General features: G+C 38.0%; 2 protein-coding genes across 5 annotated transcripts in view; both read right to left on the bottom strand.

Moving 5' to 3' along the window:
- mfap3l.L (microfibril associated protein 3 like L homeolog) overlaps nucleotides 1-3,620 on the bottom strand; it is a 26,158-nt gene extending 22,538 nt beyond the window's left edge. The window contains exon 1 of one of the 2 annotated variants that reach the window (XM_041589184.1): nucleotides 3,567-3,620. The gene's annotated coding sequence lies outside the window, so the exon portion shown is untranslated. Of the gene's footprint in view, nucleotides 144-3,566 lie in introns of those variants that run through there. The other variant, XM_018230816.2, reaches the window with a different exon arrangement.
- Nucleotides 3,621-14,706: 11,086 nt separating this feature from the next.
- aadat.L (aminoadipate aminotransferase L homeolog) lies at nucleotides 14,707-54,252 on the bottom strand. 3 transcript variants are annotated; one of them, XM_041574179.1, is made up of 15 exons: nucleotides 54,211-54,252; nucleotides 47,214-47,272; nucleotides 39,631-39,699; nucleotides 31,467-31,635; nucleotides 30,343-30,475; nucleotides 28,532-28,606; nucleotides 26,530-26,739; nucleotides 23,891-23,956; nucleotides 23,053-23,135; nucleotides 22,311-22,407; nucleotides 21,362-21,423; nucleotides 19,676-19,740; nucleotides 17,366-17,472; nucleotides 16,603-16,704; nucleotides 14,707-15,169 (listed from the first exon to the last, which is right to left on the bottom strand). In XM_041574179.1, the coding sequence occupies exons 2-15, from the start codon at nucleotides 47,248-47,250 to the stop codon at nucleotides 15,116-15,118; spliced, it is 1,329 nt and encodes a 442-aa protein (XP_041430113.1). In that variant the 5' UTR covers nucleotides 47,251-47,272; nucleotides 54,211-54,252; the 3' UTR covers nucleotides 14,707-15,115.
- Nucleotides 54,253-72,089: the final 17,837 nt, after the last annotated feature.

The raw sequence follows: 72,089 nt of genomic DNA, 5'->3' as shown, positions 1-72,089 counted from the left end.
AGTCCTCAGCTCGGCTGCCTCGCAAATGCAGACGCCTCCACAAGCTCACTCTAAAATCCACGCCTACTCTGTACAGAGCACCGCCCACAACTCGGCTAGACCCCACCCCACTGGCCCGTCGGGTAACGCCCCCCTGGGAACACCTCCCCATGTCTTTAATTGAATCTTTCCTTCACTGCACCATGAGCTACAAAAAAGTGTTTCTGCGGTTTCTTCGCGCCTAATTGCTCTCCATGTTTAGACGCAAACTCCCGCTCTATGCTTTCTGAAGTAATGCCACCCTTCAGGAAGAAGCTGCCCACCCACACTGACGTAACAAGCATCATGAAGAGACATAGGCTGGGCGTATTGAGCCTCCGGTCATCACTCATAATCTCCTCCTTTCTTTTTTCATAAACCACGCCCCCTTCATGAGTCTGCAGTGAGAGCATTTCGACGCAGGCGCTTGGAACTGACGAGTTGTGTAACTGGCTGGGTGCCAGGGCTGTGGGCTCAATCAATTCTCATGTCACGTGGGACCACAAATTACACTTCCTTTTAGTTGGTCTCCTGATATTTAAAGGGAACCTATACGTGTTGATTGTTCGCCTTTAGGTTAGATTGTAAGCTCTTTTGAGCAGGACGGTGATTTCATTCTGTAATACATTTATTTTTATCTGTAATAGGTATTAAAGCAGGTCTTGCCCACAGGGATGGAGCTGGTTCCTGAGGGCAGAGGGATAGGAAGAAATAACCAGACCTTTCTCCAGTGACGTTTTAAAACTAAAGTAAAGGGAACATTTCAAAATGCCCCCTGCAATACACAGATGTCTATAGGATATACAGGAGGACCAGGGCTGGACTGGGATTCAAACTAGGCCCTGACGTTCCTTGTACACAGAGCATACCTCCCAACTGTCCTGTGTTTAGACGGACAGTCCCTCTTTTGACAGCTCAACCCGCAGTCCCTCATTTGTACTGGAAAGTTACGTTTTCTCTGCACTGAACTGGCAGAAAAAGAAACAAACGTTTCTAACTTAATTGGCTTTTGGCGGAGAGCCCGGAACAGCCACAGCAGGAGATAAGATACTTTTGTAACAATTTCGAGATCAGGAAATAAGTAATTGTAACAATATAAGATAACAGGTCCTTTGGGAGAAATTAGACTCACAGCTTAAAGCACAATTTATCTTGATTAGCAAAACTGTAATAACTGAAAAAAAATAGAAATATGTTTAAACTTTCATATCCTGCCAAATTTTGTAAATTGAACATGGTAATTATGGAGTGTGGCCACAAAAATGGGCGGGCCAAATGTACGCGAGAGACTTTCCAGAAATTCCAGACAGAGCCACTCCTGTCTTGGGAGTAAGGATAGGCCCTGGCATTCCAAATACAGACAGGCCCAAATAGCCCCCACCAGCTCACTAAATAGTGACTGTCTATGGTATTTTACAGCAGCCCCTCTGGCATTTGCTAGAGCCCACAAATTGCCAGTCTGGGCCTGGCTCCTGCCATGAGACAAGGTGAGTATCTTGCCTCAGGCTGCAGCAAGAGTCCTCATCTTATTTTTTTGTGAAAAGATGGATTCTGGGATCAACACCATCCCATAGGCTCCTGCAACCTGAGGCCCTCCCCCATTCCACGCTTACAACACAGAAATTCTGAAGCTTTTGATGCATACACTAATTCTGCCCAGAATTAGGGACTAAGTATACAGAGTTAGAGATGTAGAGATTCCCCTAGGGTCCACTTAGGGAAAAGGCTGAAAGCTGGTTGTACCTCCATTTGCTGCTGTGTGTGTTCCCTTGCCTGCATGGACTATGCTGATCCTTAGTGCTTGTGAGTATACGCTATCTCTGTTGCTCTATGTACCTGCTATGAACTTCAAAGTGGATCAATCTGTTGAATAAACTATGTTCTCTGGTTAAGCATAAAGAACCTCTGGCATAGCACCTTATTACAGTTGCATTACACCCTGCCTCCACACCGTTGCGAGGGCTTAAACGCTGAGAGAAGGATCTCATCCAGAGCACAAATATATATGGGTAAACTCATAGTAGAGATGGTGCCTCTCCATTAACTATAGCGCTACATATGCATACTGCAGGGTATTGATGATGTGAAGACATCCTTTCAGTGCTTACGATGGCTTTAGATTCTCTTTACAGTTCATCAATTACCTACAAAAGTGTGTTTTTACATATCTTTTTGGAAAGTACGCATTCTAACAAATACAAAATTGCTTTCTACTTCAAATAATCAAACTGCAAAGGTTTGCTAAAAAAGTAACAACAGCCATGTAAGCATAAAAGCATAAGCATAAAAAAAGTTTAAACCTATTATTCGCTACAAAGATAAATTTAAATAATATGTGAATAAAGTACCCCCTCTTGTGAAATATAAGGATATTATAAGTTACCGAGGAGTTTCATGATCATATAAATACACGTGGCTGCAGGTCATGCAACTCCAAGGTAACTTCTGATATTTTCATATTTTGCAACTGGGTGTAGTTTATTTATTATAATACACAAATTTCAGTGAGTCATGTGACAGAAATGACATCAGAACTCACCGTTTATAACTGATGACATCAGAACTCACCGTTTATAAGGATATAATTTACAAGCTATTCATAGCTTTTGTGTATTAAAATTATATAAAAGACAGGAATCTTCGGAGTAAATTGATACCACATGTTCATGCTTCAAGAGACAACAAAATGTAGGTTCAAGACACCCCAAAATGCAAACAGTGCATTTTTATTTTCATGATTGATACTTCAGCTCCTGCAAACAAGCTTACTTAGACATACATACAAAGCTACATATGTTTTGAAAGTACAGATTTTAAAGATTTTAAAAAGGGGAAAAATGTATCATCCTTCTCGAAATTACCAACCACAAATCTTTGCTTAAAGGGGTTGTTCAACTTCAAACAACTAGTTGTTATCAGATAGATCACCAGATATAACGACTTTTTCCAATGACTTTCTATTTTCTATGTGTGACGGTTTTTCTAATATTGAAGTGTAAATTGTCATTTCTCTCCTTCTGAAGCAGCTCTGGGAGGGGGGGTTGCCGATCCTGTAAACTGTTCTAAATGGATACATTTAATTGATACCTTTCTTATCTTTGTCCCTGTTGAGCAGAATCTCTGGGTTTCATTACAGGCAGCTGTTAGACTTGATACAATTGTTGCTAATACTCCAGAGATGCTGCTGAGAAATGGATCAACTCAATGTTGCAAAATTGTAACAGTTCAGAGTCTGCACCTGAATTACTGAGCTGCCAGACTCAAAATTGGGGGGTTGTGGAAGCACTCCTAAGGCTAAATCAAAGTATATTTAAGTATAATGGAAGTGCTACTTACAATGCACTTCCCTGGGCCCCTGTCTCATAAGTAATTCAATATAAATGCAAGTGCATGTGTTTACAAAAACAGGGGTTTTTTAGTTACAAAGTTATGATCATAAAGTTGAAAAGCCACCATACCACGTCAAGGTAAACCCCATATGGCGGTCCCTAACTTGTTTATTCTCAGGTCATAATATAAAAAGACAATTCTCTGCATAATAGCATTACCTGTATTCAGTGTTTGTGGAACATTGGTTTCACTCTGGAGCCTAGATCCTCCCCCGCCAGTTAAGGCTTTTAAGAGAGAGAGATTGCCCAAACCAACGCCCATATTTAAAAGCATAGGACCACCATTAGTATATAGGGGTGGGAATTACTTAGACAGGGGCCCAGGGAATGTGCACTGACCCATTTGGATATGCCAGTAGCACTTCCCTTATACTTATATATATTTTTACTTAGCAATGCGGGTGCTCCCACAACCCCCCTTGTGTATTTGCTTTTACAGCCTGTAGCTTTGGCTAAGCTTCTTGTGGCTTGTAGCACCCCCCATACCCACCCCTATTAATTAATAGTGGCCCTATGCTTTTAACTGCACCATATTTATAGATTTTTGTCAAAAATGGGCGTTGGTTTGGGCAATCACTCTCTCTTAAAAGCTGCAATTCAGCAGCGGGGGAGGTTTTAGCCCTCCAGAAACCAAGGTTCAGCAGACTTTTACTTTTTACTTTACTATTGCTATTATGCAGAGAGACACAGGATCCTCAATACTATGACTGGTAGGTAAACAAGTTAGGGACCGCCATATGGGGTTTACCTTGACGTGGTATGGTGGCTTTTCAACTTTATGATCATAACTTTGCAACTAAAAACCCCTGTCTTTGTTAACACATGCATTTGCATATCTACTGAATTACTTAGACAGGGGCCCAGGGAATGTGCACTGACCCATTTGGATATGCCAGTAGCACTTCCCTTATACTTATATATATTTTTACTTAGCAATGCGGGTGCTCCCACAACCCCCCTTGTGTATTTGCCAGACTCAAAAACCACAGACACAAACATTCAACTTTACACTTAGATTTTGGAAAAAACGTAAAAAATAAATAATGGAAAGTATTTAAAAAAAGTCTTTATTTATGGGGAACAATCTAAAAACAACTGAATTGAAAAAACTGTTTGGAAGGTGAACAACCCCTTTAATTTAGCTTAGCTAAAAAAATGCAAATACTTACTTAAAATTCACATTTTACATCTTGGAGCTGATTTGGAACATTTTATATCTAAAACCCCCTAACAGTAACCCCAGACCAGTGGAAGAATTTGTGTTTTTGCTCCAAAACACAGAGTTATAAACTATCATTACTAAATTTTGTGGCACTGCTAGCCCGAATAACAAAGTACACACACACAAATGTTACCTTGCTCCACCAATCCCAGTGTATCATTGTATTCTATGATTTGCCTTTTTCCCTCTTCTTGAGTACAATGCTATACTAAATTTCCAATAAAATGTTCATCCCATTCACCCTTGTACCCATTCTCCTCTTCTCAGTATACATCTTCCCCATTCTCTGCTTCTTTGGCCTAATTCTCCTATTGTAATTTCTGGTATCCCAAAACTCCAAGGTCCTGGTCTCGTCTCACTCTTCTGCCTTTAGCATCCACCTTTGGCTTTGGGAGGAGCCCTCCGCTACTCAGATGCTGCAAGCACTTAACATGAGAGGACAAAGGGGTAAACTCTGGGCAGGCAAGGGAACGTAACATATATCAATAGGATCGAGAACAAGAGTGTGGTAAATATTCAAAGTTCAGGCAGACAAATCAGGAACAGGGACAGGCAAGATCAAACATGGTTTAACAACAGCAATTCGCACCCAGTAACTAGCAAAGTAGACCTATACTGGGCAATGAGTCAGAGCAGGGTAGGGGTTTTTATATCCAGTCAAATGGCTTACACAAATCACCTGTGGCCAAATTGGCATCAGGTGAAACAAGCCATTCTTCCTAGCAATAGTACAAGAGAACAAGAAGCGTAGTCGAGGTCACAGTCCAGATCAAACCAAACAGGAAAGCCAGTACAGATTCAGCAAGTATGAGAATAGTCGTGGTCACAGGCTGGGTCAGAACACATCAATATCGCAAGTACTAGGCAGAGTTCAAGAGAGTAGTCAAAATGGGCAATGTTCAGGACAGGCAGCAAACTAGACGAAAAACCAGGAACAGGCAGAGTCAGAAAAAAGTCAAAACACAGTAGAAATCACCCAGGAACTTTAGAAAAGACCTTTACATTGGGCAATGGGAATTTGTCCATGGCAATTTTAAATATTTAAACTTTGAGCCAAAACGTGATGACGTAATAACGCGCAGCGCCTAAACCCGTAAGTGGGCCAGCACGCGCTCCATAAAGAAGATTCGCATTGAGTGCAGAAGATTAGGGCTGCGGGTGTTCCCGCCCCTGGACCCACTAGACCACCAGGTAACCTCACATTTCCAGAGCCCCAAGACCTTCCAATGCTCACTTAAAACTACCTCTTATCCAAGGTTACAATCCAAGCCCTCAACAACATGTCCACTTCTCACTCTTCACCCACAAGCATACCCACAGTGATATACTGATTTTCATTCTACACTGCTAATATTTAGACTGCAGGACCTTTACCACTGCATAGGTCACCCACACATTTTTCTCAGACTCCCCTTCCCTTTTAGACTGTAAGCTATTTTGAGCAAGACCTTCCCCCATATGCATATCCAATATTCAGTTAAGTGCTGCTCCAGCAGACTTCTGCACTGTAATCTGTTTTTCAAAAGAGCAAACATAGGCATGCCTATGATTAAGTACCAGAGGGTATGAAACGCGTAAGGATGAATACTATGGGGTCGGTATATCTTTTTAACATGATTTTTTGATAAAAAACGCTCTTTCTACGTTTGCCGATGTGATTTAAGTGCGTTCACCCCAGTTTCATTGATTGATCACTTGAAACTGACAGAATTTAAAAACACCACTTCATGTTTATTGTAATACTTTTTTTTATCAAACTTTCCTTGAAACCGAAGCTGTTTGTTGCATTAATTCTCCTGTTTGTTGAAGCCTATTGCTTTTTTGTATTGCCGTTTGCTGTTTGTACAAGATTAATGTTTGTTAGGTCATACCTATAGTGCTGTTTAATTCCATTTGCTGTAACAAATCAGGTTGGCGATTGAAGCTTTTCATAGAGTTACTGTAAAGCAAGTGCATGGTATTTTTTCTGTGCAGTGACCTTGGATATACAAGGACTATGCAGTAACAGACAAACACCTCTATGTGTCCTAACAAATAGGAAATCCTGCTCCAAAGGGACCAGTACAAACCACTACATCATTGAAGGTGTCTCAGTACAATGCATCTGCTTTCCTGTCTGAGTTGACAATGAGCACATTAACCTTAGCTCTGGGGAGGGTGAGCTTGTATTTGTCTCCTTGCAAACAAAAGATGTAACAAAAGCTACAGCACAATCTATGAATAAAATACCAGCCAGGTGGCAAGAAGGCAGTCACCTTGAAAAAAAGAAATGCTGACAAAAGTACACATTAAAAAATGATGCAATAAAAGACCCACCTGTTCAACTTATTGAAATTTATTAATAAAATTGAATTTTCTCAGCTCGGACTCAAATTTGTTCAAACTCGATGTCAGGAAGGCTGCAAACATCACCAAATTGATCCCTGGACCTCTCCCATTGACTTATGAAGCAATTCGGCAGGTGTAAGGTGGCGAATAGTCGAATTTGAGTTCTTAAAGGGCCAGAGTATGATATGTTTCGAAATCGAATTCCAATTAAAACTCAAATCGAGTTTGGCTAATTCACAATTAGAATTTGAGAGTTTTGACCAAAAAAAAAAATTCGAAAATTCTAATTTTCACTTTGACCCTTAATAAATCTGCCTCCTAATGTCTCAATTGTACCCTAACCTTTAATTATAAACTCTCGCGAGTAGGGCCCTCTAATTCTATTGTAATCTGTTAACCCTTGTTTGTTATTCACCATTTGTTCCCTGTTTGTTATCAACTGAGGCAAAGCACTGCCTAACCTGTTGGCGCTATATAAATAAATGATGATGATGATTATGTTAACTACCATTTCAAGGAGTATCATTCCCAGTATAGGTTTTCTTAGGCTTGCATTTTGCAACACCTGCAGGGCCAAAGGTTACATATCCATAATTTACATTGTTTGTGCCTTAGTATTACCTGGGCCCCTTCTTTTGCAAGCAAGGTACATATTTTCAGGATGTCCCTGTTGAAGCCTGTTTTGCTATAGTTGGGTAATCCTGGAACATCCAACTGGTGTGCTCTCATATCCTGCATATGAACTTTGCTGAAACCTGAAGACCAGAACACTGGATTCATGAAACATGACCCTACGCCTTGTACCAGCGGCAGCCTACTGAGCAGCACTTTCCCCTCTGCACTTTATGTACTAACTCACAATGCAGACATTTATATGATTCAGTCTGTCCAACCAAATTTAGACTAAAGAACAGAAAACATCTGCTTTGAAGGTAAACAAGTAAACTTAATACTAATTAGGGATGCACCAAATGCAGTATTGTTTCGGGATTCGGCCAGGATTCTGACCTTTTTCAGCAGGATTCGGATTTGACCGAATTCTAATTCGGTTAGGAGGGAAATTGCGTGACTTTTTGTCACAAAACAAGGAAGTAAAAAATGTTTTCCCCTTCACACCCCTAATTTGTATATGCAAATTAGGGTTCAGATTCGGTTCGGTATTTGACCGAATATTTCACAAAAGATTCGGGGGTTCAGCCGAATCAAAAATAATGGATTCGGTCTATCCCTAATACTAATAAGGTATAATAAACTGATATGTTAGCCATTTAATAAATACAACATCATATGTGTATGTGTATGTGTGAAACACAGACTTTGGGGGTTACTATATATGCGAGCTCTTTAAAACTTCAAATGAACTCACAAACCGAATGGTTTCTTATTTAAGAAAAGACTTAAATGGAAAAAACTTGAATCAGAGTTCGTGGAAACTCGAATGAATTGATGTATCCATGGGGAAAAAACACAAATCGCTCAAATTATTCGTGTTTTCAAGGGAAACTCTCCAAAAAAAACCTTGAACATCCTGAAGGCTTCAAACATCTTCAAATGGTTCAAGGGACCTCTGCCATTGACTTCTACTTGACCTCGACAGGTTTTAGATGGTGTCTTTTCGGATTTAAACTATTTTCACGGTCGGGGTATAATAAATCTTGAAAAATTAGTTTTTTTACAAAAAACATTTTTTTTTAACTCAGAAAAAAAAAGATTTTTAAATGAAAAATCACTTTGAAAACTTGAAGTTTTCATGGAAAACACAACCCAAGCCTTAATAAATCTGCCCCAAGTGTTGAATCTTCACAATAAAACTACAAAATGTGGTCCAATTTGTTAAACACAATGTATACACAATTACAGTACAAACCTACCTATAATAAAGCTTGTAATTGTCTTATCTCCACAGCAGGTTGCTGTTTATATTAAAAGATGACTTTGAAACAGGAATTACTGCCAAATTTGTCATATCTAATTTTAGAGCCAAATAAACAGGGGTCACTGGAATCCACCTTGTCTTCTTGTGGGGATGATCATGCCCCTGCAACCTGTGTCTTTATTATAGTAAATGTTCCTTCACTTGTGCCTCACTGCAGGAATGATGAAGTCCTTTCCCCTCTGTTGGATTGTTTACATTTTATTGTGTAATTGGCAGGGGTTTAAGGCTCCTTGTTTTATTTACTGGCATGAAATGAAGATTGAGGGCTTTGCCTGACTGTGCTGATGGTTGCCAGAAGTGATTACAATAAGGAGGAATGGGGACATGTTTCTGTTTTACATATTAGCCAAGGGATAAAAATAAATGAATTGACCCATACACTCTTCTGGATGAAAACTGACAGACCACCCGTCTGTCAGTTTTCATCCACTCAGGTGGCATGGGCAGTGTTAAGTGCTTCTCTGGCAGCAGTTATACATATATTTATATAAAAAAATACCAGCCTTCCTATGTCTCTTATTTTTCTCCCCTATTCATATATAAATAATTATGTACAGTATGTACAGTATTTCCAACTTGAGTGGCAAACTTTTCCGTGATGGAAAATGAGCATTTAAGGTATAAATATAGAACCTCTAATAAATGACCCAATAAAATGTTAATAGATAAACGGAGCCATGATGCAAACTCACAGACTGATCACCATTAACAGGAAAAGTAACTCTCCCTCTACAATTGATGGGAGTCTGAAAGTAGTTACAACATAAAGAATTTCCACTGAATAGCTCTTTCAATAGAAGAAGATTGTGCCCCTTTACACAAATTACATTATATTACAAAATATTTACATAATACATTTACATTTTAAAATTATTTCAAATAAATTTAAATTGTAAAATTATTACATAATATTTACATAATAAATTTACATTATATTACATAATGCTTTCAGGCATACTCACTTTTTATTGGAACCCTTTACAACACAACCTATTGTACCTTTAGCAAAGTAATTGTTCTGTGGAGCCCTCTAGTGTTCAAACAGTGTAGACATATTAACGTTTTATGTGTCTGACGATATACAGGTATTGGATCTGTTATCTGGAAACCCGTTGTCCAGAAAGCTCTGAATTACGGAAAGGATGTCTCTCATAGACTCCGTTTTATCCAAATAATCCAAAACAATTTTTTCTCTGTAATAATAAAACAGTCGCTTGTATTTGATCCAAAATAAAATATAAAAATTCTTATTGGAGGCAAAACCAGCCTATTGGGTTTATTTAATGTTTACATGATTTTCTAGTAGACCAAAGTAATGAAGATCCAAATTACGGAGAGATCCATTATCTGGAAACTCCCAGGTCCTGAGCATTCTGGATAATAGGTTTTATACCTGTACTTTACTGGCCCTCCTGGCACTAGGATACATCCTGGTGGGCCCCCCAGTGGCCCTCTTTTACTGGATTTATCCACAGAAATCAGAATGGGGGTGTTTGTCAGGAAGGTTTATGTATGGGGGGGCACAGTGGTCAGTGGTAGCGTGGGCCCTTGAGCACAGATCCAAGGGTCCCCAGCTCGATTTTATTAAGCTTTAGAGCCAATATCACTTTCTTTGTCTATAAAATTTTTAATAAAAATCAAAAATACTAATTTTACAACTTACTACCAAGCAACTAGGTTTTATCAAAGGTCTAAGGTTAGAATTTTTTTTTTTACCTCGAATGAACTCGAATGACCTTGAAAATCGAATTGTATCTTATTTAAAGTGGTGGCTCGCCATAAAGTTAAATTTTAATATAGAATGGCTAATTCTTCATTATTTATTTTTTACAGTTTTTGCCTTCTTCTTCTGACTATTTCCAGCATTCAAATGGGGGTCACTGACCCCATCTAAAAACAAATGCACTGTAAGGCAACAAGTTTATTGTTATTGCTACTTTTTATTACTCATCTTTCTATTGAGGCCCTTTCCTATTCATCTTCCAGTCTCTTATTCAAATCAGTGTATGTTGCTAGGGTAATTTGGACCCTAGCAACCAGATTGCTGAAACTGTAAACAACTCTAAACCCACAAATAACAAAAATAAAAACCAATTGCAAATTGTCTCAGAATATCACTCTCTACATTATAATAAAAGGTAACTCAAAGGTGAACAATCCCTTTAAGAAAAAACTTGAACATCTAAAAGCCAATCGAATATTTCCGACCCAAAACTCTTATCGAATTTAAATCTCTTGAATGTCAGGAAGGCTATTAACATCTTCAAATGGGTCACTGGATCTCTGCCATTGACTTCTACATGAACTCGGCAGGTTTTAGCTGTCAAATAGTCGAATTCGAGTTCGAGTTTGAATTATTCTCAACTCAAATTTGTGAGTGTTGACCAAAAAATTTGAATTCAAATTTACAATTTGAACCTTAATAAATCTGCCCACTTAGTGACACTGTAAGCAGTTATATTTCATATTTTGTTGTTTTATTTAAGACAAGATTTGTAAAGTCTACAACAAACAGACAATCTACCATCTATGCAGACTTGAGCAGTCATGAGCAGCATGAAGATATACAGTTTTTGCCTTACCATTTAGATGAGGACTAAAAAAACAATCTACGATTTCATATTTGCTTTGTGTTAATGATAAATACTAGAAGCAGTGCAAGCAAGGCACATTCTAATGTAAGCCTGCCATCTGCTGGATAATGTTACACTTAGCCTAAATGAATCATTTATAGCTGACAAAACAACTTGTTATTTTGTACTTTGGCGAAGTTACAAGATGAGTAAAAGACTGGTAACACCACAATTATTGGTTAATTAATGATGTGAATTAATAAATGTTTATTGCAATCCTGCACATGTACAGTTGTTTGATTGGGTGGAGGAGTTCTCTGTTTAACTGCAATGTGTATGAGAACAAAATTTATCCGCTGTCTAAGCAAAATGTGCAGAATTTTGGATAAACATAGACTGCAAGTCCTGTGAAACGGTGAAATGTGACTCTTAACATATTTTGTTGCCTGATGGTCCCAGCAAATTGCTTGTCTTTACTGACAATGTGAAGCATTATTCCCAGGATATACCTAATGCCAGGAACTACCACGGATATAGGATCTATTATCTGGAAACCTGTTATCCAGAAAGCCCTGAATTGTGGGAAGGCTATCCCCCTTAGACACCATTTTAACCACATGATTCAAAATTTTAAAAATGATTTCCTTTCTCTCTGTAATAATAAAACAGTACCTTGTACTTGATCCAAACTACGATATAATGAATCCTTATTGAAGCCTTTTTTAACGTTTAAATGATTTTTTTTAAGCAGACTTTAGTTATGGAGATCCAAATTTTGAAATGATCCCTCATCTGGAAAACCCCATGTCCTGAGAATTCTGTATAACAGATCCCAATACAGACAATGGTGATCAAAATGCCTTTAATCCAAATATATGTTTTCATCGAGCTCTTCAAATGTGTAGACAGAGTGAATATTTTCATTTTCTGGTGTTGAGGAGGTAATTGGAATATGCACAATAATACACAATACGTCGTGATAATGACAGGTATTTCATATGCTGGACCAGAGGATACAATAAAATACAGAGAAGCCCCACAAGCATTTTTATTGTTTTCTAAGGGGCAAAATTTTTGACTTCACCACTATTCCTTGTAAATATTTTCAAAATAAAGGCATTGACCTTATGCCTCTTTGTATAATAAAAGAAGCCAGAGCAGCATTGTTTTTTGAAGGTTTGCCTGCTTTCAAATAAATATGTCACAAATTGAGAGTAAAAACTGCATGTATTGCACAGCAGAGATTATTACTACATACCCGAGCCATAATTCTTCTTGCATCTGTACCTCAAATATACGGTAACCTATATCCTTATAGATGGTGCTTGGTGCAGCTTGTGTCCCACAATCCATTAAAATAATGGACCCCTTACTTTAGACTTTCATGACCTATATAAAAGCATCTGGCTGTGTGCCTTTATAGGCACCTTTATATGTGGAACTCTGATCACTTCTAATATCCTTTTACAGTAAATGGGGTACATGTTTCCTTGACATTAATGAAAGGGAATGACAAATGTCATTTGATTCTTCTTTCCCTCCTCACAAACATCTCTGCTGCTGAGAACAACTATGATTTAATGACAGTTTAATGGATGGAGCAGACACACAATAGAAAATGAGATGTGTGTGCATAGGGATATCACAAACAATGCTGCTGACTGGCTACATACAGAAAGGCAGGACAACTGGCCTACAAAAGAATAAAAGCAATGGACCTAAACATTGTCTTTTGTTTATATAAAGGATAATACTACCCCTGCATCAAAATATAAATATAAATAAATGAATGATTGCACTGGTGTTTTGTGTTTGAAGGTCAAGGAACATCCCAGTTCTGATTACTGATAACTGTTGTGGAGAATATGTATTAATCAGATCTATATGTATTATATTACACTGTATCTGTACTAATATGTATTAATCACATCTGTTTGTGTGTGTGTGTGGCTATTTTCCCCAGTCAGTAGCACTTCTATTATATTTTTCTCATGCATGCACTTACAGCCGCCTCATATTTTAGCACAGATATGCTGCAGTAAGGCAGGACAAATTCTTTATAGTTTAGCACCCCGCTTCAGTGTTAAAATGAAAACATATAGAAAATAGAAAGGCTGTGCAAAATAAAAAATGTTTCTAATATAGATAGCCAAAAATGTAATGTATAAAGGCTGGAGTGATTGGATGTCTAATATAACAGAACCCAACTTCCTGCTTTTCAGCTCTCTAACTTAAGGTGGCCATACACGGGGTGATAAAAGCTACCGACAGACCGAGTCGGCAGCTTATTGGCCCGTGTATATGGGGGCCCCGACGGATCAGCCCGATATTGCCCACCTTGAGGTGGGCATATCGGAGAGAGATCCGCCAAACGAGCGGATCTCTCCGTGTATGGCCACCTTTAGTCAGCGACTTGAAGGGGGGCCACATAGGAAATAACTGTTCAGTGAGTTTGCAATTGATCCTCAGCATTCAGCTCAGATTCAAAAGCAACAGTTATGTCCCCCCTCAAGTCACTGATTGGTTATTGACAGGTAACCAATCAGAGAGCTACAAAGCAGGAAGTAGTGCTCTGGCTATTATGTTATACATTTGCTCACTCCAACCTTCATACATTACTTTTTGGCTTACTGCTGTAACTATATTGAAAACATGTTTTATTTTGCATAGATATTTATTTACCCAGTTTTTATTTTTACACAATTGCTTTAAAAATATCTGGTAATATGGGAGAAAGCTACAAGCCATTATTAAGGAGACAATCTTCCTTAAAGAATGCAACAGGACACTTGTTCTTATTGTTTACTCTGACAAAATAAATCACTTGTAATACAGGGTAGGTGCATTGATCAATCCCTCTTTGTAAATGAACATATGCTTATAACAAATGTGACAGGCCTTTGAAAAGTGCTGATAACTAAATATATACACATTTATGGCCTAGCTGCCAAACACAGTATTCTTCATTAGTGAATGGATTCTTTTAACTGCACTCTAAACTGGCCTGACAGCTCTCAACATGCTTTCTTGTTTTCTTTCCAATAGTGCCTTAAATAGGAATGAAAGCAAAGCAAGTACCAGTAACATTTGCATATATGAGTCAGTTCTTTTTATGACATGGCCAGCAGCCCTGTTCCAAGTTCAGAAAAATACTGTAAATTTAGTTCCACCAATCCCACTCTTCTCTTCATAATGAATATATGTATCAAGTTTCACTAGCAAATAAAAATCACAAATCTGTTTAACAATTTGTTTTTTATATTTATTATTATGAGCACATGTTTCAGCTGTATCACTTAAATATTAGTCCTAAACGTTACAGATAAAAAGGGGTTGTCTGTCACAAGTTTATTTAAAAGAATTAAAAATTCCTAGAGCTTATTCAATAAGGTTTTTAAGTGATGCATCCAGCAACTCCACTTGGTGACTTTGTAGATCTCCCAATATTGTAGTACACTGCAATGAGGTTTATTTATTGTACATTCTATTAACTTATACTGATACTGATATTATATAATAACAGACTTATTTTTTTTTAAAGTGAAGTAAAAAATGTTTTCCCCAAGATAGATTTTGTTTAGGAAGAACAAACATTTTGTAGTGTGACAACAATATCCCTCTACGACTTGACTGCGTCCTGATTGCAGATTTAGCCTCTTGCGTTTCTTTCTTCAATAATGATGGATGCCAATCTCTTCAAACCCTGAAACAGAAAATCACAAAGTCAGCAATTTAAAATTTAACAGAAATCAATCTGTTTAACAATATTTTTGTATTGTTGCTTTAAAGGGGACCTGTCACCCTATGAAATAATTCCAAATTATTTTTTATCATGTTAGTTGAGCAAAATGAAACTTACTTACACTACATTTATTATTTAAATGTTGTTTCCTTCATTCTTGCAATTACACAATCACAGTACACAGGCTGGAGACATTTTGTGCTTTTTATTTTTAAGACAAGTTGTGTATCACCCCAAAATCTTGTGTATGCGCCCGAATGTGTATGTGTATGTGCCCATACACATTGCATTGCCGTACACAATTATAGAGTGTGAGGAGGGAGGGGGAATGTGGGGAGAGCAGTGACATCTATAAAGTGCTGAATAGAAAGTCAAAGTAATTGACTGCCCCACCTCTATGCCTCAGGCATAAAGGTGGGGCAGGTAATATTTGATTGACAGCTCAGTTATTTAAATGCCTTTATAACAGGTATGCATGCTTTAATGAAAAAAACAATTTGGGTTCCATGCTTAATTATACAGCTTTTTATGTGCAGGTGACAGGTCCCCTTTAAAAGCGGGCTGTATAAATAAGAACTTTTAACCTACATGACAATTTCAAAAGTATTTTGCGTGGCAAACATTAACAAGATCATTTCTGCTTACTGGGTAAAAACTAACCAGACTTGGTGTGAATCTGATTAATAAAACTATAATTTGAACATGAATGCCTGTTCAGTGACTAAGCTTTTGGCATCCCCCAGTGATATTAACTTTCCTTCTTTTACTGCCGTCTGACCAAACTCCATTTTTCAGACATTAACTTCTGTTAAGATCACAGGTAAATTCTGCCTTCTGATGACTCTTCCATGTAGATAATGTTTGTACCAGCAATTTTGCACAGAAAACCTGTGCCCCACTACTCCTATGTCAGCTGAATCTTTGAGGTTTCTTTGCAGTGATATAGAGATTTTGCTTTGTATACGTGACCAGTTAATCAGAGATTTCAGATCTTGTCTTGACTTCAACAGTTCCTCTTTAAGTTCCCTTTCCTAGTGACCTTTATTACAGTGGAAATTACTGGAAGCCTTCAGATATGTCAGCCTCCCCCTGCTTTGATAGCTAAAATGCAACACCCTGGGAGAATGCAAGCATAACAAACCTGCCCCTTAGGTTGTTTCCTAGAGAAATTGTGTTCTTTATATAAGAAGGGCAATTTATAGTTAAAGCAGCATAGCAGAAACACAAATGCAGACAGAAAACATGTCATTTGATCCAGGTACCAAAACTTGACCATGACTGTATTTGTTCATGTATAAGAAGTATGTGTCACATTGTTAGCTCTGCTAAAATCAAGTAAATGATATTATTTGGCAGCACCTAGGCATATATTAATATCAATTTTCTTTCCTTACTTCATCCATCTGCTCCGGAGAGGACAGCGAGAAAGAGGCTCTCACATACGAACTTGAAACTGCGCTGTCTAAATTAAATGCTGATCCAGGAACCAGAAGAATCTGCAAGTATGAATCACACTTAGTCAATGAAACAGATTTTTACTCATGAAATCGATTTGTGTTTATGCCAGCTGTGGGCACTGTATCAAGCAAGCCTGTACCTAGAACCCTAAAAAAAACATTAAGACAGTAAAAAATGAAATAGAGCAGTGGAGTACCACCCATGACTTAGTAGGGCACTGCACTGTTAAACATAGTTCACTGAATCTATGCTGTGATAACTGTGCTAGAGTGTTTCAGTGCTCCTATTTGTTTTACCAAGCATATAAGTATAGTAATAAGAAACAGCATAAGCATACAGCAATATCAAAAAAGCAGGAATCTGGTTTTATTCTGACTGACTTGTCTATTTATGCAGATCTATTGCTTTCTCAAGTTTTCAGGAATTGACAAAAACTCTATGTAGCCAATAGTAATGGGCGAATTACTCCCGAAACGAATTGCCGGCAAAAATTCCGACTCCAGCGACAATTCAACGCGCATTAAAGTTAATGGACGTGTTTAATTGTCGCCGGCATCGGAATTGTCACCAGCGTCACTGCTGACACCTGCAAATTGATGCTGGCGGAAATTCGTCGCGAATTCGCGCTTGTCAAATAAATTCGTCCACCACTAGTAGCCAAATAATTAACAGAAATGAAACAAGTTTCCATCACCTTACCTCTTTACTAACTGCTTTCTGCATGATCATTTTATAAGTATCTGCCACATCTTTGATCTTAATCCACAAGAACATGCCTGCTGAAGGGCTGTGCCATTCTGCTAACCCTGTTAGATAAAAATGAATACATATTTCTGAGGAAATGCTATATAATAAACATATTAAAAAAATATTCCTAGGCAGCTCTAACATTGTAACAGGAAAAATGTCCTAGCCAATATTCATGGCAGAATACCTGTGAATGAACATTACTATCAACCTTTCCATAAGGTCATAGAAGAAAAACAATGTCTTAAAGAAATTGCTCAGTATAAAAATAAAAACTGGGTAAAAAGATAGATAAAAAATGTTTTCAATATAGTTAGTTAGGAGGTTAGTAAGAAGTGACTGGATGTCTAACATAACAGAACACTACTTCCTGCTTTGCAGCTCTCTTGGTTTCCACTGATTGGTTACCAGGCAGTAACCAGTCAGTGACTTGAGGGGGTACATGGGCCATAACTGTTGCTTTTGAATCTGAGCTGAATGCTGAGGATCAATTAAAAACTGAACAGTTATGTCCCATGTGGCCCCCCTTCAAGTCACTGACTAACTAGAGTTAGAGAGCTGAAAAGGCAGAAAGTAGTGTTCTGGCTATTATGTTAAACACCCTGTCACTCCGGCCTTGATACATTATATTTTATATAATATATATTATATTCTAATTATAGATTAGAAACATTTTTTTTATTTTGCACAGCCTACCTATTTACCCAATTTTTTTTTTTTTACACTGAACTGTTCCTTTGATGTCTCCATGACAATGGCAATTGGAACAGTCATTTAGAACATTATAATAAACATATTAAAGAAGTGGTTCAACTTTTCAACTGCCCTTCATTTTTTCTTTTCATAGTTTTTGAATTATTTGGCTTCTTCTTCTGACTCTTTCCAGCTTCCAAAAGTGGGTCACTGACCCCATCTAAAAAACAAAGCCCTGTAAGGCTTTTATAACTTGTTTTTCTATTCAGACCCTCTCCTATTCCTATTCCGGTCTCTTATTGAAATGAATGCATGGTTGCTAAAGTAATTTGGACCATATCAACCAGGCTGCTGAAATTTCAAACTGGAGATCTGCTAAATAAAGAAAAAAACGCAAATAGTAAAAAAAGAAAAACGATTGCATATTTTGTCAGAATATCATTCTCTAAATCATACTAAACAACCACTTTGAATGAAAAAGTGAATAAAAACAATATTAACTGAGTCACCAATTAATGCTGGGAGTCACTGGACCATTTAATGCTGAGAGTCACAGTGGCATTTAATGCTAAGAGGCCCTGCCCATGTTCTGTTCTGCTCACACACCAGTACAGGTTTTGCAGGCCCATGAGTATTACTCTGAGGTTTTTCTGCTGGTACAACAGCGTTTGGATGTACAAAAATATGGATTCTGTTGTGCTGTTTATACACTAAGACTAGCTGTTTTTTGGGCCGTTGGTACACTAATATGGGTTCTGTGTTTGCTCTGGTGCACTATTATAGGCTTTCCTGGTGCTGCTGACAGATGGGACATGAGGAATTCCAGACAAATGTACTAGAGCAGGGATCCCCAACCTTTTGAACCCGTGAGCAACATTCATAAGTAAAAGGTGGTGGGGAGCAACATTAGCATGAAAAATGTTCTTGGGATGCCAAATAAGTGCTGTGATTGGCCATTTAGTAGCCACTATGTGGATTATCAACCTACTTTGTTTGAAAGTGCATCTGGTTTTTATACAACCAAAGCTTGCCTCCAAGGCTGGAATTCAAAAATAAACATCTGCTTTGAGGCAATTGGGAGCAACATCCAAGGGGTTGGAGAGCAACATGTTGCTCACGAGCTACTGGTTGGGGACCACTGTACTAGAGTACTAAGGGGCACAAAATAACACTCCTTAGTGCTCATTTAAAGTGTCTGGGGCATTGCTCCACTCTGCATATCTGCACCAGATTTTTAAAGTGCAAAATGTTGGCAAACACAAGGCAGCCCTGAAAGGTGTCCCAGATAGAAACTAAAGCCGAGAAGAAACTAAAGCCTAACTAAAGAAGTAGCTAGAAATATTGTACATTATGTTTTGATCTTCTGTACCAGCCCAAGGCAACCACAGCCCTTTAGCAGTGAAGATCTGTGTCTCCAAATATGCTCCAGTAGCTCCCCATCGTCTTTTCTGCTGATTCATGTGTTTGTGTTATTAATGCAGTTGCTATGTAAGACACTTGTCGAAATGATTAAACTTAAATGCAATTGGCGGGCACAAATGCCCCTAACGACCCCCTCAGTAAACTAACCTGTTAACCATTTATCTGCAGAAGCAAGCATTGCATCACGTTGAGTCCTATAGAACTTTATTACGCTGAAAACAACATAAAATATTATAAGCAGACAAGATAAATCACTGTGCATTTCCATATGATATCTGTAATTAAGGATGCATCACAAATAACTACTTTTCCACTCAGCATTACTATAATGCATATACTACAGGAAATTAGAAATGACTATATATAACTCCTAGGGAGTTATTTATCAAAGGTTAAATGAGTTTTTTATACCTCAAATGAACCCGAATGAACTCACAACTCTAATGTTTTCTTATAACTCGAATAGAAAAAATGCGCTTCTGCAAGTCTGAGTTGTGAAACCCGAATTAATCGAGTTTTCTGCAGGAAAGAACTCAAATTGTTCGAATTATTTTAGTTTTAGACCAAAACCCTCTGAAAAACCCTCTCAAACATCATGTCTGCTATAAACATCTTCAAATGATTCAAGGGACCTCTGCCATTGACTCTTTTCAAGCTATTTCCAGGGTTAGGGTATAATAAATCTCATATGTGAGGTTTTTTTTTAACCTGAAAAGGCTAGTTTTGATTAAAAAAAAACAACTAGAATTTTCGTGGAAAACACAACTCGAACCTTAGTAATAACCCCCTTAAAGTACAGTTATCTTTAACAGGTCACATAATTGTACAAACAAACATATTTTTTTTACTGGAGAACAAGCTATATAATATGGTTTATAGGTAAAGAAGCAGCTTTGTGTACTTTACAAAATATAAGGAAGAAATAACAATCAATCAGGGCAGGATTTACATAGCGGACGCCCCTAGGCCCGCTGCCATTTGTCGCCCCTGTCCCCTCCCCTTTATTCGTGCAAATTTTCATGGAGATTGTATCTCCTGTGCATCCCCAGTGTTTTTCAACCAATGTGGGTGTGGTTGGGCAGCATGCCGCCCCCCTAAAATCCTGCCGCCCTAGGCCCGGGCCTAGGTGGCCTTCCCACAAATCCGGGCCTGCAATCAATAAGTACACCTAAAAAACAACTGAATGGTCAGAGGGCCTGTCCTGATTCTAAAAATAATTTGGGGAGAGACTGTTACAGAAAGAATTCCATTAGTGCCACAGCAAAATAAGAAGACAGAATTTTCGTGATAGAACCAAATAAATGATTTGGGATAAGAATGTTACAGAGTGTAATGATACACGCTGGGGTCTATTTATCATGCCGTGTACAAAGTGGAGTAAAACATTATCGGTGATGTTGCTCAGAGCAACCAATCAGCAATCAGTTAGCAACAGTTATAAAACCAAAGCAAAGATCTGATTGGATGCTATGAGCAACACCACCAGTCATGTCCTCTTTTTACACAGCATGATAAATAGACCCTGTTGTGTATCCTCTGTGTTTTTACCTTTGTGACTAAAGTGGAAAAATTGTAGCATAAGACTGCAGGCAATCCCTGTAGATCCCTTTTCATTATATGCAACAGGAAGTAAGAAGCACAAGGGAGCTATCACTGTGTTTTCTAGTGATATATCACTTGTGTATTTTATATATGTATGTGTATTATAATTATTCCCAGACTAGCAAAAAAAAAAACTATAAGCTGAGCATGAATAATTCACAAAATGTAACTTTTTGCCATGGGCACATAAATAATAATAAAAAAACTATATATATATATATATGGCCTTACCCTTCAATGTGCTCCATGAAGCCTTCTACTCCCCATTTATTAAGCAACTCTAATATCAAAATCTGAAAAAAAGATTTGCATTAAATATATATTGTCTGTTTATTTAGAAAATTAGTTGCCTTTCAAAAATCAAAACTCCAGCCAGCCATTCAGTTTGAAAAAAGGAGAAAAGGCACAGGTTACATAGTAGATGACAGAAAAGTTCCCCTTGTATTCCACAGGGCTTATCTGTTATCTGCTATGTAGACTTGAGCCTTTTCTCGATTTCAGCTTTCATTTTGTGGTGTTTCTGTTCCTTTAATCCATTATATAAATAAGGAGACTTCATACATTATACTATATATATATATATATATATATATATATATATATATATATATATATATATATAGTCAAACACAAGAGTCCTCTGCACTCAACCCATTATCAATATATTAAAGACAGCGACTTTAATATATTGATAATGGGTTGAGTGCAGAGGACTCTTGTGTTTGACTATATGTATTTTGTGGTCACAGCCTCATTGCACCCCCGCCTAATGTTTTTAAAAAATAGTGGTGAGCACAACTTTCCCTTGTGTGTTATATATATATATATATATATATATATATATATATATATATATATATATATATATATATATATATATATATACTCTATAAGCAACCCCCTTTATTGTGAATGGAGACAGTCTCTGTAATTGGACATTATGAATACATACCTATATTATGACTGCCATAAAATACAGTTGTGGAAAAACAATATAGTGTTACATTTTTATGATATTTGTATAATATTTATTTAGCTTTTCTTCCACTTTGGATTTAAAAACCAATTCAATTATAAAAAAAGGTGAAGGTTTCAGCTTGTGTCCCTTCCAGAGCTCATATATTGTAGATGAGATACTGCAATCAAACAAGTCTGCTGATTTTAATACTGTATATATTACCTGAGAGAAAGTGCTGGTGTGCAACGTTGAGGCTTGCATGTGCACAAATATTCTATCAATAAGTGGTTTTGGACCTGATAAATAGCCAATCCTTAGTCTAGGGAAATGGAAACAAGAATAACAGAGGACAGTGATAATATGTAAAGTTTATGAATTCACATCCTAACCTCAAAATCCAATCCTACGTCAAAGAGGATATTCTAACCATTAAATACATAATGTTTTTCCTCTTTAGTATCTTGACTTTGTCTACATAAGTGAAAAAAGTGAGATGTTTTACAACCATTGCCATATGGAATGTAGTCCAAACATACTGTAAATGAGCTCATTTTATATAAGACACAACCTTGTATTGTTGTCTGGTATGCAATCTCATACACTGGGGATGATTTATTAAAATGTGCAATAAGTGCTCACCACAAAAAAATTCACTCACTTTTTATTCATTCCTATGGGAATAGAGCTGTATTAATCAATTGGTGAACTCTAGCATTTACCCATTGATAAACATGATTCTAATAATCCCATAGGAATGAATAGAACGTGAGTATATATTTGTGTGGCGCTCACATCTTTATAAATCCTCCCCTAAATTTCAACACATCCGACTAATATCTATCACTTTATTTATAGGGATAACATGATTAGGATTTTCCCAGCTAACCCAGTACAGCAAGGATGCTCCTTCTCATTATAGGCAAGGGAAGAACACTTCACAAGAATGACATAATGATCATTTTACCCAGAAGACAGGGTTTTTGACATGGAGTCAGCTCTGATAACCCGACCATCAATATCCATTGAAAGGAAAGAAGGAGCCCGATCCTAAGGAGACAATCAAGCCATTAATATATGCATGCAAACATATTATAATCATTGCATAACATTGTTAATATTTAGGTTTAATTCATCAAGCGAAGATGACACAAAACTAGCTTTATCAGTCATGCAACATGTTCTGGGTTTTGAAATGTGGTGTACCTGTCTGCATGGATGATTTATACTTGTTACAACAGGGTTAGTGGAATGTGGAGAAGAGTGATTTACAGGTGCTTTCATAGGAGTAGCTGGGAACAACGACTTTGATATAGGTATGGGACCTGTTATCCAGAATGCTTTTTCTGGATAACAGATCTTTCTGTAATTACAATCTTCATACTGTGTCTACATAATAGTCTACTAAAATGTAGTCTATGGGAAATGGCCTTTCTGTCACTTGGAGCTCTCTGGATAACGCATACCATACCGGTATGCTGGGACCTGGTGTTTTCTGTATAAGGGATCCTTCTGTAATTTGGATCACCAGACCGTATGTCTGCTAAAAATCATTTTAACATTACATAAAACCAAAAAAAATTAAATCATCTGCTACTAATATGGATGAATGTAGCTTAGTAATCATAAAGTTCAAGGTACTGTTTTATTATTATTACAGAGAAAAAAATGAAAACATTTTTTTTTGCTTAAAATGGAGTCTATGGGAGACGGTCTTCCTGTAATTTGGGTCTTTCTAGATAATGGGTTTCCCATATCTGTATGTAACCTGCATGTTACAATATCTCATAGACAAACTTGTTCACCTTGTTAAACTGAAGAAAGTAATATGGATCATCCTCAATAATAATTAGATCATATTCCTGGGCGAGCTGGAAAAAACAATATAAAAACAGTAAATTGATAACAAGATCCTAACACTACAAAAAAACTGGGTAACATGTGGAGCTGTATAACCTTGTTTAGACATGCACACATCAGAAATAATTGAGTACATGTCATTTACTGTATAGTAGTGTAAGGGGCAGAACAAGAACAAAGCTTGCATATTGTTTGCAAGTGGATCCCCCAACCCTTTTTATCTTATTGTCCTTAGAATGTGGCCTTCTACTGTAAGAACCTTTCTTATGAAAACTACTGGAAAATCATAATTATAAATATATGTATAATTATGATTTTCCAGTAGTTTTCATAACAAATATAAATATATCCTTTAAAGGGTTGTTCACCTTTGAGTTCACTTTTAGTATCATATATAGAGAGTGATATTTGCAATTGGTTTTCTTTTTTTTAATTATTTTTTGAGTTATTTTGCTTTTTCTTTGGCAGCTCTCCAGTTTGCAATTTCAGCAATCTGGTTGCTAGATTTAAAATTACTCTAGCAACTATGCACTGATTTGAATAAGAGAATTGAATATGAACAGAAAGATGAGTAATAAAAATTAGCAAAAATAAATTTGTAGCCTTACACAGCTTTTGTTTTTAGAGGGCGTCAGTGACCCCCATTTGAAAGCTGAAAAGAGTGGGAAGATGAAGGCAAATATAAACTATAAAAAATTAAAACCAATTGAAAACTTTCTTAGCATTGGCCATTCTATAACATACAAATCATTAACGTGAAGGTGAACCACCCATTTTAAGGGGTGGTTCACCTTCCGAACACTTTTTCAGTTCAGGTGTTTTCAGATTGTTCACCAGAAATAATTTTTTTTCAATTGCTTTCCATGTTTTACCGTTTTTTCCAAAATGCAAGTTTAAAGTTTAAGGTTCCTGTCTTTGGGCTTTCAGTCTGGCATCCGAGTGATCCAGGTGCAGATTCTGAACTGTTACAATTTTGCACCATTTTATTGATACATTTCTCAACAGCATCTCTGGAGTATTAGCAACTATTGTATCAAGTCTAACAGCTGCCTTTTAATGAAATTTAGAGAGTCTGCTCAGCAGGGACAAAGATAAGAAATTTATCAAATAAATGTATCAATTTAGAACAGTTACAAAATCGACAGAGGGGGCCAGATCTGATTTAGAAAGGCAATAGAAGTTAAAAAAAATGACACTTTACACTTCAATATTAGAAAAACAGTCACACATAGAAAATAGGAAGTAATTGGAAAAAGTCTTTATTTCTGGTGAACTTTCTGAAACCAACTTAACTGAAAAAAGTGTTGGAAGGTGAACTAACCCTTTAATCACTTGATGTGTAGCCTACATATCCTGTTGCCTGTTGACTAGGGATGTCGCGGACTGTTCGGCGGCGAACTTGTTCGCGCGAACATCGGCTGTTCGCGTCCGCCACAAGTTCGCGAACGTCGCGCGACGTTCGCGTCAAAATCGTTCGACAATTCGACCATTCGATCGCTAAAATCGAACGATTTTCGTTCGATTCGAACGAAAATCGTTTGATCGAACGATTAAAATCCTTCGATCGTTCGAATCGAACGATTTTCGGATGTTCGAAGTTCGCGAACTGTTCACATTTTTTGCCGGTGTTCGCGAACGGCGTTCGCGAACACATTATCGGCGGTTCGCTACATCCCTACTGTTGACCGGAGGGAGAAAGGAGCTGTCAGTACCAAAAAACAGCACTTCCTCACTAATCTGGCCAAAATGTAATAGCTTTTGCAAAAACCAAAAGGATTGTGAACTGTATTTGTTGATGTGCAAAGTCCTGCAATGCGACAGGCAAAAACCACCTGGAGAGAACCCTGGTGTTGTGTGGTGTGTGTTTATAGAAACCAGAAATAAAGCCCCGCAAAGAATTTCTATGCTTAAAGGGATACTGTCATGGAAAATTTTTTTTTTTTCCAAAATGAATCAGTTAATAGCGCTGCTCCAGCAGAATTCTGCACTGAAATCCATTTCTCAAAACAGCAAACAGATTTTTTTATATTCAATTTTGAAATCTGACATGGGACTAGACATTTTGTCAATTTCCCAGCTGTCCCTGGTCATGAGACTTGTGCCTGCACTTTAGGAGAGAAATGCTTTCTGGCAGGCTGCTGTTTTTCCTTCTCAATGTAACTGAATGTGTCTCAGTGGGACATGGGTTTTTACTATTGAGTGTTGTTCTTAGATCTACCAGGCAGCTGTTATCTTGTGTTAGGTAGCTGCTATCTGGTTACCTTCCCATTGTTCTTTTGTTTGGCTACTGGGGGGGAAAAGGAGGGGAGTGATATCACTCCAACTTGCAGTACAGTAGTAAAGAGTGATTGAAGTTTATCAGAGCACAAGTCACATGACTTGGTGCAGCTGGGAAATTGACAATATGTCTAGCCCCATGTCAGATTTCAAAATTGAATGTAAAAAAATCTGTTTGCTCTTTTGAGAAATGGATTTCAGTGCATAATTCTGCTGGAGCAGCACTATTAACTGATTCATTTTGAAAAAAATGTTTTTTCCCATGACAGTATCCCTTTAAATTTCACGAACATCTTGGCAGAAATACCTGGTAAATTTCAATTTTACGTTCAGTGGTCAGTGTGGCTCCTGTTGGGTTACAACCATTTGGAATTGTGTATAGGAACTTGGGATTCTTCTTGTCTGGTGTGGCTGCATCTTCCGGCCTCCATTTTGAAAGAATATCTTTAAGCGCTTGAGGTATCATGCCATGTTTGTCAGTCGGAACACCAATGAGGTTGCAGCCCAATGGTTTAAGCTATGAAAAATAACATACTATCGTTTATTAAAAATGTTATATTACATAAAATCATTACATGTGCACGTCATCTCTTACAACATACTGCGGTATCAGTTTGCATGGTGCAACCATATTTTATTTTTGTATGATTTTTACTAGTACAAGTTTGTTGTACTTTCATTTTGTCTGGACTATAAATCTATTGTCAATCGTGTCCATTACTTTGTATGTAAAGCTACAGCAAACAACTTGTACACACATACAAAGCACTACCAGACTACTATGGAAACAGTTTCAGGGGTGTATGAGGGGCTGCAAACATAATTCTTACTATGTACACTGTGACAAAGAGAAGAAAAAACACTGGGAGCACTCACACACATGTTAAATCATTCTCCTGCTGTGCTGTCACATGCAGAAATGCTCCCGATATACGTTCAGCCTCCAAGTACAATTATTTGAACACGGAGCACCAGCAGACTTTAAAATCCTTAATTTATTAGGTCTTCATATAAAAATTAGAGCAGGACATACATTCCTGGACACGCTTGACACGTTTCATGGGCTAAGCCACTTTCTCAAAAGCAAATTCCGTAGAGGTTGTGGACAAAACAGGCTCAAAAACCGCAGATACTTTCCTGCAAGGTTTATTCAATACAACATGTTTCGAGCATTGTGGCACTTTATCAAGTGTTCGACAATGCTCGTTTTGTCCACAACCTCTACGGAATTTGCATTTGCATCAGCTTCTAAGTGGGACAGAAGCAGTGGCACAGGCAAGATATTGTGTAATTGGGACCAACTCTTATTATTTCTACTTTCTCAAAAGCTGTGCTGAAACTAACCATGTGAACATTTAAAAGATGTCTGTTGTGAGAATATGTTGAATTTATTGATCAATATTATGTTAATGAATATTACAATTTTTTTTCCCTCCCCCTTTCTGTTTTTCCCCGTTATGAATTGTGTTTATTTAATATTTATTAATTATTATATATAGGATATCTTATTGATATGACACCCTACCTTCTTACAGTATGTAAGTTACGATGATGTTAATGAACATAAAATGATATGAGAATTATGTTTAATATGAATAAGTCCATTTTTCATACAAGCCCCCATTTGTTGCATGGGCTAGTAATGCAGGGGTTAATGTATGTACACTGTGAGCAGCGCCGGATTCGCTGGGCGGGCGCCCCTAGGCCGTGTGCTCCGCGCGGTCCTAGCGCCCGCCCTCACTACCACACGCTGGCGCAAAAGCGCCAGTGTGCGAGCGCCAGAGCACTGGGGAGCACAGGCTCCCCACAGAGCGGCTTGGCGGCATGCCGTCCCCAAAAATGTGCCACCCTAGGCCCGGGCCTATGTGGCCTCGCCACAGATCCGGGCCTGACTGTGAGCCTGTAAAATTATTCCTAAAGGGCAGCATGGTTGTACAGTGGTTGTCCCAGCTGCCTTGCAATGCTGGGCTCTTAGGTTTGATTCCAGTCAGTGTACGATCTGCAGGTAGAGTTGCATTAGTTGTGTGGGTTTCCTCTGGGTACTTTGGAGTACATATTAAAGTTCGAAACACCATTGTATTGGAACATGCTTTATTGAAATTCTTTTCTAGCACACTATATACAAACAATTGAGTGCCCAAAGTAGGTACTAAGCACAGAGGATATTAAATCAAACAACATTTTATTGGTCCATTAAGAAATCCAGTGTTTTGTCACATATCTGCAGTCTTAATGAGGATGTGTGAGCAAACCAACCGCATATAAGAGAGAACATGTAAAAACTTAGATCACCAAAAAAGTCTACTCACCGCTGCAATTGTTCCTGCATAGGTTGGTGCATCCAAAAGAACATTGTCCCCGGGGCTTACAAGCATTTCAAATACCTGGAAGAGAGGTTTACTTTACCATACAGAACATAAAAGTATGTGTGCTCTTATGTAAATATATGCACATACACAGACCCATCTAGCTCCTTAATTCTCTCACTTCCCCTAGTGGTTCAAAAGCATGGAAACTGATGTGACCAGAGTGAATTGGCAAGTAATACACAACGTATTCTTCTGGTGATGTCTTTTATATTTGTTGGGGGGAGAACTTAAAGGAGAACTAAAGCCTAACTAAAGAAGTAGCTAGAAATAGTGTACATTATGTTTTATGCTTCTATACCTGCCCAAGGCAACCACAGTCTTTTAGCAGGGAAGATATATATCTCCCTGTAGCTTTCCATCTTCTTTTCTGCTGATTCACTGCACATTCTCTGTGCTGCTGTCACTTACTGAATTTAGGGACCCACTCATAATATACAGTACACATAGAATAGAAATGTCACAATATAAGGCTGATTAGTACTTAATACAAATAATTACTACATGTCAGCACAGAAACCAGTGCAATTAGAACCAGAATTTAATAATCAGCCCTGTAGCATCAGCTTCTGTTTCAGACAAACCTCATTTTCTGCTGGATAATTTGTTACGACCCCTAAGCTTAGCTTCTCAACAGCTGCTCAGAGTCCACTGAGCATGTGAGTGTCCAGATGGTGACCCCCTGTGACAGGTTTGAGCTATTGAGATGCTTAAACTTTAGGCTGGTGCAATAAGTTCAGTATGTAAAATATGGCATTTTAAACCATATTCATTTTTATGGTTTAGTTTTCCTTTAAGACTGGGAAAGACATTTGCAATGTCTTTTTGAAGCCAGCACATAGAGAAATACAGGTTGTATAGCTATCTGGTAAAAATTACAATGTGCTCTTTTTTTTTGCAAAAGTATGCTCCAAAGTAAGTGAAATGTAAGGGTCATTATTCCTTACTTTATTATTTGACCTTTGTATTTGTCTAACGTATGAGGTATTAAGAAGTAAACAATTCATTTTGACTTTTTAAAACAATCTGCCCAACACAAATGAAAACAGAATGTAAAAAACCTAAAGTCGAAGGAGAAGGAAAAGATTAATCACTGGGAGGTTGCCAATTTGTTTTTTTTAGTTGTATAAGAAATGTATTTACTTTAATTCTTAAAATATTAAAATGGTAATTAGCATACCCAGTGCTGTATTTCTAGGAGAGGTGGACATTGGGTGCCAGGGACTTGCTGTGTTAATCTAGTGGCAAAGCTGGGGGATGAGGGGTTACTAGGCGCTTTGTGGGTGAAAGTGACATCACATGTTAAAATAGTGATGTCATGTGTGAAGGAAGTGATGTCACAGGTCAAGTCATGTAGCTGATTGTGTGACGTAACGTCCGCAAGCTGGGGGTGCACTTACAGTAGGTCAGGTGCATTGAGTGGCACGGAACTAAATACAGCACTGAGCATACACAGTAACATAGTAATTGATGTTAAAATAAAACAGACATATCCGTAGAGTTCAAATTTTGTCTAAATGAAACCTGCCTGCTAGTTGATTCATAAGAAATACATTTAGGTCACTAAACTACCCACTGCAATATGCAAAGGGAACCAAGTCTTTACTGCCTGATCAAAGTAGGTGTTAGTATACGGCTGCACTGCAGTGGGCTGTACCTTGCTCCCCCTGTGAGTGAAAGTAAGTGCAAGAACAGTTTTAATTCTACATACATTTTTGCATTGAGCATTGGTAAATAAGGCCTAAACATCTTACTTTAGAGAGTCCTTCCTGGCTGCCAGTGGTTACACAAATCTCCATTTTTCCTTTGTCAGGACTGTAAGCCATTGTTGGTGGGTTATGCAACTTTTTCTGTAGATCTTTTAACCAAACAATTAATTCAGGAACTCTAAAAAGAAAAATATACATATCTATGAAATTCCTAATTTAAATCATTACACTGTAATAAGGGCTTGTTTAGATCAGTGCTTTTATCCAAATTGCAGCCTAAATGGATTGCCATTACTCTCAATTGGACCAACTGCATAGACTAGCACATTACGTAGCCCTTCGTTTGAACTATACAGTTAATCAAAGTTCAAATTAAGGGGTTTATTTACTAAAATCAGATTTTTCAGATTTTTTTTTATAAAGAAAAGTAGACCAAACTCTCATCCATGATTTTACCTTATTTATCATTAAAATAACCACAAAAAAATCAGATTGCGGAATGACTCGATAAAATAATGCCAAAACCTCAATCGCAGAATTTTTTTCTGGCTTTACTACCAAAACGATCAATTTTTTCGGGTTATCGACTGAAAACCCTGAATTTTTCGGATTATGGGACTAAACCCACAATATCCTCATATTGGGATAGGGACATCTGCCATTGACTTATGCCATCGACAGGTTTGAGATGCCAGATTATAGGATTCACGCTTTTTTCAGCATCGCGTATAATACATCTTGAATAATTTGAGTTCTTTTTTTCCACTTAAAATTTGAGTTCTTGCCCCAAAAAACCCGAACCATAAAAAAAATAGAGGTTGAATAAATAACCCCCCAAGTGTCATTGCATGTAATCAGTATATGCCCAAATACACTAATCACTGTCTGAATAATGCTATCCAACTGACTAGCCCAAGAGATGATGTCCGATATGTTGAGATTTGGCCATTACTACAGTTATCTACTTGAATGATAAAAATTGAGAATACTTGATTATTCTAACCTTCACATTTGCTGATCTTACCCTCAAATATAAGACATTGGCAGGTATTATTTTGGATTCATTTTTGGTCAAGTGAGCTGTGATTCAATAGAATCTCAGGATGGTCTGTTGAAAATAACTTTCACAAAGAAGATGATATCAGTCATAATATTTATTTACATATTACCCAGATGTTGCTGAATACTGGAGAGCTCTCTTCATCAAGGCTGACCCAATGTCAATCTCTGTTCCATCACTTAGAGTAATTCTGGCTGATTTGAATGGGAAAGTATCTGGATTGGGAACTCCTCCAGCAAGCGATATCACAGATGGTGGGGAGCTTAGCATAATGTCAGCTAAAAAAAGGGATTCTGGTCGTTATTATTTGTAAGATTAGAAGAGGAAAAAAATGTAAACATTGAACAACGTTTTTGAACTTGAACGTTTTTGAAGTTAACTTTTATTATGTTGTAGAATGGCTAATTCTAAGTAAATTTTCAAATGGCCTTCATTTTTTACAGTTCTTTGAATTATTTGCATTTTTCTACTTCTTTCCAGCTTTCAAATTGGGGTCACTGTAAGACTACAAATGTTTTGTTATTGCTACTTTTTATTACTTATCTTTCTATTCAGGCCTCTCCTATCCATCCAGTCTCTTATTCAAATCTATGCGTGGCTGCTAGGGTAATTTGGACCCTAGCAACCCGATTGCTGAAATGGCACACTGAAGAGCTGTTGAATAAAAAGCTAAATAAATCAATAAATAATGAAAACAAATTGCAAATTGCAAATTGTCTCAGAATATCACTCTCTACATCATACTAAAAGTTAACAACCCCTTTAAGTAGCATTGCTGTAAGTAGTTGTAGCAATCTACATTTCTACATTGTAAATGCTTTATTGCAAAGTAACAATCCACATTCAGCTTGAGACAGGTCGAGTGGAGTCAATGTGTCTCACCATAACTTTATATAATTCTCCTAGAAGACTCCTAATGGAAATCCTGTTGTGGGAAAGGGGATGGATAGAGTAGCATCATTATATTACATAGTGTGACATAGTGTGGAAAACACCACTGTCTTGCAGGAAAGTACATGGAAAAGAGTACATTTAAACTGCAAGATAGGTGTTGCAGGGGGATACCCGGCTCAGGTAGGGTTAATATTCCCTCTCAGCCAGGTAATTAAGTGGCAGCCGAGAGAGGATCTACCTGGCAATGTAAAAGGGCTGTGTGAGCAAAGTTTAGGGCTCTCCAGGGAAGTGAGGGGCTGTGAGAGACAGAGCTGGGCAGAAGGAGCTTTGCTGCCAGCAAGAGAGTTCCAGAGCTTGGAGCCTAAATCCCTTGTGGGGAAAGAAAAAGAAAAGGACTGGCAGAGGCTAGTGAGTCTGAGTCCCAGGAGGGTAAGGCCAGCAGGGCTGAGTGTGAAGCCCAAATACTTCAAGGTGCAAGAGGGTGAGAGTTTCCCTTGATGGTGAGCGACCAGAGGGGGGGGGGGAACCCTGAATGTTTGGCAGTGTATTTACTGAACTGTACCCTGCATGTTCTACAGTGAAGTTGAACTGTAACCTGAACATTTTTCTGTTGCCTTTTTGTTGGGAATGTCCAGTGCTTAATAAACCTGTGTTTTTGTCCTAAACCTTGGTGTCCCTGTCTCTAAGCTCCAAATCCTACGCTACCTGCCTACCAAACGCTAATTCCCACAAAAAGTGCATGTGCAGGCCGGTGGCATGTCACAATAGGTAAACAAGTATTGTACTGTCTGTATGACCGATATTGGTATTCCACTTGTAAGTAACCTCCATAGCTTCCCCATACATTTATGCAACCGATATACTATGCCACCTTTTCTTATGCCACTATACACACAAGAGCTTCTATAGACAATGTTCTTTTTATAGCTTCCATCTAGCCAAGTGGTAGTTAGAGTGGACTAGGGACAAAACAGTCAGCTTTGGTTAGTAGAGTAGCAGAACACTTTAAGAAAACAAGCCAGCAGGTTAAGACCTAATAGGATAAGGCAGACACCTAGACAACCTAGCACAGGAGTTGTCAGAGACTGGATCTGGCGATTCTTTGCTTGTATTTGCAATTTATTTAAATACATTTAATTGGCTGGTATTGTATTCCTGCGCTGTACTGTTCATAATTCATTTTCATTTAATGGGTCTACAAAACAAGACTACTCCTAAAGGGGTGGTTCACCTTTACATAACTTTCAGTATGTTAGAGAATGGACAATTCTAAGCAACTTTTCAATTGGTCTTCATTATTTATTTGTTATAGGTTTTAAATCATGTGCCTTCTTCCTCAGATGTTTTCCAGCTTTTAATTGGGGGTCACTGACCCCATCTAAAATTAAATGCTCTCTAAGGCTACACATTTATTGTCACTGGTAGTTTTTGATTACTCATCTTTCTGTTCAGGTCTTTTCATATTCTAGTCTCTTATTCAAATCAATGTATGGTTGCTTGGTTAATCTGGACCCTAGCATCCTGGATTGCTGAAACTGGAAACTGGAGAGCTGCTGATTAAAAAGTGAAATAACTCAAAAACCACAAATAAAACAAAATTAAAACCAAATGAAAATTGTTTCAGAATAGCACTCTCTACACATAATACTTAAAGGGGTGGTTCACCTTTAAGGTAACTTTTATTATGTTATAGAACAGCCAATTCTAAGCAACTTTTCAATGGGTTTTCATTTTTTATTTTTTTATAGTTATTTGCCTTTTTCTTCTGACTCTTTGCAGCTTTCAAATGGGCGTCGCTGACTCCTTCTAAAAAACATATGCTCTGTAAGGCTACAAATATATTGATATTGTTACTTTTTATTACTGATCCTTCTATTCAGACTCTCTCCTATTCATATTCCAGTCTCTTATTCAAATCAATGCATGGTTGCTAGGGTAATTTGGACCATAGTTACCAGATTGCTTAAGATACAAATTGAAGAGCTGCTCAATAAGGGCTCTTACAGACGAGCGTTTTTACCTGCGCTCCCCTGCGTTCCGTTTTTCTGCGTTCAGCCGCAGGGGAGCGCAGGAATAGACGCATTACATTTTTTCCAATGGGGCTGTACTCACACAGGTGTGTGTAGGCGCCGAACGCAGGAAAAATGCAGCATGTTGCGTCTCAACCTGCGTTCGGCGCCTACACGTGCCTGTGTGAGTACAGCCCCATTGGAAAAAATGTAATGCATCTATTCCTGCGCTCCCCTGCGGCTGAACGCAGAAAAACTGAACGCAGGGGAGCACAGGTAAAAACGCTCGTCTGTAAGAGCCCTTAAAAGCTAAACAACTCAAAAACCTTCAATAATAAAAAATGCAACAACTTGCAAATTGTCTCAGAATATCACTCTCTCCATCATACTAAAAGTTATCTCAAAGGTGAACAACCCCTTTAAAGTTAACTCAAAGGTTAACAACCCCCTTTAAGTGAGTAGCATAGTGGAAATGAGTATAAAAATTGACTCCCATCTCCTTTCAGATGCAAAGGATTCAAACAATTATTTTGCCAGTGGTAACTATTGCTACCTTTCAGTAAGATTTACCACTAACTGATTGGCCCCTGAGTATCAGTAGCTTTAAGTCCGTAGATAATGTTAATTAATTAAGACCATTATTGTGATGTAACTCTGGGGTGAACAGCAAAGATATTAAAAAAAATGATGGATTCAGAATACTGTAATTTCTAAATGACTGCTGAGCATCTATCACAGCTAAGACCTTGTGTATAACATCTTCAAATTATTTTTACAGTCATCCAATAAAAGTTATTACCGCTCATAAAAATCTAACATATTCCAAGAACTATTAAAATACAGTGGCATGGGCCTAAATGTGCCTGTTTGCAAATAAAGCTGTGTATTGTAATATGTTTCTCCAGAGAGAATTAATCAAGGGTTATTCTTGCAAAGCAAATGCATGGGACACATATAGCACAGCGATGCCTGTTATGTAAATTAAATTGCCACTTTTTACAGCATACATTTACTGGGCTGGAGGTCAGCAATCACATTTTTACAGCACAAGTAATGAAATCCAAGTCGTTAATGTTCATTTCAACTGCCTTCTGTTAACATCTTTCAAATGGAATGTGTCAAGCCTTATATTAAGAACCGCTGTGCATGTGAACTCCATTTCCCCACTGAACTGCTAGTATATTTGGGTAAAATATATTAAAGGTACAATATTCTACAACAGCAGGTTTTACAGTTGTAAATATGCTGACACTGTTATTACACGTGTTTAAAGGGGTAGTTCAGCTTTAATTTAACTTCTACTATGATGTAGACAGTGATATTCTTAGACAATTTGCAATTAGTCTTCTTTTTTATGTTTTTTAGTTATTTAGCTTTTTTTGTTCAGCAGCTCTTCAGCTTGATATTTCAGCAGTCATCAGGTTGCCAGGTTCTTATTTGACCTAGCAACCAAGCGTGGTTGGAATCAGAGACTGGAATATGAAAAGGCAAGGGGCTGAATAGAAAGATAAGTAATACAAAGTAACAGTACGTTTGTAACCTCACAGAACAATAGTTTCAGTGACCCCAATTTGAAAACAAAAGAGGAAGGCAAATAATTACAAAAACTATAAAAAAATTAATGGAGACAAACTGCAAAGTTGCTAGGAGTTGGACATTCTATAACACACTAAAAGTTAACTTAAAGGTGAACCACCATGTGAATGACAAAGTTATTTAAAGACCCCCTTTTTTTTTTACGTTAACAGAGATGGACTAACCTTGTCTCCCAATCTCTATGAATAAATAGACCCCCTTCCGCCATATGTAATAAAAGACACTAAGTTTACCAATAAGATCCAACCAATAAGATGCTTGTATTAAAACAGGTGACTAGTAAATTCTACCTGCTGATTGGTTGCTATGGGTTACTGCTCCTGGGCAAACTTAATGCCTTTTATTATATAGCACCACTTGTCTCTTAACACTTGGTCCCTAGGCATAACTGAATTTTTTTAAAGTGTTTATTTTTTTCCAGCATTTTCAACCACTGTTGACATGATGATAGAATTTGGAAACCCAACAACATCTTAAAGTTTAAGAAATTGAGCTTTAGGGTCAGATTTATTAAGGATCGAGTTGTGTTTTCCATAAAAATTTATGTTTGAGGTTTGTTTTGATCAAAAATCTATTTTTAGGGTTAAAAAAAACTTGAATTTTTCGAGATTTTTTATACCCCGACCCTGGAAATATCTTGAATCCAAAAATACACCATCCAAAAACCTGTAGAGGTCATGTAGAAGTCAATGGCAGAGGTCCCTTGAACCATTTGAAGATGTTACTAGCCTTCATGATGTTCAAGGTTTTTTCAGAGGGTTTTGCCTGAAAACTTGATTAATTCGAGCAATTTGAGTTTGTTCCCACCAAAAACTTGATCAACCTGAGTTTTCAGATTGTTAAAGGGATACTGTCATGGGAAAAATTTTTTTTCCAAAATGAATCAGTTAATAGTGCTGCTCCAGCAGAATTCTGCACTGAAATCCATTTCTCAAAAGAGCAAACAGATTTTTTTATATTCAATTTTGAAATCTGACATGGGGCTAGACATATTGGCAATTTCCCAGCTGCCTCAAGTCATGTGACTTGTGCTCTGATGAACTTTAATCACTCTTTACTGCTGTACTGCAAGTTGGAGTGTTATCACCCCCTCCCTTTTCCCCACCAGCAGCCAAACAAAAGAACAATGGGAAGGTAACCAGATAACAGCTCCCTAACACAAGATAACAGCTGCCTGGTAGATCTAAGAACAACACTCAATAGTAAAAACCCATGTCCCACTGAGACACATTCAGTTACATTGAGAAGGAAAAACAGCAGCCTGCCAGAAAGCATTTCTCTCCTGAAGTGCAGGCACAAGTCACATGACCAGGGGCAGCTGGGAAATTGACAAAATGTCTAGCCCCATGTCAGATTTCAAAATTGAATATAAAAAAATCTGTTTGCTCTTTTGAGAAATGGATTTCAGTGCAGAATTCTGCTGGAACAGCACTATTAACTGATTCATTTTGAAAAAAATGTTTTTTCCCATGACAGTATTCCTTTAACCTCGAACTTGCTGATTTGAGTTTTTTCCATTCAATTTTTTTCTTAAATTAGAATGCATTCAGGTTGTGAGTTCATTCGAGGTATAAAAAAAAACGAATTTGACCTTTGATAAATAACCCCCTTAATGTATGAAGGCATAAAACTCTCCTAACCATTAAAGACTGAACTGTTTCAAGTAAAATACAGGAATGATTTTGCATTCCAAATTAGGGCAGACTGGCATTATTCCTGGCTATCAGGGTTCTGGAAATTATCATGCTGAAGATATCATAAAGGTATCATGCAACCCTACAGAACAAGAAGAATTATAATTATACTCGTGTAGTATATTGGTAGTCAGTTGGAATATTATAGGAAAAAGAAAGGCTCTCAAATAATAGGCCAGCTGGGGTAAAGTACCCTGCCCACATTTAAAAGAGGTAGCCTCCCAAATACCAAAGTTGACTGTCGTACAATATTAGGAACCTGTAATGTCCAAAATAAGCAGTTTACTAAAATCCATGGAACAAAAGACAATTGTTAGAAAAAAACTTGAAGTCTTAAAAACTTTGTCAAAAATGGATTGCCATACTCTGAAGCCAGATATTGACAACAGCTTTTCAAGAGGGCGGATATTCAGTGGAGTAAACTGTGAAATGGCTCTCTGAGGTCTTTTTGAAGACATGACACCAAAAGGCGCATTCCCAAAATAACCATAAGAGGAGAAGAAATAGCTGACCGTACATTTATGGGCACATTTACTAAGGGTCAAAGTGAATTTTTGAATTCAAAAACTTCGAATTTCTAACTAATTTTTGGGTACTTCGACCATTGAATAGGCCTAAATTCAACTTCGATTCGAAGTAAAAAAGTTTGGCTTCGAAAATCGAAGTACTGTCTCTTTAAAAAAGGTCGACTTCGCCACTTTGCCACCTTAAACCTGCCGAATTGCTATGTTAGCCTATGAGGACCTCCTAGAACCTATAGCCAACATTTGGCTAAGTTTTTAGAAGTCGAAGTAAAATTGTTCGATCGATTGATTAAATCGTTCGAATCATTTGATTCGAAGGATTTCATTGTCCGATCGAACGGTTTTACTTCGACCGAATATGGCCAAATTCGATTAAAAAAAACTTTGACTATCAAAGTAATGCGATTCGATTGTCGAATTTTGATGTTTTTTACACTTCAAAATTCAATCCTTGATAAATTTGCCCCCTAATAATGATACAATTAATAATAAAATAAAATAGAATTGTTGGTGGAAATGTTCAGATGATAATAAAGGCAAAAAAGAAGCAGATGTGACTGATAGAGGCTTCTGGCACATGCCCCAAATTGAAGCTTCTAGCAGCTTCTGCTCATTTAGAGGCACATTTATCAAGGTTCGAACTTAGAATCCAGTTTTTTAAAACTCCCTTAAATTCGAATGAATTCGACTTGGGAAAATGTATTAAGAAATCGACTTTGGATAATTCTCTAGATGAATTAGAAAGGTTTGACCTTAAAAAAAAATTGAAAATGCGAATTTTCAATTAGACTCATAGGGGCCGATTCATCAAGAGTCGAATATCGAGGGTTAATTAACCCTCGATATTCGACTAGGAACTAAAATCCTTCGACTTCGAATATCGAAGTCGAAGGATTTAGCGCAAATGCTGCGATCGTACGATCGAAGGATTATTCCTTCGATCGAACGATTAAATCCTTCGATTCGAAGGATTTAAATCCAACGATCGAAGGAATATCCTTCGATCAAAAAAACTTAGGCAAGCCTATGGGGACCTTCCCCATAGGTTAACATTGACTTCGGTAGCTTTTATCTGCCGAAGTAGGGGGTCGAAGTTTTTTTTAAAGAGACAGTACTTCGACTATCGAATGGTCGAATAGTCGAACGATTTTTACTTCGAATCCTTCGATTCGTAGTCATAGTCGAAGGTCGAAGTAGCCCATTCGATGGTCGAAGTAGCCCAAAAAATTTCTAAGAGATACAATTTATAATGATTTTAATGATAGATGGGGGAAATCTTTTTAGTCAGTTCCATATTTATAATGATTTTAATGATAGATGGGGGAAATCTTTTTAGTCAGTTCCATCTCTGCTTACTTGGTACTGTACAAGGTTCCTAATTAGAACTAATGGCATCTAGTCGCTAAAGTGTGCCAAGGTCCACATCTGGAGTCTCTTGAGTATCATATTTTTGAATCTTTGCCATATTATAATTGATTTAATTTGAGGATTATTAAGGTTTAATCCGATACATTTTAATCACTGACATTACCAAGATTTGTTTAAGATGTGCTTACTTAGTGTTCTTATGGGAGAGTCTCTTCTGGAAGCGCTCAATGCATTGATAAAACGTGCATAATTCATGTCTGTAACAAATGATAAAATACAAAGGATTAGAAAACGCTGTGCTTTAATAACATCTGATCAAACAGCAATTTTAAGGTTTGGGACAGAAACAGAATAAATGGCAAGGTGAAAATGTTTTCTAACGGGTGTTAAAAGAATTAGAAACATTAGTTATATAGCAGGCTGGAATGGAATCCCAGACATGGCTCACTAAACAGATAAGCGCCTGTTTCTATTAAAAGGGCTTATATGAAAATTTATGTTCAGGTACTCAGACCTGCAGACATAACGAATATATTGAAAAATGAGCAGTCCTCCAGAAAACACCAGTGAAAAAGAAATTAATAAAACATAATGAAAATTTACAGAGGCGGTAATCACCAAAGTGCAGTATGAGTCTAATTAACTGGATTTGTGCTGAAAGAGTGTAAACCCTATCTATCGGATAGAGTTTCTTAACATTTCATTTTCTTGGTTATTTTTATTTCATACTGCGAACACAAAACAAAAACTATAAAACATGGCTTACTATTTCCCCCATTTATTTCCACATTTCCAAATTCCAATCCATTCCAAGTCTAGGGGTTGCTACTGGATTAACTGCACCTAACTTGTCTTTATATACAAGAGCAGTCCATGAATTCTCATAATACTAAGCAACTAAATCCCCTTTTCTGTTGAAGGCACTTGTGTCTAATAATGGCAAGAGTCTTCCAACACATGCTGTGGCGTTCGAAAATATACCTCACTTAAAAGTCTAAAAAATCAGATTGCAGAAAAAGACAATGAAGTTTTACATGTGATTTTATACCCAAATTTCTGGGCAGGTTGGATACTAGAGAGTGATTTTCTGAGACAATTTGCAGTTGTGGTTTTTGAGTTATTTAGCTTTTTATTCAGCAGCTCTCCAGTTTGCAATTTCATTGATCTGGTTGCTAGGGTTCAATTTGCCCTAGCAACCATGAACTGATCTGAATAAGAGACTGGAATATGAAAAGAAAGATGAGTAATTAAAACTACCAGTGACAATATATGTGTAGCTTTACAGAGCATCTGATTTTAGATCAGTGACCTGAATAGAAAGATGAGTAATACATTATCAGTAATGCAATACATGTGTAGCTTTACAGAGCATTTGTTTTTAGATTGGATCAGTGACCCCCGTTTGAAAGCTGGAAAGTGTCAGAAGAAGGCAAATTATTCAAAGACTATGAAAACTAAACAATGAAGACCAACTGAAAAGTTGCTTACAATTGGCCATTCTATAACAATAAAGGACATTTATTAAGGGTCGAATTTCAAATTCATGTGAGTTTTTTAAAACTCCCATGAACTCGAAATTCGACCAATCGAAGATTATTAATAAAATCTAATTGGCTGAATAGAATTGACCCAAAAACTAAAATTCAATTCAAATTCAAAAAACTCTCTAGTCAAATTTGACAGTTTTGACCATAAAAAAAAAACTAAAATTCGAATTTCCAATTTGACCCTTGATAAATCTGCCCCTAATTGTTTCAGTTAATTAATGTGTATATTTATATTTGAGTATCCCCACAGTATATCAGGATAAAACCATCATCAAAGTCATAACCAGTTGAAAGATAAGAAGTGTATATACTGTACTAGCTGCCCAATAACCCTGGCTTATTATTAATTAACTTTATTCCTACCACATTTGCACCTGGGAAAATGCCAGCTAGTGTGGTAAGTTATTTACTTTATGTCAATGAACTTTCATCCCTGAACTGTGACAGTCACAAGGCACAGCATGCAACAAGAATTCTTATATTCATTGAAACTTGACCTGAACAAGAGTTAAGAAAACATTAAGCAGAATGAAAAACTTTTAAAATGAAATATAAATGAAAGATAAATGATTGTATAATTGTAAATCTACGCAATATGTTGGCACTATATAAATACATGTTAATAATAATAAATCAAATGTATTGCTTTGTGCAGTTTCTTCTGAATGTAGAGTGAAAACTATTTTGTCTTACATGATCCATCACATTAATATTATGGAAAAACATGGGATTTGAACCACACTGCATGGCTATGCCCCCTTGTGCAAGCAGGTTATGATCAAGCACAGTTTTTATTATTAACAGGCATTTATAAAGCGCCAACAACATTTTTCCCAGCATTGTACAATTCACATTCAGGCCAAAGAAAGTAAAAAAGACTTTTATTAATCATATAAGCACAGTAACAGATTCCCATTAACAGGCCCGGATTTGTGGAAAGGCCACCAAGGCCCGGGCCTAGGGCAGCAGGATTTTAGGGGGCGGCATGCTGCCCAACCACATTGGTTTAGAAACACTGGGGATGTGCAGGAGATACAATCATTTTTTTAATAAATGAATAAAGGGAAGGGGACAGGGGAAACAAACGTCATTGCGCCTAGGGGGGTAAATCCGGCCCTGCCCATCAAACCTCTAGTTATAGCAGGTCTGTCATGCTTCCACTTCTCTATTTCATGAATGAATACATAAGACCTATTAGCATGGGCCAATTAAGGTCCAAACTGGGATTCAATAAGCCCTGATATTTCTAGTACACGAAAGGGCCCCAGGCACAGTTAAGATCTCTGCATGCATGAATGCTTTATTTTTTGCTCCGAAGTCTATATGCATCCATAACATAATTATTTATACATTTGGCACACCATATTTATCCAAATACAAGGTGCTGGGTGCTCACTGCCAGAGGGCTCCCTGCTAGCCCCCACATATTAAAAAGTAAAAATAAAGTGAACAGAGTACACCAATCTTTTTAAATAAGGAGAACATTTTTTTAAATAGACTTGTGTGCCCTGTTCACTCTATTTTTACTATATGCATCCATAACACTGTGGAGCAGCTGACTGCGTGCAAAATGAAAATCAATGCGATCCATGTGGGATCTGAAATTAGGCATGCTGAAAGCACACCGTTAGCAATGTATAGGAGCATGCACTAAGGCTTGGACAGGACATAGTGGAGCCAAATATGGCAGAGATGCCTGGGTGCCCAAGAAAGAATGGTCAATACTCTCATCATCCCTCCTTCTCTGGGATCCAATGTGTATTATCATATATCCCAGGTAAAAAGGAGTATTGTCACTTTATAAGCATGGGCCTCAAGTAGGGGGTTACTGGTAGGGCGTTACATGACCTACAATTTATTTTTGTGTGTTTTGTCACACATTTGCTTCTATTGGCTAGCCGTGCATTTTATTAAAAAAATAATAAAAAATAATGAGAATTGTAGTTATAGCCTACATGTACAGTTACTTTAGTAAAACAGGAACAGCAGCATTGTGGTATTTGAACCAGGTGCTGCTCTTTGCCAGTGGATTCTTTGAGGCAGAGCTAAGTGATCATTTGTTTTAACCAGTCTTAAAAATGTGGTTAGGTTTGAAGAGGAGGGTGTGTGATGATATGTGTGAGTATATAGTGCACATATAGTCCATTTGATGGATAACTTTATGGTGGCTTTAATAGCTAAAATACAGAAGTTTTGAAACTGACCTTGTTATGTTAGTCTTATTACAAAAGTGAGTCGTAAAAACCTGCTAAAGCAATTAACAAAACCTATTTTGTTCTGATAAAAAATAAATATAAAAGTTTCACACGCAAACTCATGGTAGGGACCCGATTCTCAATGTCACACAAGGAAAAGGGTATAAATCTCCAGGTTAGAAGTGTCTGTCCATGTACCCTTCTCCACATACCTGTTATCAATACATTTTTTACTTAAACGAGAACTAAACTCTAAAAATGAATATGGCTAAAAATGCCTTATTTAATATACTGAACTTATTGCACCAGCTAAAATGTTCAGCCTCTCAATAGCAGCAATGATCCAGGACTTCAAATTTGTCACAGGGGGTCACCAACTTGGAAAGTGTCTGCGACACTCACATGCTCAGTGGGCTCTGAGCAGCAGTTGCACTGGTTTCTGTGCTGCCATGAAGTAATTATATGTACTGGACTGCGGTTGCCTTGGGTTGGTACAGAAGCCCAAAACATTATGTACAGCATTTCTAGCTTACTTCTTTCATCAAGCTTTAGCTCACTTTTAAAGCAACATCAATGTCTCTGCCTCTGAGGGGTCCAGGTAAAACCCCACACAGCAGTCGTGTAACACCTGAACTGGCAAGTGGCACTTATAGTGCAGTGTCAGCCATGGTAGCCTGCAGCATTAAGTATCTGTAAGTTACCCTCCCATTTGGATTGTTATCTCTACAGGGCAGTAACCTCCATCCTCTTGTATCGACACTAAGCTCTTAGGGGGTTATGTAATAAAAGGCACTAAGTTTGCCCTGGGGCAGTAACCCATAGCAACTAATCAGCAGGAAGCATTTACAGGTCACCTGTTTATATGCAAACATCCTATTGGCTGCTATAGGTTACTGCTGCTGGGCAAACTTAGCACCTTATATTACATATGGGGGTTAATCTTTCTTGCAACTTTATATTTATATAATAATATCAGAGGGGGGGGTCAGATGGTTGATGAGAACAGAAAAAAAGCAGAGATTCGTAACTGTTATTTTACTTCTATCTACACAAATGAGGACATTTCTCTCCACAGACAGTACTCCAAGTTCCTAATTAAAATTCGCCTTTATTTATTCCATCTTGGGGCAGCATAAGCATGCAACGTTTCGAGTGGCACTCCACTCTTTATCAAGCACAAATGAGGAACCAGTTAATGAAGGTTTCCTTCTGAATAGTCCCAATTCTAGTAATACAACTAATGATGCATGTTTCAGGAAAATTCTAAAAAGACTAGAACATGGGGTTGGATGGTTTTCATCCCAGGGTACGTAACAAGCTTATCTCTGTGATTGCTAAACCTTTGTACTTAATTTTTCAGGATTCATTGAGGTCTGGCATGGTGCCGAGAGAGACTGGTGAATTGCTAATGTGGTGCCACTATTCAAAAAGGGATCCCGTTCTCAGTCCAGTTAGTCTGACATCAGTGGTAAGAAAGCTTTTAGAAGGGTTATTAAAGGAAAACTAAACCCCCCTTTAGCCAAAAGTCTAATCCCCCTCTGCTGGCCCCCTCCCTGCCTCCCCCCCCATATGCAGAGTCAGCGCAGTGAAGCTCACGGGCACCATCTTCCAGCGCTTTAGTATTCTTCGGGTCTTCTTCCTTCCCTTCTGCAATTTCCGTTATTTTTGGCGCATTCGCAGTTGTCGCAAACCAGAAGATTGCTCCAACTGCGCATGCGCCAATACAGTACTCATATTACGTAGAATACCAAAGAGCTGAAGATGGTGCCCATGAGCTCCGCTGCGCTAACTCTGCATGTGGGGGGCCAGTGGGGACTTTTGGCTAAAGGGGGGTTTAGTTCTCCTTTAAAGTATAAGATACTTAACTTCATAGCAAATCATAATACTACGAGTTTGTGCCAGAATGGTTTTATGCGTAATTGATCTTGGCAGACTAACTTAATTTCTTTTTATGAGAAGGTGAGCAGGGATCTCGATTCTGGGATGGCAGTGGATGTGATGTGGATGTTCCACACAGACGGTTACTGGTTAAATTAAGGAATGTTGGCCTGGAACATAGTATTTGTAGCTGGATAGAGAACTGGCTGAAAGATAGATTACAAAGAGTGGTGATAAATGGAACATTTTCTAATTGGACCAGTGTTGTTAGTGGAGTATTGCAGAGCTCTGTACTTCAACTTGTTTATTAATGACCAGGATGAGGGCATTGAAAGTTCTGTTTCTATTTTTGCTGATGATACAAAATTGTGCAGAGCTATAGGTCCCATGCAGGATGCTGCCACTTTGCAGAGTGATTTTACTAAATTAGAAAACTGGGCAGCAAACTGGAAAATGTGGTTCAATGTTGATAAATGCAAGGTTATTTGGCAAAAATAATATAAATGCAAGTTATACACTAAATGGCAGTGTGTTGGGAGTATCCTTAACTGAGAAGGATCTAGGGTTTTTTGTAGATAACACGTTGTCATTCTGTGGCCACTAAAGCAAATAAAGTTCTGTCTTGCGTAAAAAAGGGCATTAACTCAAGGGATGAAAACATAATTATGCCTCTTTATAGGTCCCTGGTGAGGCCTCATCTGGAGTATGCAGTGCAGTTTTGGACTCCAGTCCTTAAGAGGGATATAAATCAGCTGGAGAGAGTGCAGAGACGTGCAACTAAACTGGTTAGAGGGATGGAAGACTTAAATTATGAGGGTAGACTGTGAAGGTTGGGGTTGTTTTCTCTGGAAAAAAGGTGCTTGCGAGGGGACATGATTACACTTTACAAGTACATTAGAGGACATTATAGACAAATAGCAGGGGACCTTTTAACCCATAAAGTGGATCACCGTACCAGAGGCCACCCCTTTAGACTAGAAGAAAACTTTCATTTGAAGCAACGTAGGGGATTCTTCACAGTCAGGACAGTGAGGTTGTGGAATGCACTGCCGGGTGATGTTGTGATGCTGATTCTGTTAATGCCTTCAACAATGGCTTGGATGATTTCTTGGACAGACATAGGGGTAAATTTATCAAAGAGTGACGTTCCGCCACTAGAGTGAAATTCCGCAGCTCTCAATTCATTTCTATGGGATTTTGAAAGGCGTATTTATCAATGGGTGAAAGTGAAAGTTCACCCTTTGATAAATATGCCTATAAAAATCCCATAGAAATGAATGGAGAGTGGCGGAATTTCACTCTAGTGGCGGAACTTCACTATTAACTTCACTCTTTGATAAATATACCCCATAATAATAAAATGCTATTGTGATACTAAATAATGATGGGCGAATTTCTCCTGCCAAGTAATTCGTAAATTTCCAGTGAAATTTGCAGAACGGCGAAAAATTTGTGAAACTCGACAATTGCTCCCCAAGTCAATTTTGATGCCGGTGTTAAAATCAGTGGGCGTCTGAATTGTGTTGACACAAGCAACTTTTAAGACGTGCGTCCAAAATTTTTTGACGCTGCCGAATTTTCGCTGTTGATTTTTCGCATGAGTTTCGTGAATTTATTCACTGGCGACGAAATGCGGGAATACCCTGTGAATTTGCACCAGGCAAATTTATTCGTCCATTGCTAATACTAAACTAGTATAGATATGGGTATATATGATTTATGTGAAGGTATGGAGGGGTGTGTGTATGAATGCTGGGTTTCATTTGGAGGGGTTGGATTTGTTGGACTTGGTCTTTTTTTAACCAGATTTAACTGTGTAACTATGTAGCTATGTATTGTAATGGCCTTTTGTTTGTTCTGTTAGTTCATTGTTCTGCTGTACAGTGCTGCATACCTAAGTAGTTCTATATAAAAAAAAAATATGCACGCATACATGCAATACCATGAAACCAGCAAATGCAGCAGCACAAATGTTAAGTGAGTGACCCTGCAGATCCAAGGATAGTTATAGTGACGCAATAAATGGTAAATCACATTCTGTATATCTTTGCCCTTAAAGTAAATATAAGGTTGCTCTATGTGTACATGTATTGCTCACCTGGCTAAATATATGATAATGTGAGTAACCCAGGGGTCAGCTTTAGATCTTACCTTTTGCTTTGAAGAGTTCATTTGGTCCCTTGGACATGGTTCTGCAGTGTAAATAATAACTGTGGGAAATAATTATAAAAAAAAAATTAAAATGTTTAACAAGAAAAATCTAGTCAACCAAGCTGATTGCTGGTGCCTTAGATAAGAGCTGCCTGTTGCTCTGTCACCCTTTTATCGCTAGCTGCTGTTCTATTCATTTTCTTTTGGTTAATATTTATGGAAAATAGAACAACCTAGTTTAGTATTTAAGTAAACGTTTTTATGAAAAAATCTTTAGAACAGTCTATCTATCCCCGCATATCACATACTACACTCTGCACTTTCTGCAGCACAGATCCTCTTATACCTGTACCTGTATGAAGCTCTGCTCTGCTCCGCTTCTTTGACTGTCTAGACTGCTCTGTTTCCTGTAGCAGTTCCCTGTAGTGGAGCACAGAGCTGGAGTGCAGATTTTTTGACCATGCCCATTTTTGTGGCCACACCCCCTAATTACCATGTTCATTTTACAAAATTTCTCAGGTTATGAAAGTTTGAACATATTTCTGTGTTTTTTTTCAGTTATTACAGTTTTGCTAATGAAGGTGAATTGCCCTTTAAGCTGTTAGTCTAACTTTTCCCAAGGGACCTGTTATCTTATATTGTTACAATTACTTATTTGCTTATCTAGATTGCTTATCTAGATACATTTGGGGGCAGATTCACTAAGGGTCGAATTTCGAAGTAAAAAATACTTCGAAATTCGACCCTCGAATTGAAATCCTTCGACTTCGAATATCGAAGTCGAAGGATTTAGCGCTAAACGTTCGTTCGTTCGATCGAAGGATTTTTCGTTCGATCGAACGATTAAATCCTTCGAATCGAACGATTCGAAGGATTTTAATCCAACGATCGAAGGAAAATCCTTCGATCAAAAAAAGTTTAGCAAGCCTATGGGGACCTTCCCCATAAGCTAACATTGACTTCGGTAGGTTTTATCTGCCGAAGTAGGGGGTCGAAGTTTTTTTTAAAGGGAAAGTACTTCGACTATCGAATGGTCGAATAGTCGAACGATTTTTCGTTCGAAACGTTCGAATCGAAGTCGAAGTAGCCCATTCGATGGTCGAAGTACCCAAAAAATACTTTCGAAATTCGAAGTATTTTTCATTCGAATCCTTCACTCGAGCTTAGTGAATCGGCCCCTTGAATTGTTACAAATGAGGGACTGCAGGTTGAGCTATCAAAAGAGGGACTGTCCCTCTAAAAACGAGACGGTTGGGAGGAATGCTGGTAGTTGCACTGCAGGGTTGCAAGTGCTGGACTTGTCTGAAGGTTCTTTTGTGTGAAGCATCCAAAGAGACTTTGGAGTGAGTATTCACAGATAAGGCTAGAACTCCACGACGCGTCTGGAGCTGACACATCGCTTTGCGTCAAAACTCGTGCGAAATCTCAGGTAATAACTACATTTATCCGACTGTCGGATGAAAATGCAGTGCTCTTGTGTCGGCTCCAGATGAGTTGTGGAGTTCTAGCCTTAAGTGACGGTGTCCTAAAGGAGAGCTTGAAAATTTCATAGACTGTGTTGTGGGACTGAGTTAACAGACTGTCCTTCTTTTAGGGCTGAATTCCACAGGCATTTTTCGACGGAATGGCGCACAGAGACGAAACGCAAGGTCAGATGTAGTCGCAGGCTTCAAAATATAGTGGGACTCAATGAAAAGTTGCAGGTAAAAACTACACGGTTAGCCTGTCCGATGAAGACGCTGCTTTCTGCGTTCACATACGACAGTCGTCTCCGTATCAGATGTAATGTAGTTTTTTCCTGCGACTTTTCGCTGAGTCCAATTACATTTTGTCATTGTGATTGCATGCGACCTGCTGCCTGTGTCTCGTAGCTGCGCACTGATCCGTCGCAAAAAAACCCGTGGAGCTGAGCCCTAACTTAGAGAGAGAGTTCACGCCTGCAAAGTTAGTTAGCAAGATCCCTATTGTTACATGTTGCTATTTGCGTTAGCTGCCCCTTTCATTTACTTTTAGATAAACAGTTATGCAGCAAATACTGTGTGTGCATTATTATTGTATCCTAGTGGAGCCACCCGTACGTGCATTCCCGGATCCCACTAGGTGGAGGCACTGCTCTAATAAGTACCAGGTACCCAGTCTCTCCCAATAACACTGCAGAGTTGCTCAGGTTTGTCTCGTGCCATCAGGTAAGCTCCACATGTGGAGTGTCCACCGACAGAAGGGGTGTTGAAAGGGTTACATATACATCTGGTATGTAGTGTAGCTGCATTTAAGTTTTGGTATTGAGAAATTAAAAAGTTTACATCTCCTTTAAAGGTCAGAGAAGAATGTTGTTTAATAATGATTGGTTTTGCAGTGCCATCTAGTGAATAATAAGGCTATGTACACATGGGCTAAAATACAGGGGGATTAAAGGAATATAAAAGTATAAGTAAAGATCAGGAGACACTTTTTCCAAGAAATGTAACCAAGCAGACAGGTTCCGGCCTATGAAAAATAGGGCCATTAATGAATAGTCAGTACCACCATATTGGATTTCCCTACATGTGGTGGCTTGGTAATTTTGATCATAATTGCATGTTTTAGAAAATGTATGCAAATGCTTAGGTTTAGGAATTCACTGAATAGACGTCCTATCAATTCACATACCATAACTTTGACACATTTTTATGTTTGAGTACTGAGATATTGTCAGTACCCAGATCCCTTCTTGATACTCTTCTAAAATTGAACCCGGGTGTAACTTTCCAAAACAAATTTAAATGCTTTTGAAAGACAGTTTACTTTTAATTCATTGTCTCTGAATAGCTCTCTGGTATGCTAAATAATGAAAAATTAAGCAGTAATGGTAAAGACATAGAAAACTTCATTATATAGAAAAGTTTCAATCTATTCAATAAACTGTCCATATTCTGGCTACTGGAGGGACATTCCATTGAATTTGTGACTGATAGCTTGTGTTCCCATGACATGGGTTTCGTCTTGGATCCTCGCCGCCCTTTAACCATCTCTCCCCTTTTACCAAGCACACAGCCAAACATTTCTTTAGTGGATTGAAAAGGCTGGAGACAAATTTTATTAAAACATAAATTAACAGTCAAACAGGGCGAGCCTGTGCATTTTGTCACCTGAGGCAGACTTCGTTTTACTGCCCCCCTCCCCACGGCACTCACTTTTCCAGACCAGGACAGGGTAGGGGGGGGTTGCACAGTTGCGCACTCTGCACTAGAAGAGCTGAATTTCCAGGTTGAAAACTGGAAATTCTGCTCTTAGTTACCAGGAGTGGCATTTTTGATGCCCCTGGTAACCAGGGGGGGCGCTATTGCCTGAGGTGAGTGCCTCGACTCGCCTCATTGGCGGAGCGTCCCTGCAATCAAAACATAAAATGGCGCCAATCCCCAACTGCTTTTCCTTCTTATCCCCTTCTGCACCCTCTAGCCAATCTCCTGCCTGACTACACTCTCCACAACCCCTTTCAACCTTCAACTTCCAGGCCCACTTTCCTAGCCCTGTCATGGCCCTATTCCTCCATTTCATTGTGGTCCTTAAGGGCCTTCTTTGAATAAGGTAAAGTTCCTGTAGCATTGTATTTCATGGCTCCTTTGTTGTGTTAATAGCCATTATATTGGTGCTTTTGTGTAGATCTATTCCTCCTTGATAAAGCTGGCCATACATATGGAGATTGAGGTGGGCGATATCGGGCTGATCCGATCGTGGGCCCTAAGTAGGGTCGGACTTGGGGACCTGCTGTCTCAAGGCCCCCCCAACCCCTGCCTCTACCACAATGCCCCCTCTAGGCCCCCTGCCGCAACAATCTCCAGTCCGCCTTCCTCTGGGCATGTACCTTATGTCTTCCGCGACCAGCCCAGGAGAGGGATGTTCAGGGCCGCAGTGACATGTTCAGGCAGGCAGCGGGTCTGGACCGGCAGGGCTGACCAGGTTTTTTCCTGGTGTCCCAGTTCGACCCTGGCCCTAGGGCCCAAAAATCGGATCATAATGAAGAGAAAATGGACTGATGTGGTCCTCGATCTAACTTTTTCTGTCAGCAGCTTATATCTGCCCATGTATGGGGGCCTTAAGTCCACATAGCACATTCAGAAGGAAGATCAGGTTTGGGCATTATGATGTTGCAATGAAGATTATTCAGTCTCCCATTATATCTTTAAAGGGGCCTGTCAACCAAAAAAATGATTCAAAATCCTATTTTATCACATTAGTCAAGCAAAATGAACTTTAACTACACTATATAAATTATTTGAATCTTGCTTCCTTCAGTCTGGGAATTAATAATTACAGCAAGCAGGCAGGAGGCATTTTGTGGACACTGTTAAGACAAGCCTTGCATCATCTCAGAATCTTGTTTGTGCACCAGAATGGGGGACCTGATGTCCATCCCCATGCCCTGGCTACACAATTAAATGGGGGAATGTGGGGGGGAATGTGGGGAGCGCAGTGACATCTAGGAGGTGCTGAATGGAAAGTGTAAGTGATTGTCTGGGCCGTCTCTGAGCAGCTGAGATTTTTAAATGAGCTTACAACAGCTATGAATGCTTTAATAAAAAATAGAAATTGAATTTCATGTTCATTTAATTTGAAAATATCTTTTATTATACAGATTTATGTGTCTGGCTGACAAGTCCACTTTAACATTATTTTTGTAAATATGAATCTTTCAGACTTACATATAACATCAAGAATAATGGTATAATAAACGAAGACACTAGGATTTCCACCTGTCCGGTTTTCACCTGGAAATCCTGGTGAACTCCCTGTCTGGATTTCAAAATTATGAAATCCAGACAGGATGTTAAAGTTAATGACATGGCAATCAGCCAATTGCTGATTGCCACGTCATCAGTCCAGGCCCCAATGTAATGAAGCTCACCTCCGGCATCACTGGCCCTGCCTCTGATGTCGCCCGCCCCTGCCAATAGTTGGGGAAACGAAAAGGTGGCAACCCTAAAAGACACTGTTTCCTCTGGTGTCCCTCTTCTCTAAAAATTCTGGCTGCATTAACGGCAAAACTTTCCTCTCCATTCCTCCTTTTTCTTCACAAACTACCTGCCCCTAACAATATGTATTTTTTTAATCAATAGGGCCAGGTGTGACTGATAATACACCTTCGCTAACATCCCCTTCTAAAGCTTCCAAGAAATTTACCCTATTAATTAAATTGTCATATTCAAAACCTGGATTACCAGTTATTATTTGTGTCATCATTGTGGCTATTCTGTCACATAATTCATATTTCTATTTCTATTTCATTTGCTTAATTTTCCTGGAGAAAGATACATTTAGGGGCATTTTTATTATGCTGTGTAAAAGGAAATTCGCTGAGAAAATGGTGTAAAAAGCTGTGGAATTGCGAGTTTATCAAGGTGTGCTTTATATTACGTTCAGATTTGCCGCCGTTATATTACTTTGCTTCCTGTAGAAGTTACAATGAAAAACAATGAAATTATACTGGTTTTTAAGCTGTTTTTTTACACAGCGAAGCCTGGTGATGTGCGGCGAATTATCCCACCGTTTTTTACGACATAATTGTATTAGGTCCGATTTTTCACCCACTTTATCAAAGGCAATATTTAATGCATGTTTATGTTCCTCTAGCTCCTTCTCTACATGCTGTATTCTCTCATCATTCACTTCTGTTACATGTTCACATAGTTTAGCCTTCTCAAGCAATGCCTCACCAGTTGTAATGGCATGCAACCTTAACTTACACATCTTTTCAATTGACTCTCTCAGAGAAGTCTCATACCTGTCAGCTTGTTTCTTAACATAATTATGCTTTTCCTTATAACAATATCTGCCGGTTTTAAATAAGAGAATAATTTCTGAATGATCATTCCTTCACATTTCTTTTCTTTCATTTTTTTTCAACATTTCATTGAATCCCATGAATGCTCCCCATTGATTTTTAATATAATTTATCAACCACATGCTGACATTTTCTCCCTTAGTGTTATTACCATCTGAAGCCATTTATGGAAAAAGTACTAACTTAACAAAAATATACAATATACTTACCAACCCTTTGAGGTTCACGGTCACCAATCTCCACACCACAATCTTAGGGGCCGATTCATCAAGGGTCGAATATCGACTAGGAACTAAAATCCTTCGACTTCGAATATCGAAGTCGAAGGATTTAGCGCAAATGCTACCATCGTACGATCGAAGGATTATTCCTTCGATCGAACAATTAAATCCTTCGAATCGAACGATTCGAAGGATTTAAATCCAACGATCGAAGGAATATCCTTCGATCAAAAAAACTTAGGCAAGCCTATGGGGACCTTCCCCATAGGCTAACATTGACTTCGGTAGCTTTTAGCTGCCGAAGTAGGGGGTCGAAGTTTTTTTTAAAGAGGCAGTACTTCGACTATCGAATGGTCGAATAGTCGACCGATTTTTAGTTCGAATCCTTCGATTCGAAGTCGTAGTCGTAGTCGAAGGTAGAAGTAGCCCATTCGATGGTCGAAGTAGCCCAAAAAATACTTCGAAATTCGAAGTTTTTTTACTTCGAATCCTTCACTCGAATTTAGTGAATCGGCCCCTAAGTGTTCAAACCTCCCTTCTTGGGCTCCACTGGTATCCACAGCCTGCAAAAACATTTCCCATAAGCCCTTTCTAATACAAATCAGCAAACCTGTTTCATTTCCACTGACCAAACTGATAAGTTATTCAGGTATCATAATTTCATTGTTAAAGACAAAACCAGCTAATTTCTTCAGAAACTATACTGTAGATATACATATAAAACCTGAATAAGGGATTATTTATAATCCTTTGAAATTGAACTAATAAATCTATAAAGGAATTTATACAGTTGTCATCTGTAATAACTATAGTTTTGTGTTACACACCATATATAAGGAGAGATATATTATATTAATTTTACACACACACATTTACATTATACATACATATTACTCCAGCTACTTCTGTAAGAATTAAGGCTACATTAAGTACAAGCTCACTGAAAATTACTTACTTCCTTCTGTAGGGGAATGCAGTCAAAAAATCACTAGTAAGTTATAGCACTTTGCACAAATGATTTTTCAAATGATAAGTTGACCTAATGGTAAGCTTATCTTGGTGATCTACTTTACAAATTATTTACAGAAAAAATCTAATATAATGCAGTTCAGGTAGTTAAAGATAAACCAAACGCTATCTCATGGTGATTGTTAACTATTCATTCCAGCAGCTGGAATGGGCAACAGGAACAACAAAGACAAGAGAATGTTCTGAATGAACTTAGTTATTTACTATATAAATATTGTATGTGCTAGGGCCTGAAAGATAAACCCCAAAACTTACACAGTTAACTGGCAAGGTTATTTTACTGTGGCAGTAGAGCCCTTATAATGTGTTTAGCCCTGCTGTGTTTAATCTTTGTCGAGCAGCCCAAAAATATGATCGCTGGTGCACCTAAAAACTTATTAAATGCAACCACAGGTAAAACAAGGCAAGACTCATGTATGAAGGTGTGGGCAATTTAAAATGTAAGCTAGGGTCACATATTCTGCTTTGGGTCAAAGGAAAGAGATGTCATCTTAGGTGTTGGGGTTCATCTAAAAGTGGTCAGGGAAACATCATGTGTGTCCTCCAACACAAATAATGGCAGAATTAGTAATGTTGCAGCCTCTGGACAAGATTTGCCTTTCTACAAAACTGATTAAAAGTAGTCCTGTGGAAGTCAGGGATGTAGGAAGACTTTCAAGGGCCCCAATTCTAGACAGTGGCTCAGACCTCCCTTACTTCTCATTAAATTAGAAAATACAATTGTTTATCCCATCCCCTGATTCAGTGGGTCCTGGAAGGCTTCTGGGCAAAGTTCTTCTATATAATTACAATGTGGAATGTTCCTCTCTTGTGATAATGTTTTCAAATGATCAAACTATAATTCGGCTGCAATACCTTTTGAATGAACTTTCTGCTGGAATGGAAGACTTTTATCCTACTCAGGATATATATACTATTTTTTTTAAACTTTTTTATATTTGAAAATCTGTTGTACAGCCAATGTGAACATACTACCAATGGAAACCTCTAAGAAATTTTCCATAAAGCAGCATAATATATTGCTGGAGCTGTGTTTGAACCATCCAAAGGGCAGGTAAAAAGCATATAGGAATCTATAGAATTCTTTATGATATGGCAATAAAATTATAAGATGAATTGATAAAGCAATGAACACATTAGTGATGTGCAGGTCAGGAAAAACTCAACCCGCATCAGACCCTAACCAACAAATACTTAACCCGCACCCAACCCTAACCCACAAAATGTTGCCATTGTAGGACCCACACCCAACCCATACCTGCATCTTCTTGCTCTGTATGCTACTCCTGTGCACACTTCTAGTTCTAAGACATGGAATCTTCGGGAGCAGTGATGTAGTATACTTTCACAGTCTGGCCCGAACCCAACCCTAACCCCCAATGTTCGGCCAAATTTCAACCTGAACCTGCCGAACTGGTAGTCAACCCATAGGACAACGCAGGTTTCAGGTCAACCTGCACATCACTAGAACACATGAGCATGAGCCAAAAAGGTCCCCTGTAAGTTCATGTGTAACGAAGGTACAATCCCAGCATGGAAACAGGCAAAAGACTGGGAATGGGAAAAACATTACACATTACTCACATAGAATTAGCAAAGCTTAACATTATCCTGTAGAAATATGATGAATTAGCTTTTATATACAATATTGTGGTCATTATATTTTATTTTAGGTGGCCACAAGTAACATCAATCACTGATCTAGAATTACTCATTATCTATTATCTTCACTAATTAAATCCATACCAAAAAAGTTTAATCAGTGCTATTATTTCATAGAGTCTACACAGTTTATTTCTGTCACTAATGTGCATTACACATACTGTATGTCAGCATTATGAGCTCAACTATACAGCATGAAATTAAAGTGGACCTTTATACTCCCCTATGATTGTTTCCCTGAATTTACCATAAGGAACTCTTCTGTGAGTAATGTTACTGGCACTTTCACTTGTAAAATTTACATCAGACCAACTGCATGGAATTTGTTTTGGAGCAGTCTCCTTGTGACCCTCCGCCGTGTAATGCTGTACTGCAGTCTAAGCAGTCCTCAGTAAATACATTTGTCTCCTGCTTTTTTAAAGGGAAATGTTGGTGTAAGTTTGCCAGAATTTGATATATGGAGACACACGGGAGCATAGCACACCAGTAAAAATTAAAGTAGCTTTGTGCATATTTCATCCGGAGGTCAAATTGCTCTCAAATGTTTTTCCAGTCCTTGTGTGGTAATAAATAATTCAGCTTAAAACTAAAAACAGAGGCAGAAGGTAGTTTTAACTAGTACATTTGCAATTAAGGAAGTCCATGCATCATGTGATTTAGGAACGTATGTTGCTTAAACTACAATTCCCAATGTTTTAATGCAAATATATTATAAATACATTTTTTATATTGTTTGATGGCCCAGGTATGTGTAATACATTTCTGTATTTCTGTTATGCCTTACATAATATTCTTTGAACTATTACCACATTGCACATTGATTGATTTACACACAAAAGTATTCCTTTAATAAGTTGCTCCCAGTATTCAGCTGTCTGTATGGCCTGGGTATAAAACATGCTTTGCATAGCTACACATATTAAATACAATTACTAGTACATTACTGGTAAAAATAAAAGAGCCCAAAGATTTCCTCCCTTAAACGGTCAACTGTTTCTAGAATCCCACATACCTATTCTCATGCTGAATATGGCAAAAATGTTTGCTGCCCACTGCAGCCACAAGATGTCAGTGTTATACTTCCTTCAGTTGCAGCAGCAGAAAATGCCTTGCAATGTGACTAATCATATTGTCACAGAAGTAGTGAGAGAATGTACTTACTTTAGGCGATTCTGTCACAGCCATTGTTAGTGCGAGTCATTTTGACAGCTGTGAAAACTAAATCTGACTAGAAGACTAACCAAGTTTGGGTAGTGACTGGAGACATCTGCTAAACTTTTCTGTATAATCAGGTGGCCTGAAATTATGTCTAACTCATAGAATTTTATGGATTAATGGGTGAAAGGGCAATGTTAGAAAGTGTCGCAAAATAAATATAAACTTACCAAACCTTTTTAAATCACATAATTGTTTATGAACCCCTTTTCCCATGATTTTACACTGTCATTAAAAACCAAGTAAGCAGTGGGACGGACTCTACCTCTGCAGACCAGGTAATTCATTAATTTCATAGCTGTAGAAAATACATGCACAAGGCACTTCACCTGCTCTAATGGCTGTTCATTACCCACCAAATATGTGATATTTTCTTTGGTATCACACTATTTCTTTAATACCTGTCTTAATTATATTCAAGTGCACCTGCTTGAGTGCAATACTGCCACACATTTGCAAGGGGACGGAAAGTGATGGTGTTAACCTTTCTATTATGCTCAGTTCTTTAAAGTGACACGTTCCTATAAAAAAAACTATAGGCAGCTAAAAGCAAAGCCGACCCAGCCTGGCGAACCGTAGTAACGGCGACCCTCTGACACCATTAATTCATCTTGCTGGGTTGTTTCAGTCAAACTGGGCTTGGGCCGGCGTGATCCCTCCATAGGCTGGAGTCCTGTTTTTATCGAGGGATCGCGCGGCCCCCAGCCCAGCAAGATGATTTAATGGTGTTGGAGGGTCATCGTTACTAAGGTTCGCCGGCCTGGCGGCAGCATTGGGGTCCTTTTAGCTGATTATATTTCACATGCAGCTTCTATTTACTGATACCAACACGTTCCTATTTTTATAGGAATGTGTCAGTATCACTTAAGTTTAATGTGATTATATATTTGGATTCAGAAATAATTATTTCCGTTAATGTTCATGTTTACTTTAGGCCACCAGATGGCAGTAGTGTCAAAAGAAAGGCACACTGTAATGTAAACTCTGGCCAGGGGGGAGGTAGAGTTCAGAGGGTATATAAAGGGGGAATCACACCCATCTCAAGGTCTGGACCAGAGGAAGTAAAAGCAGTAACAACAGGCTATGAAGGAGGTCAGACCTACGTTATCCAAGCGGTAGGAGCAGATAGTCATGGGTAGAACCCAAAACATGTTTGAAAGGCTATTTAGTACAGGTAGACCAAAACTCCATTGAGGAGGTAGATGGCTTAGAGCCAATGGACATGCCTAGAGCTAGAAAAGGACTAGTAAAGGAAGGCTTCTGGCAAGAGATTGCAACATGAAAATTCCTGTCTGGACAAGGGCAGAGGGACATTTTGGCAGCTCCAAACTCAAGTGGGCAGGTGGAGAGAGAGCTTTCAACATGGTAACAAGGAAACGAGAAGACTAGACTATTGGTATTGCCATGGATCATCCATGGCGGTTGGGGATCTCAGTATGCTGAAGTGTGAGCCGATTTTGCAACATGTGAGATGGAAGTACTGTGTCTGGCTGTGACCTGAAGTGGTCAAGTTGCAAATAAACGTTATCAGCATAACGAATGTGTGAAATTACTTAACTGAGCCACAACATTGTTCTACTTACTAGTATAATACATTTTGTGGCATGGGCCCATCAATGAGATCTTTGACTTAGGTCCGTTGGTATTTTACAGTGACCCTTTTCTAAACTTTCTCATATCCCAATAGGTAGTCCTTGGCCACTGTTGAGTAGCATGTCAGACACCCCTTTTATGACTTATATGTACTTAAGTTTGTTCCATAGCAATATAAACCAAATTGTTATGGAAAAAACATATGATCCTGCATTCTTCTCTGTACTTGCATCGTACGTGTATTTTATGTTACTTACTTGTCATTGTCCTTTCATTTAAATAAGAATCTGCTAACATTCTCTGAGTGTTATTTAGGAGAATGAGTGCTTTGCTAAATTACCATGTTATGCCATCTGAACTAAAAAAACAGCTTTAAGCAATATAGGGCAATATTGTGCTTTATATTTGTATAAAATCACTGTTGGATGCATTCTTGGCATTAAAATCTTTATTGTCTGCTGTTTACAAGCCTCGCTGCTTACATTATCATGAATGCATCTCTCCAGTATTCATTCCTTTTCTGTGTCGGCAAATTAAAAATGTTGTGTTTTCATTTTCACAGGGTATGGCATTCTAAGAACATGGAAAGCAAGAGTCATAGACGGAACCACCTTGACACACAAACACGAAGAAGAAGCAAAGTGTCCATTACTGGTTATACACAACTATATGATGTCCCTAATGTGCTTGCAAATCAATATGTAATGAGGGATGGATAGATATATACAACAATTTATTATAGGTTCTGAACACCCTGCTCAAGTACACATGACAGAATGAATAAAACAAGCGCCCTGCGGGCCTGTAAAAAGTGTGCATCTTAAAGCCACGAATTTAAAGTGAACTTGTCACCCAGGATTATCTTAATGGCCTTCTGTTCTACTCCCAAGCCTGACAATGGAGAATTTAAATGCCATGTACCATACCTATGAGATATACGTAGTCTGTGTATGATCTGGAATAATGACTCTCCTGCTTTATCTCTTCTAACAGAGTGATTCCTATATAGGTGATGTGATGAGAATGAAATCCCTGTATGTCTCTTTCAGTAGTCTAAAATGGGAATTGCTATCCAAACTAACAACCAAGAATTTTATACCAAACCCAGCAATCATCATTATTAACCTGGTACACTGGTTCCTTGCTGTGATTACTACTGACAGGTTTGGGATGAAGCCTAATGAGATTTCTGTCTATGATTTACTTGTTTAGTATTAAAGCTGTGGCTGAGCTGTATGTTCCACAAGGGGCCATCTTGTGATCTTCCCACAAAAGCTCAACAGGGTCTTAAGTCCATGAAGGCTTCCTGTTTTTTTTCCACAAATAAGTTTTGCATAGAAATATTGTTTGGATCCTCGTCTTGCTTTTTGATGAAATTTGAACAAGGAGATGACATGACATGAAACAACCACGTTTCTCAATGATTTCACACCTTTGAACATTAGTGTATCTCTTACTATGCAAGTACTAATTGATTTATAGAATTTGAAACAGACCAGGAACAGGCAGTACTTTAGTCTGCAAACACCCTTTATTGGGTGTTTGCAGACTAAAGTACTGCCTGTTCCTGGTCTGATGGATGGTGTGTGTTGAAACAGCAGGTTTACACGTATCTGATTTTGTTCGCTCATCCTTCTCTGATTATGCAAGTACTATATTTTGTTTTGAAACTACCACCCCTTTCAGTGACAATGCAACTGTAACATCCTGGTAACCTGGTGCTTTAACACTGTCTGCGTTGCCTCTGCTCTATGTGAGCAGACGGCTAAGGTCCTGGCTCACTCCTATTGCTTCCATGTAATTGCAAGTAGGCTTGGTTTGTTTCACCTGTTGCTAATCTGGGCAGTAAGCATTAAGCTGCCAATAAGGGAGGAACTCCACGGGCGATTTCGGCACAATCCGACACGCTGCACAAAAATGCAGGCCTTAAGTCGGATGCAATGGAAATAAGGTAAGAGATGGAAATGCCGTATGAAGTCACAGCGTTCATCCGACACGACTGTCAGGTGCAGACGCAGCGTGTAGTGTCTGCATCCCATAGTCCTGTCTCGTTGGACGAACGATGCGACACCTTCCGACGTTCCTGTTGCTTACCTTATTTCCGTCTAACATCCACAGTGCGTCGGATCGCGTTGAAATCGTTTGTCGAGTTCCTCCCTAAAACTCCCTTCACTGCACTAGCCCAAAGTAGGTCTATGTTCCATAGTTCCTGGGTGTGATTCTTGTCTTATTTTCTGTTCCTGACCTGTGCCTGTTTTTAACCTTGCTGTAGCACTGCCTAAACCGACCCTTGCTTGTTTGACCACTCTTCTGGATCCTGACTTGGTACCATGTTACTGATTGGTCTTGACTCAGGCCTGTTTATCCTGACTATGCTCCCGGTTCCCGATTCTGTACTGCACTTTCTGACAGGTTCTGTCCCTGCTTGTTCCACGTTTGCACTCTCTGTTCCCCGTTCTCCCTGTATATGTTATGGTTCCCTTGCCTGCCCAGAGCTTCCCCCTTGGTCCTCTCACTTTAAGACCAGGCAGCATCCGAGTAGTGGAGGGCTTCTTCTGAAGCCAAAGGTGGCTGCTATAGGCAGAAGTGTGAGCCAAGACTGGGACCTTGGGGTTTGCTCTGGGTTTTGGGATACCATATGTTGCAGCAACATACAGGTTTCTTAACTTCTTAACATCTAATTCATACATTGATCTGAATCAAACCAACTGCAGCTATGCAAAATACCCTAGAAGCAAAGCTGTGATATTGAGTGTCTGCTTTTTTACTGATAATATAACATGTTATATATCAGAAATAATTGAGCTAATGCACCAACGAAACTGGGGAAATTTCTATTGATCCCTGATACTGATTCTTTAGTGTCTGTCGCCAGTGGAGTAAATACTGGGGTTGCGAGGGGTGGGATTGCACCTGCTCCCACACCCCCTAGGGACAGCACTGCCGGAGACAAAATGGCACACAGGTGAGGCAGAACACGCCCGCTCATTCGGAGATGATTACACACACATCCTGCACCCAGCTGGCCAGTGGTAGTCACGCCATGGTTTGTAACATCTTTGACCACATAAGGAATCGTGTTATGCTTCTTTTGTATAACTTATTGCACTTTGCTTGCTCTATAATGAATGTTTGTGCAAATATTGTACAGGTATGGAACCTATTATCCAGAATGCCTGGGACCTGGGGTTTTTCAGATAAAGGATCTTTTCCATAATTTGGATCTTCATACTTGAAAATCACATACATATTAAATAACCTGAATATACTGGTTTTGCTTCCAATAAGGATTAATTACATCTGAGCTGGGATCAAATACAAGGTACTGTTTTATTTTTACAGAGATAAAGGAAATCATTGTTAAAAATTGTGATTATATGGATAAAATGGAATCTATGGGAGATGGCCTTTCAGCCAATTTGGAGCTTTCTGGATAATGGATTTTTATATAACGGATCCCATGCCTGTACTTTTAAAATGGCCTCTCTTCTGCCCTTGTGCTATTCAGTTGGATATTATAGTTTGAAAATGGCCTGTCTTCAACACCTGGACTATTTGATTAAATAGTCTACTTGTGTTCCCCTTTTTAAATGACCCCTAATTTGCTCTTTACATTTGGTACCTATCTTTCAAATTTTATAGATTATTTTATAAAATTACCAACAATTTGTATGACTTGAGCTGTTGGAAAACAGTCTCATCCAGTCACTGCACTTTAATCATGTGATCCATAGAACTCCCTAGTACTAGGACAATTCTTTTCTTGAATGAAGCAATTGGCTTGGGTACAGCTACCCAAAATCTTATAGCGGCGTTAGCGGTAAAGGAAAACAACTACAAAATAAGAAACAGTCCGCACAAGAAAAACTCAATTTGAGTATCTTTTCTAGGCCTGTTTAATGAAAGTTTCTACATCAATATTGTACACTCCTCTGCCTTTTCTACAGCTCATATATTTTTATAGATACATGTTAAGATGTTTTCTACTATAGAACAAAAAGGCTTAAAGATTTTCACAGCTGCTGCTGCTGTTGTGTCTCTGTTGTAGAAGCAATTATTGGATGGAGCACTATAATCAATACTTTATTAGGCTGATACACTAAAATATACATGGCTTTTCTCAAACAATCAGTAAATGGAAAGTGCTATTTAAATGGCGCTGCTCTCACTCTAGATTAAAAGAAGCAAGATTTTTCTGGTTGGGGTTGTAACATGTAAATAGGCTTTTACAGCAAAATCATTCCGTTTATCTATATCACTGTTCAGTCTGTAGCTGAAGTTTTTTTTCTTCTGAAAGCATAATTCGGGATGAAATTCCACAGCAGTCTGAATTCGTGTATGTCTAGTCGCTTGTGTTTTTTTAAGGTTGCTGAGTGCTTTCCTTGTCAAGGTTCTATATGCTGAAAATTGATGCGGAATTAATCTGTCTGTCAAAGAAAGCTGTAGCCTAAGAACATTTCCATACTGATTGTCGGTGCATGAGTTCTTGACTGACGTGCATAACAGATAATGTCAAAAAAAGACATGCGCACTCCTTGCTAAACCTTTGTGTAATTCTAAGTGCGATTATTTTTAGTGTAATCATCAGGAGTGGATGAAAAGATATCGAAAAAAATTCACGTTAAAAAAAAAAAAGGCAGAAAATGACTTAATCTCAGTTTCATAGCTGCATATCTACATACTAAGTAAGGGTGAATAAGGATATTCATCTATCATAGTTTAACCTTTGCAACACCCACTCAGTATTGATTCTAGAGGAAGGCACCCTACCCCCACAGCAGACCTACTGTTAAGAGGTTTCCGATTTAAAAATATTAAGATTGCATACCTGATCAGCACTATTTAAATTAAATAACCGTAAGTGCACAATATATATGCCATTTCTTCCCTTGAAAGGATTTAAACTTCCCTGCTTCTTTGGGCACTTTTGCAATTTACATTATATTATATATAAATAATTATATTTATGTTAATTGATTAGTGGTTTCTGATCGAAGCTGCTAAGCCTAATGCCTGATGTTAGCAGTCTAAAATGGCTAATAGCTTTGAAAGTTGAAAGGGTTATTTACTCAACCTCGATTTTTTTCTGGTTGAGGTAGATGATGCAGATATGCAGCTATGGAGCTGAGATTGTCATTTTCTGCTTTTTTTTAAGATCCTTTTCATCCAAATTCAGCTACTCCTGATGATTATACTAAAAATAATCGCACTTAGAATTGCACATCTGCACAGGGGAACATTTTTTTAATTTTTTGAGATTTATTATATACCTTAGCTTCTTAAGTCCAAATCAGAAAATCCACCTTCTCAAACCTGCACAGGTCATATAGAAGACAATGGCAGATGTCCCTTTTACAATTTGAAGATATCGTGCTCTGTGCTGGGTTTCGTCGAATAATCTGAAAAATTTAGGGTTTTTGGGTGATAATCATCATCAGGCGACAAATCTGAAACATTCGTATGATTTGAGTTTTCTCTCGATTTTATTGAGTCTTTTCCTGACCTGACTTTTTCTATTATTTTATTGATAATTAAGATTGTGGATGGAAGCTTGGTCAAGCTTGGATAATAAAACAATAACATAAATTTAAATTTTAGTAAATACTGTAACCCTCTAAGTGTTAACATGGTAACATTGTAAGTTAAGGTTGAAAAAAAGACACACCTCAAGTTCAACCTTTTATGGTCATATAACTTGCCTAACTGCTAGTTGAACCAGAGGAAGGAAAAACACCTTATCTGAAGCCTCTCCAATTTGCCTCAAAGGGTGAAAAAAATCCTTCCTCACTCCAAGATGCCAATTGGACTAGTCCCTTGATTTACTTATACTATGAGCTATCTACCATAACCCTGTATTCCTCTGCACCTACAGGGAAACCCTCTGACTATGCTCTGCCTGCATGGTCAGTTAACCATAGGATTGCTTGTTCTCTGTGGGTCATTTGGTAAGAAAACGCAAGAGCATTCTCCTTAGTGCTCATGCAGAGAGTACCTTTGCCTCAGATCTGGCTATAGAATGCTTTCACCTTCTCTTCCTAAATGCCTACATGACTCCCAAAGGTAGGCAGTGCTGTCATTTTGAAATAAAAATATGAATATAAGTTGCAAAAGTGCTCAGAGAAGCAATCTAAATATACTTATATTAACTGATTTTAAAGGTGACCCCCCAATAGCAAAAAGCCTTTTTTTCATTATACTTTGTATTTGGCATATGAATAACAGACAACACTGTTTTCCTTTTTAACCAGAACTAACCATTAACACGTTGAATTCTAGTAATGCCCTACCAAGAGGGTAAAACAAATAAACAAAAACGTAGATTTGTATTGAATTGGTTTTAAATTTTACTTTACAAACATAGTCACATAACATGGCATAAGGCCTTTTTCTCAGATAAACTAACTGAAAGTTATTTTCATTGATCATCTTAAATTAGTGCAGATGAACTCACAGGCACTGAGCTTTGTTGATGTTGTATGAGGAATAGTTAGACTAACATTGCTATGAGTGATCAGTACAAGTATTGGATACGTAATGCGGAAACCCCTTATCCAGAAAGCTCCAAATTATGGGAAGGCCATCTCTCATAGACTCCATTTTAGCCAAATAATCTAATTTTTAAAAAATTATTTCCTTTTTCTCAGTAATAATAAAACAGTACCTTGTACTTGATCCAAACCAAGATATAATTAATCCTTACTGGAGGAAAAACTAGTGTGTATATTCAATGTTTAAATTATTTTCTAGTAGACTTAGATGGTATGAAGATCCAGAACCCAGACTTTTAAAAAAATCACAAATTTTTCGGAATTTATTAAACCCCGAAGATGGAAAGGTTAGAATCTAAAAATCTGGCATCTCATATCTGTCGAGGTAGCATATAAGTCAATGGGAGAAGTCCCAATGATTTTTTGATGTGCGCTGGGTTTGTGCAATACCCAGAAGTTTTCAGGGGAAAAATCCCAAAAAAATCTTGAAAATTGGATGAAAAATCCGAAAAATCGTGAAAAGCAGATGAAAAATAACGTGTAAATAAAGTGTATTGAAACTCGTATCAATGAAAGAGTTATTGGTACTGCCTTGCTGGCCATTAAGGTGTTGGGGGAAGCTTAGGACCCTTGCTGTCATCTACACATTGCTTGAGTAAAATGTAAGGAAATTATAAGATGGATTTCTCTGTGACAAAGTGCCCAAATGTCTCCTAAGGGAACTGAAATAACTTTTAAGAGGTGAACAACATCTTCAGAGTAATGTGCTCATAGTCTTGGATGACAAATAATCAATGTTGAGTATTGATGCCAAAGTGCTTGAATGACAAAACATTTAATGTTGAGTATTGTTGCCATGTTACTAGGGAAACAAATGGACCCAACAGGGAGAAGGTGGCAATTATTGACACGAAAGAGAAAAATCTTGGTGCTCTTCAAAAGATAGTCTGCCTTCTCTTTTCTATATTTATGGATGTGATTTTCCAGTCTAGGATGGCTATAGCTGCAATTTTTATAATGACTTAAGATGCACTGCCCACACAATAGTTTATTATGCATTTAACCATTTATTGGCCTAAACTATAACCACCCACGCTTTAAGGTTAGACTACTGTGAAGATTTATCAAAATGTGAGTTTAGAGCTTAACAAATAAAGACTCCCAATTCTTATGGGATTTTTAAAACAGTATTTATAAAATGGTGAATTTTAACTTTCACCCATTCATAAATACAATTCTAATAATCCCATAGGAATGAATAGAACATGGGTTTTTATTTATTAAGCTCTAAACTCACATTTCGATAAATCTTACCCTAAAGCTTTTAGAAACGTATGGGGGCTGATTCACCAAGGGTCGAATATCGAGGGTTAATTAACCCTCGATATTTGACTGGGAATTAAAATCCTTCGACTTCCAATATCGAAGTCGAAGGATTTACCGCAGATAGTACGATCGAACGATCGAAGGATTATTCCTTCGATCGAACGATTAAATCCTTCGAATCGTTCGATCCGAAGGATTTTAATCCACCGATCGAAGGAATATCCTTTGATCAAAAAAACTTAGGAAAGCCTATGGGGACCTTCCCCATAGGCTAACATTGAGTTCAGTAGGTTTTAGATGGCGAACTAGGGGGTGGAAGTTTTTTTTTAAAGAGACAGTACATCGATTATCGAATGGTCGAATAGTCGAACGATTTTTAGTTCGAATACTTCGATTCGAAGTCGAAGTCGTAGTCGAAGGTCGAAGTAGCCCATTCGATGGTCGAAGTAGCCCAAAAAACACTTCGTAATTCAAAGTTTTTTTACTTCGAATCCTTCACTCGAAGTTAGTGAATCGGCCCCTTAACGTTGCTATAAAGGACAATGGAACCCTTATTCACTGGGTGGTGCCAATATGTGAATGCGATTGCTAAATTTCCTTCCCTCATTTTAGGGATATTTGCACCAGCCAAGGAATAGGCTAACGTTATGCCACCATTTTACTTATTTTTTCCAGATGCCCTTAGGGCAGACCTTTAGACTTGCAAGTATAATAGCATAAAGTCCAACATTTTTAATCTAATGCCTGAACGTAAGTAAGTCTTAGTTATTACATTCACTAGGAGTACCTAACATATTAGCAGCCACCAGTGAATGAAACTTGTGTTTAAGTTTAGGCTTGGCAGCTTTATTCATAGTGCAGAGTGAGATCAATTGGGATTTATTATTGGAGCTCCGGTCAGTTACCATTTCTAGGTGCATTACCTTCATTCAGAGCACTTTACTGGTACTTGATATACTACAATGGAAGGTATAAATATTCCAGACATGATCTAACCCGTGCCTGCGTTTATCTTTTGTGATCTTTTGCCTTGATGCAAAAACAAACTGCAAGACAATCCAATTGACTTTACTAACTGCATTACTTTCTCGACATCTTTTAATTAATTTTTTCTTTTATATCCATGTTACTCTGGCTCGTCTCTTCATCCAGTCTCATTTGCTCTTAATGGAATGTAGATGTTGGCTAAAAAAATGCACTCTGCGTAATACACATACTGTATACCTACAAAATATACTTTTTTTTACAATGATCCACAGAATACAGTTTGTGCCGGGAACCAAAGATGCAAGAAATTCCAAATTAGCGAGTGTGTCATTTTCTCCCCTTGACGTAATGATTCCATTTTTTATTTTAACATAAAACCTTTGGCCCATGTTAGATATAAAGCACTTCACATTAACTTATTAAAAAATGCAAAGGTTTTCACTAAATCCCATTTTAATTTGAGAAAGCCTTTCCAGCACTATGGTTTCGGGTCAGTCACCACTAATTATCCCTAAAACATTAATGTGAGAGCATTGCAAGCATGATTGAGTGTATTTAATAGGAAACAATCAACCCGGCTGAGGACCAGAGATACCATCTCCGTAGGAGGTAGGGGAGAATGAAAACGCTTGCATTTCTCTTCACTTTAATAATAGGGATATGAATTTAAAGGTGACATACTCCTTAGCATCTATTTTTTTATATTTTGTAGAATGACTATTTTACGCTACTTTTTATTGTTTTGAATAATTCTAATTTACAGCTCTGCATATACAAGTAGCCCTACCTATAAAAAAATGATCATGCACTCAATTTATCTTTTAGAAGAATTTAAAGGAAATGAAAACCCTCTATAAAATAAAACAGGCTTTAATTTTGAGAAACATAATTTTTTTTTCAGATGAGGGTTGCTGTATTGCTGACAACTCAGGAGTTAATGCCAATTGCTGTCCATAATATACTGCATTTGTATTTTTATTGACAAAATGTACTTGGGACAAACGTCACCCCCTATAGTATTATGTCTAATGGCAGGGTTTGTCCTGTTAAAAACAGTCAAAGCCCTTTGCTAGTGTTGGGACTACTTGCGGGTATAGAACTGGTTGTATGGAGCCTATGTGCTGTGTAACTGAGGCAATGTGGGTAAAATAAAAAATGGAAACAATACTTAGGTAAAAGCTAAGGATTTAATAATAATTTAGTGAATGAAAACAACTGCAGATATAGTATAACGTAGTAAAAGTGATCAATCCACTGGCAAATGGTTGAGGCAGCCTGTAGAAAGTTAATTAAAGGAGAGCTAAACCCTAAAAATGGATATGGCTAAAAATGCCATGTTTTATATACTGAACTTATAACACCAGCCTAAAGCTTCAGCTTCTCAATAGCAGCAATGATTCAGGACTTCAAACTTGTCACAGGGGGTCACCATCTTGGAAAGTGTCTGTGACACTCACATGCTCAGTGGGCTCTGAGCAGCTGTTGGGAAGCTAAGCTTAGGGGTTGTCACTAATTATCCAGCAGAAAATGAGGTTGGCCTGTAATATAAGATGATGCTTCGAGGCTGATTATTAAATTCTGATGCTAGTTGCACTGGTTTCTGTGCTGTCATGTAGTAATTATCTGTATGAATTACTAATCAGCCTTATATTGTGACATTTCTATTCTATGTGTACTGTATATTGTAAGTGGGTCCCTAATCTCAGTAAGTGACAGCAGCACAGAGCATGTGCAGTGAATCAGCAGAAAAGAAGATGGGGAGCTACTGGGCATCTTTGGAGACACAGATCTTCCATGCTAAAGGGCTGTGGTTTCCTTGGGCTGGTACAGAAGCCCAAAATAAATGTATAGCGTTTCTAGCCTACTTCTTTAGTTAGGCTTTAGTTCTCATTTAAGTAGGTGGTAAATGAGAGCACGTCTTTATAGCAAACCACGTCCTGGCAAACCAGTAAGCCAGAAGATGGGGGACAAGGAAGGGAACCTGGAGTTAAATCACAGAAGGAAGCTTAACGATCCAGGAATTGTGAGGTGGAAGTGGATGGATTACAAAGTCCTTTTTTTGGGAAGCATATTGCTTCCTAGCTTGTGGTTCTGAATGATGTGAAAGTCAGGGGACTGGAAGGGAGGATGCCTAAATGCTCCGCCTAATAAATACGGTGCTGCTGAATGCAGGCAGTGCTGTTAATATCTTGTATATCGAAAGCACCAACATATACTGCAGTACTGAGCAATGAACTGATAAATGAATTGAACATACAGATTTACATACAAAGCAACCAATAACCGATACAAGTGTAAAATAGGTCCCTGCCCAAAAGAGTTTACAATATAAAGGAGAAGGGGTTGTGACACAAGCAGGCCCGGACTGGCAATCTGTGGGTTCTGGCAAATGCCAGAGGGGCTGCTATAAGGTGCCATAGAAAGTCAGTATTTAGTTGGCTGGTGGGGGCTGATTGGGCCTCTGTGTACCTGAAACGCCAGGGCCTATTTTAATTCTCAGTCCGGACCTGGACACAAGGTGAGGGAATGAGCAAGATTGACAGTCAGCAAAGTGAAAAATGTTGTATTTAAGGTCGTAGCTGCCGGTCTCTACAAAACAGAGCTAAAAGATCTGTGGCAACTTCATATTTAAAGCAGGCAGTACACAAAAAATTGCATATTGTACTTGTATTTTGCACATTGCATTTCTTATAATATAATGCCTAGTGAAAAAAATCAGTTTGAATTTTTCATACCTGACAGTTTACAAAAAACATAAAGGTCATCATGAATATCATGGAATATCATAGGTATCCTGAATCTCTTTTCTTCACAAAGTTGATCTAATGTAATATTGTCTCTTTTACGGGTGTTGTGTGGATAATGCCATACCCAGACAGATCCAAAGGTATTTCACTTTACTTCATGTAGCACACATGGATGTCTTAAACCAAGTGCAGACATTTAGGGGCAGATTTATCAAGGGTCGAATTTCGAGGGTTAAAAAAAACCCTTGAATTTGACCCTCGAAGTAAAATTTTAGCGCAAAAGGTTTGATCGAACTATCGAATAAAAATCGTTTGATCGAACGATAAAATCCTTCGATTCGAACGATTTTAAGCGATCGATCGAAGGATTTTTATTCGACCAAAAAAACCTTAGAAAAGTGCTGTGGAAGGTCCCCATAGGCTAACATTGGACTTCGGTAGCTTTAATTTGGAAGTATGAAGTCGAAGTTTTTTTAAAAAGAGACAGTACTTCGATTATCGAATGGTTCGAATGATTTTTACTTCGAATCGTTCGAATCATTCGATTCGATCGAATTTAACCAATTCGATGGTCGTAGTACCCAAAGAATTACTTCAGAATTCGAATATTTTTTGATTCAAACTATCACTCGAGCTTGGTAAATCTGCCCCTTATTTTCACAGTCCTCCAAAGGGGTGAATAATAAAAATACAGTCTTTTGACATTGTTAGTGAACACCACCCCCACACATGGCCAATATTATAGGTTGCTACCATCTGATGGTGGAACTGGACATGTCATTTAACTATTTATGGTAACGTATGTTTTTTTTTTGTGGTTGGCTGCGTGGGGGAGTGCCTATGACAATCCAGGATCCAAAATGTTATTCTTGTTGTTAAAAAAGGATAATAAATATACACACAGATTCTATTTAGACAAATGTGATGTCCACAACAACATATATCAATTTGGATCTTAGGGAGTTGTTTAATCCTAAACCTAACATCTTGCAAATCTGGAAAATCCCTGGTGGCAAATTGTACCTGTGGTAAATTTCCATATGTATACCCATCCATGCCAAATGGAATAATAATTCCTGTCATGAAAGCAAAATAATGATGTAAAGACATCAAAGAAAAAGAATGGCGTAAAAGTCAGTGGCAGCTGATAACAGAGGAGTTAATATAAATCTGATCATTGCTAGAGTTTTACAAGTAATATTAGAATTTGCTATATGGCCGGAGATTCTTTATAATTTCATTTAACTGATTGTCTTCACAGTGGATATCTGGTATGAGGAGCAAATGTTTAATATCTGTATTGTTGTCAATTTATTCCAGATACATGCTCAAGTTTTCAGGCTGTTTACTAACTGCTTGAGTTGTTTTGCATAAATCTGCAAAACAAATAGCTAATATTGTAAGAAACAGCCTGCTTCTATATTACAGATTGAATGTAACACATACTCTAATATGATAATTCTAGAAATGTGTGCCAATACTTTTTTTTCTTAACTAGATGTATAATAATTTGGACACTGTTGTTTCTCATCAGACTTGGGGCTGTGTCAAACAGGACATTTTGTGATAGTTCTACAGGGAACCTGCTAGGGGAACTCTTTGGGTGACAATTGTGGGTCTTGTGGCACATTATTTTGCAGTCATTACTAAGCTACTCACAATAATTTTAAATTAAAATGCACCAGCTCCAGAGAAGCTTCCAGTCTAAATTCCCTACAATTTATATCATTTAATACTGCTACTAGCTACTATATTTACCATGACATGTTCTCATATAGAAGTAATAT

This window comes from Xenopus laevis, chromosome 1L (genome assembly GCF_017654675.1).
Source record: "Xenopus laevis strain J_2021 chromosome 1L, Xenopus_laevis_v10.1, whole genome shotgun sequence".
In the NCBI taxonomy this organism is placed as follows: Eukaryota; Metazoa; Chordata; class Amphibia; order Anura; family Pipidae; genus Xenopus; species Xenopus laevis.
Note: the sequence above shows the minus strand (reverse complement) of the source record. Positions and strands in the feature narration are given on the sequence as shown.

Bases quoted from the DNA above. Each gene is read 5' to 3' on its own strand.
- aadat.L (XM_041574179.1), bottom strand. From the start codon at position 47,250: ATGTCCAAGGGACCAAATGAACTCTTCAAAGCAAAAG. The intron at 21,424-22,310 runs GTAATATATACA...TCTTTTTTTCAG, and splicing joins ACACCAGCACTTTCTCTCAG to ATTTTGATATTAGAGTTGCT. The intron at 15,170-16,602 runs GTAAGGAAAGAA...TTTCTGTTTCAG, and splicing joins CTCCGGAGCAGATGGATGAA to GGTTTGAAGAGATTGGCATC.